Source organism: Hemiscyllium ocellatum, chromosome 7 (assembly GCF_020745735.1).
Source record: "Hemiscyllium ocellatum isolate sHemOce1 chromosome 7, sHemOce1.pat.X.cur, whole genome shotgun sequence".
Classification (NCBI taxonomy): Eukaryota; Metazoa; Chordata; class Chondrichthyes; order Orectolobiformes; family Hemiscylliidae; genus Hemiscyllium; species Hemiscyllium ocellatum.
Genome location: NC_083407.1, coordinates 9162434 through 9234522, shown reverse-complemented (window position 1 = coordinate 9234522; position 72089 = coordinate 9162434). Strand labels below are relative to the sequence as shown.

General features: G+C 43.3%; 1 protein-coding gene across 1 annotated transcript; it reads right to left on the bottom strand.

Annotated features, from left to right (window-relative positions):
- Nucleotides 1–15920: 15920 nt before the first annotated feature.
- Nucleotides 15921–70796, bottom strand: mnx2b (motor neuron and pancreas homeobox 2b). The gene is made up of 3 exons (XM_060827801.1): nucleotides 70319–70796; nucleotides 20735–20895; nucleotides 15921–17081 (listed from the first exon to the last, which is right to left on the bottom strand). The coding sequence occupies exons 1-3, from the start codon at nucleotides 70794–70796 to the stop codon at nucleotides 16809–16811; spliced, it is 912 nt and encodes a 303-aa protein (XP_060683784.1). The 3' UTR covers nucleotides 15921–16808.
- Between the last annotated feature and the right edge of the window lie 1293 nt (nucleotides 70797–72089).

Genomic DNA, 72089 nt, shown 5'->3' with positions numbered 1-72089 from the left:
CAGCAAGGCATTCGATAAGGTCCTGCAGAGTGGACTGGTTCGCAAGGTTAGGTCATATGGAATCCAAAGGAGCTAGCCGATTGAATACAAAATTAACATGAAGGTAGGGGACAAAGGTTGGTGGGAGAAGGTTGTTTATTTTTTAGACAGGAGGCTTATGTCCACCGGTGTGCTGCAAGGATTGTTGTTGAGTCCACCTTTTTTGTCATTTAAATAAGTGATTTGGATGTAAATATAGGAGTAAGTTTGCAGATGAGACCAAAATAGCGGATGTAGTGGACAGTGAAGAAGGTTATCTCGAGTAAAACTGGATCTTAATCAAATGGGCAAATGGGCCAATGGACCAAGGGGAGGCATGGTGACTCAGTGGTTAGCACTGCTGCCTCACTGCACCAGTGACCCAGGTTCAATTCCACCCTTGGGCCACTGTCTATGTGGAGTTTGCACATTCTCCCCATGTTTGTGTGGATTTCCTCTGGGTGCTCCAGTTTCTCCCACAGTGCAAAGATGTGCAGGTTAGGTGGATTGGCCATGCTACGTTGCCCACAGTGTGCAGGGATGGGTTAGCTACGGGCAATACAGGGGTACAGAAACAGTGTCTAAGTAGGATGCACTTTGGAGGGTCAGTGTGGACTCAATGAACTGAATGGTGTGTGTCCACATTGAGACATAAGACTATAAGACATAGGAGTGGAAGTAAGGCCATTCAGCCCATCGAGTCCACTCCACCATTCAATCATGGCTGATGGGCATTTCAACTCCACTTACCCGCATTCTCCCCATTGCCCTTAATTCCTTGTGACATCAAGAATTTATCAATCTCTGCCTTGAAGACATTTAGCGTCCCAGCCTCCACTGCACTGTGTTGCATTTTGGTAAGGTAAATAAGAGCAAGAATTATACACCTAATGACAGGATCCTGGGGAGTGTTGACAAACAGAGAGATCTGGCGGTGCAAGTGCAGAGTTCCTTGAAGGTGGAGTTGCAGGTAGACAGGGTGGTGAAGAAGACATTTGTTAGTGCATTCAGTAATGTTGTGGTTGTACAAAGTTGTAAGTTTGCGCACTGAGCTGGTAGGTTTGTTCTCAGATGTTTCATCAGCATGCTTGGTAGCATCATCAGTGAGCCTCCGATGAAGTGCTGGTGTTCTGTCCTGCTTGCTATTTGTGCGTCTTGGTCTGTTGTGGTGGGTGATATCACTTCCGGACCTTCTGAGAGGTTGGTAAAATGGGGTCCAAATCAATATGTTTGTCGGAGTTCCAGTTTGAATGCCAGGTCTCTAGGATTTCCCATGCGTGTCTTTGTTTAGCCTTTCCCAGGATGGATGTATTGTCCCATTCAAACTGGTGTCCCTCTTCGCCTGTGTGTATAGTTACGAGTGATAGTTGGTCATGTCTTTTGGTTACTAATTGGTGCTCATGCTTCTTGGTGGTTAGTTTCCTGCTAGTCTGTCCAATGTAATGTTTGATGAAGTCCTTGCAGGGTATTTTGTACATGACATTTGTTCTGCTCGATGTTGGTGCAGAGTTCTGTAAATTCATCAGGAGCTGTTTCAGTGTGGTGTTGGTTTGTGGGTTACCTTGATGCCAAGGGGTCGGAGTAGTCTGATCGTCATCTCTGAGGTGTCTTTAATGTATGACAGGATGGCTAGAGTCTCTGGACATGTTGTGTCTTCTAGTTTAGTTCTGTTGTGTAGGAATTGGCGGAGTACGCTTATCGGGTACCAATTGTTCCTGAATACATTGTATAGGTTGTACAAGACATCTGTTAGGCTACTTTTAGAATACTACATTTAAATAAGTGATTTGGATGTAAATATAGGAGTAGGTTTGCAGATGAGACCAAAATAGTTGATGTAGTGGACAGTGAAGAAGGTTATCTCAGAGTACAACTGGACCTTAATCAAATGGGCCAATGGGCCAAGGGGAGGCATGGTGACTCAGTGACCCAGGTTCAATTCCACCCTTTGGTCTGAATACATTGTATAGGTCATACAATTCTGGTCTCCCTGCTGTAGGAAAAATGTTGTTAAACTTGAAAAGGTTCGGAAAAGATTTACAAGGACTTTACCAGGATTGGAGGCTTTGAGCTAGCTGGAGGTGCTGAATAGGCTAGGGCTTTTTCCCTGGAGCATTGGAGGAACAAGGTGCCAGAGAAAGTGGTGGAGGTACATATAATTCCAACACTTAAAAAGCATGTGGATGCATGAATAGGAAAAGTTTAGAGGGATATCGGCCAAATGCCGGCAAATGGGACTAGATCAGTTTAGGATAGCTGGTCGAAATGGACAAGTTGGACTGAAGGCTCTGTTTCTGTGCTGTATCATTCTGTGAGTCTATAACTGGCTACGTAGAATCATGCAAAATGCAGAGAGAGGCCATTCGGGCATGCCAGCACACAATCCAGTAGCAACTCAGTTAGTCACACTGCTTGATTTTTTCCTGTAGATAGGCAGGAGGCTGGAAGAACACTGCAGACCAGGCAGCAGCAGGAGGTGCAGAAGTCAACATTTCGGGCGTAACCCTTCTTCAGAACTGGAGGTGTGAGTGGGGGGAACTGCAGATAAAGGGGGTGGCGGGGGCAGGGTGGTGAGGTGGGATAGGTGAAGACAGGTAGAGGACATGACCTGGTTGGTCATTGGGAGGAATGAATCTGGTTGGTGGCAGGAAGGAATGGAAAGGAAGGAGAGGGGCTGTGAAGGGAGTAGGGGGATGGGGAGGGAGGTTATTTGAAATTGGAGATATTAATGTTGAGTCCTCTGGGCTATAGGGTGCCCAGGCAGAAGATAAGGTGTTGTTCCTCCACTAGGAGCTATGGAGGAGATAATGGAGGAGGCCAAGGATGGTCATGTTGGAAAGGTAGTGGTTAGAGGAATTGAAGTGAGCGGAGACTGGATGGTCCGGTTGGCCCCTGCAGTCCAGGCTTGGCAAACCGTTCCCTAAGTTTACGTTTGGTCTCCCCGATATAGGGAAGGTTCATTTAAGATGCATCTGGACAGAGGGGATGAGTAGGTGAGGAGCAGAGGGGTACAGATGTTTAGGAATTGGGCGATAGGTTTAGACAGTGGATTTGGATTGGCTCAGGATTGGAGGGCCCAAGGGCGTGTTCCTGGGCTGTAAATTTTCTTTGTTGTTTTGTTCTTTGGGAGCACCTGATGCAGTAAACTAGATTGGAAGAGAGGCAGGTGAAACTCTGTCTCTGACTTTTTCCTGTAGCCTTGCAAGAATAATCTCCAGATAATCCTCCAATTTCCTTTGGAAAATCACAACAGAACTGTTTCCACCAAACTCACAATTCAGATCCAGACAGCACTCACTGTAAAAACATTAGTCCTCATGTGGCTTTTATGGAAGAATTGACAAGAATTATAGCAAGGCCCATCTCGACATCAGGAGCATCCCGCTCCATCTTTTATACTTTTCACAAGTGGTTTAGGGAGCTTCTTATAAGGCAATGCGTTGCCAACAAAAATGAATTACTTGCTTGATAAAAACCTTGTTAATGGACCAAGATGCCTCATTAATAGACAATAGGTGCAGAAGTAGGCCATTCTGCCCTTCGAGCCAGCACCACCATTCATTATGATCATGGCTGATCATCCACAATCAGTAGCCTGTTCCTGCCTTATCCCCATAACCCTTGATTCCACTATCTTCAAGAGCTCTATCAAATTCTTTCTTGAAAGTATCCAGAGACTTGGCCTCCACTGCCTTCTGGGGCAGATCATTCCACACACCCACCACTCTCTGGGTGAAGAAGTTTCTCTTCAGCTTCCTATCTTACTGAACACATTAAATGAGTGTCACAAAGTTGGTGTGTAAAAATGGTAAAATTGCAGAGTGAGGAGACTACTGCATTGCCCCTTTGGAGAGGTAAAGTGCTAGATTTAAAAATGAATGTCTGCACGCAGCAGGTGCAAGTGCTCAAATTGAAACATTATACGAAAAAGCCATTCAGTTAGCCGGCCCAAAGCAGCATTTTTACCCAGACAATAGTTGGACAAAGAAAAGCTTAGATTAAAAAATGAAAGAGGATGTACCAGTTTAGAGAGTGAATCTGATTCCAGGGATTGGTTTAACTCACAATCTCTGGGTAGCACCTAAATCAACAAAGAATAAAGATGAAGGTATTTTTAACTGATTTGGGAAGGTAGCTGGACAGAGGGAATGGCCGAAAGATGCTTGAATCATAATGATATACAGTGTTTTGACAAGTACAGCTAAACAAATAACTGTGTATGTCAGCTTGTCAGAAGAACAATTGACAGAGTATGAAATTTACCAATTAGAAGTTTGAACTACAAGAAATAAACCTAATCAGTCACACAGCATTGCCCTTTGACGTGAAGGGCACTGCTTGTCACAGACCACTCGGGTGTTTTCCTACTTTTCCTGGTGGTGGATATTGAATAAAGATTTGTGCACTTTGCGTCTCTCACTATGTCTCACAACTACACACACGCACACACACCATGGGTGCTGGGGAAAATAAGCACTACCGCAGTTAGGCGGTAGTGTGGGGTTAATAAAAAAAAATAAACCTAATCAGACATGAGGCTGGGTCCACTTTTATTTGTCATTTATACAAATAATTTGGATGAGAATATGGGAGGCCTGGTTAGTAAATGTGCAAATGACACCAAAATTGGTGGTATAGTGGACAGTGAGGAAGGTTATCTAAGATTACAAAGTTATCTTGATCAATTGGCTCAATGGGCTGAGGAGTGGCCATTGGAGTTTAATTTGGATCAATGTGAGGTGTTGCATTTTGGTAAAACAAACAAAGGTAGAACTTATACAATTAATGGTCAGGCCCTGGTCCACACCCCCCACCAACCCACCCTCTCCTCCCAGCACCTTCCCCTGCCACTGCAAGAATTGCAAAATCTAAGCCGACACCTCCCCACGCCTCACCTCAGTCCAAGGCCCCAATGAGCCTTCCACATCCATCAAAGTTTTACCTGCACTTCCACTTATGTCATTTACTGTATCTGTTGCTCCCGATGTGGTCTCCTCTACATTGGGGAGACAGGACGCCTACTAGCAGAGCGCTTCAGAGAACAGCTGTGGGACACCCTCATGAACCACAACCCCACCATCCCGTGGCCAAACACTTTAACTCCACCTCCCACTCCGCCAAGGACCTGTAGGTCCTGGGCCTCCTCCATTGCCACACCCTAACCACCTGAGGCCAGGAGGAAGAACATCTCATCTTCTGTCTTGGGACCCTCCAATCACACGGCATCAACATGGTCTCCTCTACATTGGGGAGACAGGACACCTATTCACAGAGCGCTTCATAGAACATCTCTAAGACAGCGCACGGACCAACCCCACCGCCCCAGGGCCAAACACTTTAACTCCACCTCCCACTCTGCCAAGGGCGTGCAGGTCCTCGGTCTCCTCCATTGCCACACCCTAACCACCTGACACCAGGAAGAAGAATGCCTCATCTTCCATCTTGGGACCCTCACACAACATCAATGTGGGCTTCACTAGTTTCCTCCTTTCCCCTCCCCCACTTTATTCCAGCTCCAAACTTCCAACTCAGCACCGCCCTCATGACCTGTCCTACCTTTCCAGCTTCCTTCCTACCAATGTGCTCCACCTTCCTCTCCGACCTATCACCAATACCCCACTTCCATCTACCTATCACACTGTCAGCTACCTTCCTCCCCTCCCCCCCACCAATTTATCTCTCAGTCCCCTCGGCCCACAAGCTTCATCCCTGCTGAAGGGGTCTTGCCGAAACGTTGATTCTCCTACTCCTTGGATGCTGCCTGACCTGCTGTGTTTTTCCAGCACCACACTCTCGACTTTGATGTCCAGCATCTGCAGTCCTCACTTTCTCTTGGTGTTATAGAATAGACAGACCTAGGAATTCTGGGATATAATTTTTTGAAATCAGTGGTCACAGATAGATAAGGTGGTTAAGAAGGCATTTAGCACGCTTACTTTCGTTGCTCAGACGTTTGAGGAGTTGAGGCAGCATGTTGAGGTTGTTAGTGAGGCCTTTCTGGAGTATTGTGCCCAGTTCTAGTCCCCCTGTTATAGGAAGGTTATTAATAAATTGGAGAGGGCTCAGAATAAAGTTACCAGGATGTTGCTGGGAATGGAGGGTTTGATTGCAATGAGAGGCTCCACAGTCTGGAACTTTTCTCGCTGGAGAGTAGGAGGTATCATAAGTGATCTCAAGAATGTGACTTAAGAGAGTCCTGGGATTTACATATTAATGAACTGAAACCTGCAACCCATTCTAAAACATGAAAGACTTAACAGCAATCCAAGTTTGTTCAATATATATGAACATTTCCCTCAGCAATAAGTATATCGTTTTGGATACTGCTGGGGGAGATGACCTACCAAAGGAAAGCCATAGTGGTCAGTTCCCTGGCACTGAGCCTGACACTGTGGTCCAAAAGGGAAGGGGACAGAATAGAAAAGCACTAGGGGTAGGAGACTCGATTGTTAGGAGAATTGACAGGAGATTTTGTGGTCAGGATCGGGATTCCCGGAAGGTATGTTGCCTCCCTGGTGCCAGGTCCGGGATGTCTCCGATCGGGTGTATAAGATTCTGAAAGGGGAGGGCAAACAGCCAGAAATAGTGTTACATATTGGCACCAGGAAAAGTATCGAGGATATAAAAAGTGATTTCAGGGAGTTAGGGTGGAAGCTGCAGAGCAGGACGGACAGAGTACTGTTCTCAGGTTTAGTACCGGTGCCACGAGATAACGAGGGGAGGAACAGGGAGCGGGTGCAGCTTAACACATGGCTGCGCAGCTGGTGTACGAGGGAGGGCTTCAAATATGTAGATAATTGGGATGCCTTCTGGGGAAGGTGGGACCTGTACAAGAAGGATGGGTTGCACCTGAACTGGAAGGGGGGCCAATGTCCTGGGTGGAAGGTTTGCTCGAGTAGTTCGAGAAGGTTTAAACTAGTATGGCAGGGGGGTGGGAACCTGAGCTATATACCAGAGATGAGAGTTAATGCAGATGAGGCAATAGCAAGAGGTAGACCAGCTAGTGGGAAGGATTTTCCTGGAAAGAACCAAGGGATCAGTTAAAGTGTGTTTGCTTTAATGCAAGGAGTATCAGGAATAAAGGTGATGAGCTTAGAGCATGGATCAGTACCTGGTGCTATGATGTTGTGGTCATAACAGAGACATGGGTTTCTCAGGGGCAGGAATGGTTGCTGGATGTTCCAGAGTTTAAAACATTTAAAAAGAATAGGGAGTGGGGGGGGGGTAAAAGAGGAGGGGGTGTAGCACTGCTAATCAGAGAGGGTATCACAGCAACAGAAGTTACCATTGTCAAGGAGGGTCTGCCTACCGAGTCAGTATGGGTGGAAATTAGGAACAGCAAGGGAGCAGTCATCGCGTTAGGGGTTTACTTCAGGCCCCTCAAAAGCAGCAGGGAGTTTGAAGAAAGCATAGGTCGGCAGATTTTGGAAAAGTGTGGACGTAGTAGGGTTGTTGTAATGGGTGACTTTAACTTTCCCAATATTGCTTGGAACCTCCTTCGAGCAGATGGTTTGGAAGGAGCTGTTTTTGTAAGGTGTGTTCAGGAGGGTTTCCTAAATCAGTACGTTGACAGGCTGACGAGGGGAGAGGCCATTTTGGATTTGGTGCTCGGCAATGAGCCGGGGCAGGTGTCAGATCTTGTGGTGGGAGAGCATTTTGGTGATAGTGACCACAGCTGCCTCACATTCTACATAGCTATGGAGAAGGAGAGAAGCAGGCACAATGGGAGGATATTTAATTGGGGAAAAGGAAACTATGATGCTATCAGATGTGAGTTGGGAAGCATGGAATGGGAGCAATTGTTCCATAGAAAGGGCACTGTAGACATGTGGAGACTGTTTAAGGAACAGTTTTTACGAGTGATGCATAAATGAGTTCCTCTGAGACAGGCAAGAAGGGGTAAGATAAAGGAACCTTGGATGATGAGAGCGGAGGAGCTTCTCGTCAAAAGAAACAAAGCAGCTTACGTAAGGTGGAGGAAGCTAGGGTCTTGCTCAGCTCTAGAGGGTTACAGGCAGGGGAGGAAGGAGCACAAAAATGGTCTGAGGAGAGCCAAGAGGGGGCACGAAAAAGGCATTTTACACGTATGTGAGGAATAAGAGAATGATCAAAGAAAGTGTAGTGCCGATCAGGGATAGCACAGGGAATTCGTGTATAGAGTCCGAGGAGGTAGGGGAAGCCCTAAATGAGTTTTTTGCTTCTGTCTTTACTAAAGAAAAGGACCTTGTAGCGAATGAAACCATTGAGGAGCAGGTAAGCATGCTGGAATGGATAGAGATTGAGGAAGCTGCTGTGCTGAAAATTTTGACAAACATTAAGATTGACAAGTCGCCAGGCCCGAACCAGATTTGTCCTCGGCTGCTTTGGGCAGCGAGAAATGGAATTGCTTCGCCACTTGTGAAGATCTTTGTATCCTCACTCTCCGCTGGAGTCATACCTGAGGACTGGAGGGAGGCAAATGTAATTCCTCTCCAAGAAAGGAAATAGGGAAATCTCCAGCAATTACAGACCAGTCAGTCTCACGTCTGTCGTCTGCAAGGTGTTAGAAAGGATTCTGAGGGATAGGATTTATGACCATCTGGAAGTGCATGGCCTGATTAAGTGCAGTCAGCATGGCTTTGTGAGGGGCAGGTCATGCCTCACAAATATTATTGAGTTCTTTGAGGTTGTTACTAGACAAGTTGATGAGGGTCGAGCAGTGGATGTGGTGTATATGGACTTCAGCAAGGCATTTGATAAGGTTCCCCATGGTAGACTCGTTCAGAAGGTCAGGAGAAATGGGATACAGGGAAATTTAGCTGTCTGGATACAGAATTGGCTGGTCGATAGAAGACAGCGAGTGGTAGTGGAAGGAAAGTATTCTGCCTGGAAGTCAGTGGTGAGTGGTGTTCCACAGGGCTCTGTTCTTGGGCCTCTACTCTTTGTAATTTTTATTAATGACTTGGATGAGGGGATTGAAGGATGGGTCGGCAAGTTTGCAGACGACACAAAAGTTGGAGGTGTCATTGACAGTATCGAGGCTGTTGTAGGCTGCAGCGTGACATTGATGGGATGTAGAGATGGGCTGAAAGGTGGCAGATGGAGTTCAACCTGGATAAATGCAAGGTGATGCATTTTGGAAGTCAAACTTGAAAGTTGAGTACAGGATTAAAGACAGGATTCTTGGCAGTATGGAGGAACAGTGGGATCTTGGTGTGCAGGTACATAGATCCCTTAACATGGCCACCCAAGTGGACAGGGCTTTTAAGAAAGCATATGGTGTTTTGGCTTTCATTAACAGGGGGGTTGAGTTTAAGAGCCGTGAGATCTTGATGCAGCTCTATAAAACTTTGGTTAGCCCACACTTGGAATACTGTGTCCAGTTCTGGTCACTCTATTATAGGGAAGATGTGGATGCTTTGGAGAGGGTTCAGAGAAGGTTTACCAGGATGCTGCCTGGAATAGAGGGCTTATCTTACGAAAAGAGGTTGACTGAGCTCGGACTATTTTCATTGGAAAAAAAAGGAGGAAGACAGGGGACCTAATTGAAGTGTTCAAGATAATGAGAGGCATAGATAGAGTTGATAGCCAGAGACCTTTTCCCAGGGCAGAAATTGTTAACACGAGGGGTCATAGTTTTAAGCTGTTTAGCGGAAAGCACAGAGGGGATGTCAGAGGTGGGTTCTTTACGCAGAGAGTTGTGGGAGCATGGAATGCGTTGCCAGCAGAAGTTGTGGAAGCGAGGTAATTGGGGATATTTAAGAGACTGTTAGACTTGCATATGGTCACAGAAATTTGAGGGTTCATATATTAGATTTACCTTACATGAGGACCTATGGTCAGCACAACATCATGGGCTGAAGGGCCTGTTCTGTGCTGTACTGTTCTATGTTCTATGTTCTATATTTTTAAAAATAAATTCTGTGTCTTATGATCCTGCTCCACATCTCTCTGATGAAGGATCAGTGCTCTGAAAGCTAATGCTTCCAAATAAACCTGTCGGACTATAACCCGGTGTTGTGTGATTTTTGACTTTGTCCACCCCAGTCTAACACAGGCACCTCCACATCAATAAAGATATTGAAAGACAAAGGAGTAAGTAAGTCACTGATGCTGGCTTGTGATACTATTTGTCTTCCAAAGATGTTAATGATGGAGAAAATACTAATTGGATTTGTACATGGAGGTTATAAAACAGTCTTGTTACACAGAATTGGATTAAAGAGTGACTTGGTATTTAGAGCACTTGTAGTGGGAGGGGTGTCATAAATTTCGAGAAGGAATTGATTTTACTTTGGGAAATGGGTAGTGGAACAACCAATGGAGGTAAAAGATGCCAAACTGTTACAGAAGGAAGATCTTGATTGGTTTCCTGACTGTGTTGTGATGAGATTCAGGCTAATGGAATTACATAGGAAGTTGAGGAGTGTATGAAACCAGGAGATAATTTTGAAATTCAGTTATTGGATACAAAAGTTGAACAGAAGAGGATGAAGGTAAGGAATATGACGCTGATATGTTTAGATCAACTTATTTAATAGAAATGCAACAGATAAGTTTGGATTGAAAGGGTTATACCAAACAGCTTGCTCTGAAATGGAATCAGAAATAATACCTGAGTGTTATTGCTTAAAAGACAAAATATTAATGAGGAAATGTAGGCTACCTCAACTACCAAAAGTTGAGCAGTGATCGATGGTAGTGGTAGTTCTATCTGAACATCATAATGAAATTTTACAAGTCACTCACGAGCTTCTAACGGTAGGTCACTTAGGTATTCGGAAAACACTGGCAAAATAAACAGTAAAGCATTTTTACTGACCAGGATTACAATGTTCGGAGGTCAGTTAGCTCAGTAGACTGGGTTGTGATACAGTTGAAAATGTGTTGCTGGTTAAAGCACAGCAGGTCAGGCAGCATCCAAGGAATAGGAAATTCGACGTTTCGGGCATAAGCCCTTCATCAGGAATGGTTTGTGATACAGAGTGATACCAACAGTGTGGGTTGAATTCCTGCACTAGGTGACGTTACCATGAACTGCTGTCTGTCTTCAACCACCGCCCCCCCCCTCACCTGAGGTCTGGTGACCCTCTAAGAAGAGAGCAGCCCTATGGTCTGGTAAAACTATGGCAACTTTGAACTTTTTACAAAAGGATCTGATAAAACTTTACCAGCCTTACATCAACTAAACTTCGAAGAATTGTTTAGCAGAGTCTTAATATATTATGTAAGATCCCTGCCTAAAGTCAGATTGGGAATTTGTATTGTTTAACAAGTACGGATGTTTCCCAAAACAGAGCCTTTAGAAAAAAATATTGAAAAATGGTAATGCAAAAGCTAGTTCAATTTGATTCACAAAATATGAATTACCCAAAGAAATACAATCATAGAATCATAGAGTCACAGAGATGTACAGCATGGAAACAGGCCCTTCGGTCCAACCCGCCCATGCTGACCAAATATCCCAACCCAATCTAGTCCCACCTGCCAGCACCCGGCCCATATCCCTCCGAACCCTTCCTATTCATATACCCATCCAGATGCCTCTGAAATGTTGCAATTGTACCAGCCTCCACCACTTCCTCTGGCAGCTCATTCCATACACGTACCACCCACTGTGTGAAAAAGTTGCCCCTTAGGTTTCTTATATTTTTCCCCTCTCACCCTAAATCTGTGCCCTCTATTTCTGGACTCCCCAACCCCAGGGAAAAGACTCTGCCTATTTACCTAGTCCATGCATCAAGATTAAAATTTTATGCCTCAATTATTCAAAGAAACTACTACTTGCTTGAGAATAAAATAATTTATATCTTCTGCTAATCACTCACAATCTCAAGGTGCATAGGAAAGGTGGCATTAAAAGTTTGAAAACCATGATTGAACTTGTTGTCAGTAATATCGTATTGATTGGAATAAAGAAATAGCTATATTACTATTTGCTATTAAGAATGCTCCTAATGAGGCCACAAGATTTAGTTCTTCTGAACTAATATATGGACATGAGGTGAGAGAATTACAGACTGATTAAAGGAACATTGATAAACCAGAGCTCAGAGACTACATTTCCAGCCTGAAGAGAGAAATTGACTAAAACAATAACTAAATAAACATTTTAAGGTTGCTCAAGAAACTACAAAAACCAAAGCAGGTTAAAAAATAGACCGAAGTTCAAATTTTATTGCAAGCAAGGGAGTTGTGTTGTTACCTATCTCTGGGGCATCATTAATTGCAAAATCGAGAGAGCTTGTTAAATCAAAAAGAAGCTCAATCTTGTAAATTATCCAGAGACTCTACCTGACAGGAAGAAATAAACAATGAGCTGTTACAGTAACAATGTAAAGAGATACAGTATAAAGGAAAAATTATGTTTATGGTTGTGAAAGTGGAGAATGAAATTGATAATTCCTAAGTTGTCTTTCCAGCAATCAAACTGGATATTACCGAGCAATGAGGTTTAATAGCATCTTGTTCTATCTTCCAAGAAATTATCAAAGTGACTTATGAAGCATTCCAGAATCGGCCAGGAAACCAATTTTGGCTGTCCGTGATTTTTGGGTGGCATGGAGGCTCAGTGGTTAGCATTGCTGCCTCATAGCACTAGGGACCCGGGTTCAATTCCAGCCTCGGGTGACTTTCTGTGTGAAGTGTGTGCATTCTCTGAGATTGTGTCTGGTTTCCTAACACAATCCAAAGATGTGCAGGCCAGGTGAATTGGCCATGCTAAATTGCCCATAGTGTTAGGTGCATCATTCAGGAGGAATGGGTCCCTCTTCAGAGGGTTGGTGTGGACTTGTTGGGCCCAAGGGCCTGTTTCGTAGGGAATCTAACCTAATCCAGATGTTAATCTGGATATGTGTTGTCTACAAAACAACATTTTTAAAGACTCAATCCAGACAAAAGCCCAAGTGAGGGAAGAGTTGAAGTTCATGATAAAAAAATAACATCTTTGAACAAAGTCATAGTAGCTGGAGGTCACCTCATGTGACACCACTGAAACCATGTGAATTATAAAGATTCTTCCAAAAACAATGTGATAACAAAAGGAGACTCATTTCCTGTTATAAGATTAAGCTGCATTAAATAAATTAGGTGCAAGATTCGCCACAAAAATTGACTTGCTAAAAGGAATTGAAATTTTCAGATCAAGTTCCTTTGAGTGAACCAGCCAAAGAAACGTTGGTCTTTGTAGCACTGGATGGACTTTATCAACGTTAACTCATGTTGTTTGAAAAGAAAAATGCAACAGCTACTTTCCAATGATGAACAAATAAAGACATTGAAGGAATATGTAACTATATGGTTTACAGTGTTGATTTAATTGTTTTTAAGTGTGGGAATAACAGTTGCAGAGTCATAGAGCCAAACAGCACAGAAACAGACCCTTTGGTCCAAACAGTCCAACCAAAACATAATCCCAAACTGAAATAGTCCCATTTGCCTGCTCCTGGCCCATATCCTTCCAAACCTTTCCTATTCATGTACTTGTCCAAATGTCTTTTAAACGTTATAATTGTATCCACATCCATCACTTCCTCAGGAAGTTCACTCCACATACGAACATTTGCCCCTCGTGTCTTTTTAAATCTCTCTACCCTCACCTTAAAAATGTGCCCCTTAGTGTTGAAACCCCCCATCCTAGGGAAAAAAACAACTATCATTAACTCTATCTATACCCCTGACTCTTACCTCTGTACCTCCTACATTCCAGTGAAAAAGGTTCCAGCTTATCCAGCCTTTCCTTGTTACTCCAACCTTCCATTCCTGACAACATCCTGGTAAATCTCTTCTGAACCCTCTTCAGCTTAACAGTATCCTTCCTATGATTGGGTAACTAGAACTGGACTCAATATTCCCGAACAGGCCTCACCAATGTTCTATACAACTACACCATAACTTCCCAATTCCCATACTCAAAAGACTGAGCAATGAAGGCAAGCATGCTAAACGCCTTCTTAAACACCCTGTCTATCTGTGCAACATTTTACAGAATTGCTTGATCGACCGAAAAGTTAAGTGATAATGGGACTTTATTTGCATTGTGAGATTTTTAAAATAAACATGGTAAAGCAATAGCTTGCTCTCAGTTTAGTGGACTCAACAATTCGGTTTGTTTTGCTTAAAGGAAGAACGCAGAGATTGGAAAGATTTCGGTTTTGGTTTCAGTTTACCAAAATTCTGGTTGAATTTCGATGCAAGAAAATTTCTCCTGAAGAAAGGAATTAGTTGGAAAATAGATTACCTCCCTGTGAGTGTTTTGATTGAAATGTCTTGAACTCTTTGATATTTGGGTAAATTGATGGTTTTGGGAATAGATGGGAGTGTATTTTTACTGTTTTGAAATCTTTCAAATTGTGTTATATGTAAACAGCTTGGTTTATTCTAATTCAACTTTACTTCTATGTCATAAACATCTGTTTTCTTGTTAAACTCACATCTGCAACATTGTGTGCTTTTGTTCCAGTGAATAATTGCTGCATCACATTAAAAAGAAGTACATATGATCTATCAAGCCAGATTTCAGTCTTGAGTCTCGATGCCAGCAGTGTTTGGTGTTTTACAGAAGGACAAAATGGAGACTGAGTGACCAGTTAGTTACTTTTGTCAAAAACTAAATTCTTGCCAGGAGAAATATTCAACCCTGGGGAAAGAGAGTTGTTTGGTGTTAGCGCTACAACATATTCAATAAGTCTACAAAGCCTTATTTTAATCCATTACCTCTCTTAGCAAGGTTTCATACAAAATATTTTAGACTTGTTTTGGGTGGAGTTTAATGTTACACCATTTCATTTGACAATCGTTCATGTAGCAAAAATAAACAAAATCATAGTGCATGCTTTGCCAAGAGCAAATATAGAGGAAAACAACTGTAATCCCGGGAAACCCGTGCCTGCGTAGGTTTCCACTGGGCGCCCCAGTTTCCTCGCACATTCCAAAGATGGGCAGCTTAGGTGAATAGGCCATGCTAAATTGCCCGTTGTGTTAGGTGCATTAGTCAGGGGTAAATATGAGGAAGGGAAATAGGTCTGGGTGGGTTACTCTACGGAGAGTTGGTGTGAACTTGTTGGGCCAAATGGCCTGTTTTCACACTGTAGGTAATGTAATCTAAACTAATCAAAATGGATTTGAGTAGAATATGATTGTTATGAAAAGTCCTTAAGTATTTAATGTAAATATATTGTCTCTGTCAAAGTGAAATCTGTCTTAGTAAAGCAGAAATAGGGATAAAAAAAACAGTTATTATAGCATGAAAATACCTTTTAAAGATACCGTTTTTTTTTCCATGGGGAAATATTATGAAGGTTTCACTCGGGGATATGACTTGCCCAGTATTGGCATTAGCTGAGACCCTAAGCGACAGTTCCACATTAGGAGTATCAACTTGGCTGCATCAAATGGCCCTTCACCATCTTTGGCTGTTTCTTATTAATTGTAGTTAAAAATGAACTTGCCCCACTTCCTCCATAGTCTGATTTCCTTTGGTGGGGGAATGCAGATCAAGGGAGCACGATTTTAAAATTAAAGCAAAGCTGCTGAGAAATTCAATTAAAATATAAGGTGGGCATTGGAAATCAAAAGCCTCTGAATGCTGAGGGTGAAAGTTTCCAAGATTGAAATAGCTAGTTTTTTGTAAGGTGTGTAATGGAGTTGGGTTGTGTGATCAGCAGAACAAACTCAAGGGGCAGAATAGTTTGCTCATGATACTTCACACAATATGTCAGACATGACCAGGTAGATGGGGAAGTGATGCTGCTTTTGAAGTCACATTACCTTGTTGTACAGAACATGATACTGTTTAATATTCACATTTAAAGCGCGGCAAGCATTTGCTTTGTACAAAGATTAGGACATCACAGACAAGATTCCAAAGACAAAGGCAAGAAGCCCCCAAAAAGACGGACAGACAGACAACCAAACACTGTATATTTGCCATTCCACAGAGGGACTGTGGCTGGTTCAGATCAAATCATGAAGGAGACTTTTATTTTACTGTTAAGAGCTCCGAATCGCTGATACCCTTACCCTAGTGCAGCTGCTAAAAGAGAAACACAGATCCTTACACACTCACACACACACAGATGTACATGCATGTGCATGTACACACATTGTACACTCCTGCGTGTAGACACACTTGCGATGGTGCACACACGCACACAGACACACACCCATGTTTTTTACTCTATAATATCTGCCAGCACTTTTTTTTCTTCTGGATGCAGGATAATGTAAAACAGAAGTAGAGAAATGTACTGGGCCAATTAACATTAAAGTTCACAGTATTTGAATAAATTAAGAAAAACATATGACAATGTCTTTGAAATTGTCCTGTTTCTCCCCTTTTTTCAAGATCTTCCACCGCTTTCTAAGTGTCCCAGTTTTGTTTTATTTAGCACTCCTGGTTTTTGTCCCTTCGAACTTTCAAAACAGCAACCTTTAGTGGAGCCAGAGATTTCTTTCCAAAATATAATATAAAGAATAATTCACATTAAATATGACAAAAATAAAAAATAAATTAAATTAACTGATTCAGTACAATATAATCTTCAAGTGCCCAGCTAATCAGGTGCTGCTTCAACATTTTGTTTGTTCAGTTTCTTTGTGTTTGAAGACATCTTGGAAGTCTTTGGCCTCTTCCTCTTCACTAAATTAAAAACTAATCCCAGTATGTTTGCAGGACCAGGACCGAGGGAGAGAGGGAGTGAAAGAGATGAACAGGGCAGTCACTAAGGCCCAGTGTTGCAACTTTTTTTTTGAGACCGGGGGGAAAAGGAACAAAGTTTGGGGAGTTGCACCAAGTTTGCACCCAACTCGGTTCACAAAGTTGACGCGATTTGCACCTCCTTCCGAGATACTTCGTCTTCTGAGCAAGAGCTGTTGGAAGAGTAGCCTAATTCTGTGCTACACTGCAGGAACTTTGTGCTGTGGCTGTTGAAATCCACACTCTCTGACTCCGACCTGCTCTCACTCCCCGCTGCCTTGTCTAAGTATTTCCCAGCTCGCTGCTTCTCTGCCTCCTGCGCTGCCTGCTCCTTGGCTTTCCGACTCCTTTTCCACTTCATCCTTCGGTTCTGGAACCAAATCTTCACCTGAGTGAGATTAAGACAGACAGAGAGAGAAAGAGGATAAATCAGCAGGAGTTGACTGGCCAATTTTAAGGGCATTTAAATGGTAATTGGATAAACACATGGATGATAATCGAATAGTGTAGGGTAGGTGGGCTTCAGATTGGTTTCCCAGATCAGAGAACATCGAGGGCCGAAGGGCCTGTACTGTGCTTTAATGTTCTATTTTCCACGTTCAATGGTCTTACAAGTCAGACTCTCCTTAAAGACTGATTGGTTAGGAATATATTCACTAGAGTTCAGAAGGGAATTGCACCTATAAATTTCTAACAAGGCTAGACAGGGCAAACACAGGAAGGGTGTTCCCAATGACTGGGGCAGTCTAGAATCGGGGGGAGTCACAGTCTAAGGATAAAGGCAGCATGGTAGCTCAGTGATTAGCACTGCTGCCTCACAGACCCAGGGACCCGTGTTCAATTCCATCCTCAGGCAATTGCCTGTCAGGGTTTGCACATTCTCCCTGTGCCTGCACAGGTTTCCTCCAGGTGCTCCAGTTTCCTCCCACAGTCCGAAGATATGCAGATGGATTGGCCATGGGAAATGCAGGGTTACAGGAATGGGGTGAGTCTGGGTGGGATGCTCTTTGGCCAGTTGGTGTGGACACGTTGGGCTGAATGGCCTGCTCCCACATTGTAAGGATTCTATATATGATAGACCATTTAGGACTAAGCTGAGGAGAAATGTCTTCACCCAGTGAGTGGGGAGCCTGTGGAATTCTATACCACAGAGACTGGTTGATGCCAAAACATTGAATGTTTTAAAAAAGGAGTCAGATTTAATTCTTAGGGCTAAAGGGATTAAAGGGTATGAGAAAGAAAAAGGGAGCAGGAAACTGAGCTGAATGCTCAGCCATGATCATATTGAATGGTGAAGCAGGTTCGAAGGGCCAAATGGCCTAGTTCTGCTCCCGTTTACCCACTGAAAGAAAACTTGCTATTTAGAACAAAGAACAACGAAAATTACAGCAGGAACAGGCCCTTCAGCCCTCCAAACCTGCACCAATCCAGATCCTCTATCTAAATCTATAGCCTATTTTGTAATGGTGTTTATACCTCTGTTCACTGCCCATTCATGTATCTGTCTCGATACATCTTCAATGACGCCACCATTCCCACCCCAACAACCTCCATTGGCAACGTGTTCCAGGCACCCACCACCCTCTGCGGGAAGAACTTTTCCACGAGTATCTCCCCTAAACATTTTTACAAGATTAAAGAATGTTTCAGTGCCAAAGGAGGCTGTTCAGCCCATCAAGCTTGTACTTGCTCTTTCAATAAACATTACCCTGAGCCAGTCTCTTGTTTTTTTCTCCATACCCTTACACACTATTTCTAAGGGAAGAATCATCCAGTGCCTCTTTGAATGTTTCAACTGAACCTGCCTCTACCACAATCCCAGACCCTAACTACTCACTGCATTAATGTTTTATTTTTAATGTAATTTTTTTAAAAATTAGTTCACTCGGGGGGGTGAGACAGAGCCAGCATTTGTTGCACATCCCTAACTGGGTGACAAACGTTACGAAGGCATCTACGGATCTCAGTGTACCTTGAGTGTGGGGCTATTGAGCAAATGCTGCAAAGTGGAGTTATAATGGGTAGCTCCTTGATTGTCCAGTACAGACACGATGGGCCAAATAACCTCTTTCTGTGCCAGAATAGGATTCAAAAATACAACAGTCCACAGCAGTACAGTAAAATAGAAGAGATTCTTGAGACACAGACATTGTTAGTCATTTGCCTATTCTGAATTACCCTTGAACTGAATGCCATTTCAGAGGGTAATTAAGAGTCAACCATCTTGCTGTGGGTCTGGAATCATGTCCAGGCCTGACTGGGAAAGGACAGTAGATTTGCTTCCCTAATGGACATTGCTGAACCCAATGGATGTTTACAATAATCAATGATAATTTCAGGCTATCATTTGTATTTTGACACACATCACCAAATCACCCATTTCACTAATTAAAAAAGCAATTAACAAGCGCTGCCCGCCTGAGCAACAACTACAAAAATAAGAAAGAGTAGGAAAAGAGAGCATAAAAACTAGGAGCAGGAGTAGGTACACCCTGTTAGGGTGGAAGTTCCAGGATTTTGACACTGAAGGAACAGTGACATATTTCCACGTCAGAATGGTGAGTGAGTTTATATTGGAAGGTTGGATTTGGAAGGTGCTGTCTAAAGATCTTTGGTGAATTTGTGCAGTGCATCTTGTAGAATTAACTAACATTAGGTAATTATATTAATTATGAAGTGTTTTAATATAGTAGAGATGGAGAAACGACTTCCAGTGGCAAGGGACAGTAATCAAAGGGATAGGAGCAAAATCCTGCAGATGCTGGAAACCTGAAACAAACACAGAGAACGTTGGAGAAATTCAGCAGGTCTGGCAGCATCTGGAGAGAAAAACTAAGTTAATGCTTTGAGTCCAATATGTCTTTTCATCGGAACAGTACAGTTCAGAAGAAGATTCATGTTGCAGTCGAAACATTAACTCTTTCTCTCTCCACTGATGCCGCCCAACCTGCTGAGTTTCTCCAGCAATTTCTGTTTTCATCTCAGTGACCAGGGAAATAGAGATTTAGCAAAACTGGCAAAAGAACCAGGGGACAGATAAAAAGAATTTGTTAAAACAATGTGTGAGAGTGATCTGGAAAATTCTGTCTGAAGAGTTGGAAGTAGCAAGTTCAATCTGTGGAATTTCCAGTGAAGAAATTGAGGCTACCTCATTGCATGTTTTTGAGGCAAAGGTGGGTAGATTTTTGAACAGTGAAAGATTTAAAGGTTTCGGTGAGTGAGCAGGTAAGTGGAGCTGAGTCCACAAAAAGATCAGCCATGATTTTATTGAATGGCAGAACAGTATCGATGGGCCAAATGGCCTACTCCTGGCTCTTATGTTCCTTTAAAAGAGGGAATTGTATAAATACTCAAGAGGGATATAATTTGATTAGATTACTTACAGTGTGGAAACAGGCCCTTCGGCCCAACAAGTCCACACCAACCCTCCGAAGAGCAACCCATCTTACATTTACCCCTTAATCTAACACTACAGGCAATTTAGCCTGGCCAAGTCACCTAACCTGCACATTTTTGCACTGTGGGAGGAAACCCACGCAGACACGGGGAGAATGTGCGGCATGGTGGCACGGTGGTTAGCACTGCTGTCTCACAGCGCCTGAGATCCGGGTTCAATTCCCGACTCAGGCGACTGACTGTGTGGAGTTTGCACGTTCTCCCCGTGTCTGTGTGGGTTTCCTCCCACAGTCCAAAGATGTGCGGGTCAAGTGAATTGGCCATGCTGAATTGCCCGTAGTGTTAGGTAAGGGGTAAATGTAGGGGTATGGGTGGGTTGCGCTTCAGCGGGTCGGTGTGGACTTGTTGGACCGAAGGGCCTGTTTCCACACTGTAAGTAATCTAATCTAATCCACTCAGACAGTTGCCTGAGGCGGGAATTGAACCCGGGTCTCAGGCGCTGTGAGGCGGCAGTGCTAACCACTGTGCCACCGTGCCGCCCATAAATCTGTAAGGCGATGTCAAAAGAGCAGGGATCTAATTGGATCAAAGCGCAAGCTTTGACACAATGGGCTGAATGGCCCCGTTCTACGATTGCGTTCTTACCTGGGTTTCGGTCAACATGAGGGATGTGGCCACCTCGAAGCGTTTTGGCCGAGACAGGTATTTGTTGAGTTTGAATTGATTCTCCAGCTCCAGGAGTTGTTGACTGGTGAATGCAGTCCGAGGCCGGCGGCATTTCCCCATCAGTCCTGGCTGAGACTGAGCTGTGAAGCAGACAAAGGTGATCAAATCGGCTTCAATTATGCATACATGCACATGACTTAAGAATAGCAGTAGGCCATTCGACCCTTCAAAGCTGATTTACTATTCAATAAGGTCATGCCTAATCTGGGTGTGCTTTGAAATCCATATTCTCATCTACCCCAATAACCTTTATTACCTCACCTCACATGAACCTCCGCTTTTAAAATATTCAATGACCCCCCCACCCCATCTTCACCGTCTTCTGAAGCAGGAGTTTCAAATCCCATAAACAGTGCAAAAGTGAAGACGGTAGATGCTGGAAACCAGAGTTCAGATCAGAGTGGTGCTGGAAAAGCACAGCAGGTCAGGCAGCATCTGAGGAGCAGGAGAATCGACGTTTCGGGCAAAACCCCTTCATCAGGAATGAAGGCAGGGAGCCTCCAGGGTGGAGAGATAAATGGGTTGAGAGGGTGCTGGGAGTGGGGATGGGGTAGGGGAGAAGACAGCAAAGAGTGCTGTGTCTGTTTCAGGACTTGGTTGGAGGGCTTCAGGGCAGAGGAGATGACCTGGGGGTGACAGTGAGAGAGAGAGACTCACTGAGATTCTTGTGGAGAGAGGAGGAGAACTTCTTCAAGGTAGGCATCCTTGCAAGAGGATTCGCGGTAAGGTTAAAATCAACTAGGTGTAGAATGTCGATCTAGAATTGTCCCCTTGTAGAATGGACGACGTGCATTTAGAGCATATTTTTCGTGGCATCCCAAAGACTTTACAATCAGTGACATGTGGTCACATTTGGAGGCAATTTGAGCACAGTGCACCAGGTTTGGGATTGTTTAGTCTCCCAAAGGTATGGTGTTTCTGTCCATGGTCTTTTTTTATGCAAGAACTCTTTAATTACAGCCCAGTCCATAGCATTGTGGTAATGTTACTGGATTAGTAATCCAGGCTAAAGGACATGGGTTCAAATCTTATTATAGAAGCTAGCAGGTGCTAAATTCAACATCAAATTAAAAGCTTGTCTTTGTGATGCTGACAGTGAAATTATCATCAATTGTTGTTAAAAAAACCATCTGGTTTACTAATATCCTGGAGGAGATCTGCCAGGCAGACCTGCATGTGACTTCAGACACACAGCAATTGCGATTGATGCTTAACTCCCCTCTACAATAGCTGAGATGGACGGATATTTAAGCAGGAAGGGAATCAAGGATTATGGAGAAAAGGCAAGAAAGTAGAGTTGAGGATTATCAGATCAGCTAGAGTAGACTTGATGGGCCGAATGGCCTACATCTGTTTTTCCCTGTGATCCTCAAATCCCTCACCGATTAAAACTCTGTCTATCCCAGCCTTGAATATACTGAAAGCTTGGCAGCCTTCTGTGGTTAAGAATTCCATAGACTCACTCCCTTCTGAGAGAAGAAACTCCTCCTCATCTCTGTCCTAAATGTGTGACACCTTTCTCTGACATTCTGCCTGCTGGCCCAAGTCTCTCCCACATGGTGATATAACCTCTCTACAACTATCCTATCAAATTCCCTCAGAATCTTGTATATTTCAATCTTAAGACAAGAGTTCTTCCTGTGAAGACTTCTTTTATTACAAAATATTCATTTAAAAAATCATATATCTATATATACACGGTCACAAATGCAGTTTGATTCTGTATAGTAGCATATCCTGGAAGCAAGCAGACACTGGAGTTTGACTCTATCCAAACAAACCAAAGACATCTTTCCCTAGAACCAGACTATATTTACAAGCCTTTGAGGCACCAGGAGGGTCCGATAACTGAAAGGACCCCCAGTTAACTTGAGAAGAATGACGTCAGGCATGGTCTTTCCTCACTAAGCTTTGGTGTGTCCCTCAGCACATAGTCCTGAAACCTTTGAATGTACCAGTCCACAACATTCGGTCAAAGCCAACACCTTGTTCTGGAAGACCCGCAAGTTTCGGCCAGACCAAAGACTCAGTTGAGGTTTTCCTGTCCCAATGCAGACAACGTAGGCCTTAGGAGCCAGTCGGGAAAAGGGGACAATGTCAGCAACTCTCCTCACCTCAAATTGATAATTGTTGGTGTTACTGCACACACAACAGCTTGGTCTTGAGTTATAGTCGACAGACCTGTTTAGCTCCCTGCAGTTAGTCAGAAGTTTAAACGAGGACAGAGTGAAAAATAAATCCTTGAGAGTTAGGAGGCAGGAAGGATTACCCTTGCGGGAGACCAACAGAAAAGGACATTGCACAATATTAAGTTGAAGAGATATTAATCATTTGAGCACTAGGTGGTGCTCTGAGTACACAATGGGTGGAGAAATGAATGAAATCCTTTTGTCTGCCTATCCCCATGTTGCTCTCTCTTTCTTTCTGGGGTCCCTCTCCAACTATCGACGCATTCTTACCCCCTCCATCATCAGCACAAATATCACCTTTTCGTAGCTGCTATCAGTTCTGAGTAAGGGTCACTAAAATGTTATCTCTGCCTTTTCTGCACAGGTGCAAGCAGACCTACTGAGTTTCTCCAGCAATTTCTGCTTTTATTTGTTTTATCTGCAGTCCTTTGTTGTGTTCACATGAATGAAACGTTTCCTTGTATCAGTCCTTCCTGTTCACTGGCCATAATGACCTAAAAAAAAACCATAAACTGATGGGCATGTAGATAATTTCTGATTGACCCCACAAAAGTAGCATTAATCGATAATCTAATGGTCAGTTTCAGTGAGTGTTAAAGAATCGACAGGTAGAAAATTTTAAACTATAGTTAGAGGTGGGAGGAGTCAGCTCAAACATTTGCTGAGATGTATATTGCTGGAGAGGAATAAATGACACAAAATTGTATCTCACAGAGAGATTAGATTCATATAGCATCTTTTTTGACTTAGGGCAGCCCAAATGCTGAAACATCAGTGGAGTGCGCTTTGAAGTGTTGACAGGGATATCATCTTGGAGGCTGGCCCCAACTTGCCCACAGCCAGCTCCCACAATCAACCATATGATAACAACAGGAAAACCAATTATTATGGTGTTGATTTCCATCCTTATCTATTTGCTACGTGTCATGTACAATACACTTGTTGGACCTCACCTGGAGCTTTGTGTTATCATCAGTAGCAGTCCTCACAGACTGGCAAATAGGCCACTCCTATTGCTTATGGTCTTATAGTCTTATCTCAGTCTGTGAGGGACTGCGGATGATGATGACACAATGTTCCAGGTGAGGTCCAACAAGTGTATTGGCACATAGCAAAGAGATAAGGATGGAAATGAACCTAACCCACTCTAAGGGTGAGTCCGTAGGTGGCTGTACAGACCGATGGGGCTACTGCAGGCTCTGTTACACTTGGGGTAGAAGGTAGTCACGGTAAAGAGGTGGGTGGGGTGTTGGTGTGACAGTGCGCTCCTAACGCTGTTTCCTCTGGCTTCCAATCTTCCCAACGGCAAGTCTGGAGGCTCTCGATGCCTTCCCGATGCTCCTCCTCCACTTTGCACTGTCTCAGGCCAGTGACTTCCAGGTGTCTGTGGGAATGTCACACTTCTCAAGTGAGCCCTTGAGGGTATCCCTGAAGTGTTTCCTCGGTCCCACCTGGGGATTGCCTGCCGTTTCAGAGCTGGGAGTAGAGCAACCTGTCGGGGGAGTCTCATCTTGGTCGTGCAGACGATGGGCCCAGCCCATTGCAGCTGCTCAAGATGGGGTTAGTGCCTCGATGCTGGGGATGTTGGTGTGGTCGAGGGCGCTGGGGTTGGTATGACTGTCGTCCCAGCTGTTTATAGTGGTATGGTGGGGTCTCCCCGCCTCCCCACTCCACCCCCAACGCAGTGTATAGTTGTGGGCATCTCATTGTTGCAAAGATGTGAATGCACTGGTGAGAATGCAGACACAGTTTGCAACGGTGCTTTCTGGATTGAGAAATCTCAGTGATGATGGTAGATTGGGGAAAATGGAACTGTTCTCCCTGCAGAGGAGAAGGCTGGGGGGAGGATTTTCAACATTTGCTTTTTGTTAATACTACTCACTGGCTAAAATAGAAAGCATACATCGTATGTAGACTTTACCGTTATGATGAGTGCACTAAGATAGATAGAAATTTATTACCACTTGTATTTGTGAAAATGCAAGAAAATGTGGACATAAATTGCCACAAAAACAGTGCCATCTACTCTTGCAACATTTAAGAAGCATCTGGATGTACAATTAAAATGCCAGGGCACAGTAGACTTTGGACAAGTGCAGGTACAGGACTAATGCAGTTTGGTATTGGTTGGTTGGCACAGACATGGTGGGTCGAAGGGCCTGTTTTGATGCAGTATGACTCTATGACTATGACTCTAGGTCCACCTCTCTTACGTTCCCCCCATCCCCTCATCGTGCCTTAAATTTCTAAACCACAGAATGTTGAGCTGCCACTCATGCCCTTCCTTCAACCATGTCTCAGCTATCATATTCCTATGTGCAGATCAATGCTCTAAGTTCATCTGCATTACCAGTCAAGCTCTTTGCATTAAAATAGACATTTTAGCTTTCTGGACCTCCCTTGTGCCTTATCCTTCCCATGCCTTTTCCACCTACTGGACTATCCTAGCATTCCTTCTTTATCTAATACCTGTAGAATTCATTAAATGTCTACTCCACTTTCTGACCCAGGATGTTGCTGTTTTCTCAATAGGTGACCTAATGAATATGGAAGGTGCTAGCTATGAAGACAGGTTGAGTCGGTTAGGTTTATTTTCATTAGAAAAACGGAGATTGAGGGGGGACCTGATTGAGGTTTACAAAATCATGAAGGGTATAAACAGGGTGGAAATGTGTTGCTGGTCAAAGCACAGAAGGCCAGGCAGCATCTCAGGAATAGGGAATTCGACGTTTCGAGCATAAGCCCTCCTGATGAAGGGCTTATGCTCGAAACGTCGAATTCCCTATTCCTGAGATGCTGCCTGGCCTGCTGTGCTTTGACCAGCAACACATTTTCAGCTGTGATCTCCAGCATCTGCAGACCTCATTTTTTACTATAAACAGGGTGGATAGAGACAGACTTTTTCCCAGGGTGAAGGATTCAATAACGAGAGGTCACGCTTTCAAGGTGAGAGATGGAAAGCTTAAGGGGGATACACGCGGCAAGTACTTCACACAGGGGATGGTGGGTGCCTGGAATGCGTTGCTAGCAGAGGTGGTAGAGGCTGGCACGGTAGATTTATTTAAGATGCGTCTGGACAGATGCATGAGTAGGTGGGGAGCAGAGGGATACAAATGCTTAGGAATTGACTGACAGGTTTAAACAGTACATTTGGATCGGCTCGGGCTTGGAGGGCCGAAGGGCCTGTTCCTGGGCTGTAAATTTTCTTGATTCTTTGTTCTTTGGTCTAATCAGTAAAATCCTCACAGGTAACTTTTAATATTTTTGATCAACTTGTTCAAGCACACCTTTTGGGCAGGTGGGACTTGGATCCAAAATTTTCTGGGCCCAGAAACGGGAATGCTACACTGCAGAACAAGTGCCCTAAGCAGGTTAGTCTATCCTGAAGTTGTGTGCATCTATTGCGAGCAGAGTGCATTGACAATCTGAACAGGTTAGTTTATCCTGAAGTTGTCAGCGTCGATTGTGAGCAGAGTGCATCGACAACCTCAGGCATTACAAAGAGCAATTTTGAGGAACAAATGTGAATAGCCACGTCACATTTTAACAAGATGTGATGAGCTGATTGGACAACTGTTCGAATTTGCCCAAATTACCAGAGTGTATAAATCATCAGTTTGCAGTTGACACTTATAGGATTGGCAATCATTTGATCCCATTGTAAACATAACCAAGGGCAGCAGAGATCCAACAACTCTAATGGGGACATCAAATTAATATATATTATCGATTATGTGGTACCCATAACAGGGATTTGACAGTGACCAAGTCATAGAGAGGTTGTAGGAAATCCATATGTTATAAATAAAGAGATTGCACAAAACTGGAAACTTGTAACTATACCCATATACAGCACTTCCAGCCAAAATTCACTCTCTGTGTAAAAACATTGCCCTTAATGCATTTTCAAAATCTTTCTCCTCTGGTCTTAAAAGCATGCCCCCAGTCTTGAAGTCTCCCATCCCAAAGAAAAGACACCTGCCTTTCACCTTATCTATACCCCTTATTATTCTATGAACTTCTATAAAGTCACCTCTCAACTTCCTACACTCCAGTGAAAGAAGTCGCAGCCTATCCAGCCTCTTCTTATAACCCAAAGCTTCCACTCTGGCAACATCCTGGTAAATCTCTTCTGTACCCTCTCCAGTTTAATAATATTCTTCCTGTAACAAGGAGACCAAAACTGGACACAGTCCTCCAGAAAAGGCCTCACCAACACTCTGTACAACCTCAGCCTTTCATCATGCACTCATGAGGTCAAATGTAAGAATGCCAAGTTTCAAATAATCGTAAAAATTTATACTAGGAGAAATGTGCTGAATGATTGGTAAGGTTAAAATAAGCCCTTCCTGAAGAAGGGCTTATGCCTGAAACGTCGAGTCTCTTGTTCCTTGGATGCTGCCTGACCTGCTACGCTTTTCCAGCAACACATTTTCAGCCGTGAATGATTGGTAAGTCAACTCTGATTGGCTGAGGCATTGCTATGGAGAAAGCAATGGGGCACTATATGCTCTCCAGCATCCCACATAATCCCAGATAATCCCAGATGTTATGATGAAATTGTATAGAATTGTATATGTAATTTCTGACAAATGTAAATGAGCCAGATTACAAGCTCAAGTGGTTATTTTAAACTAATTCTCAGTGAGGTTATTAGCACAGTCCAGATTGTTCAGCAAGTGCTGGCCAATCACAGAATCACATCCAATAATCGTCATTTTGCTTTGAGTTTTGCAAGCGCAGGCTGGTTGAGGATGGTCTGAAATCTGCCTCTTGTGAATAAACAAAGCAGTAAGCTCTTTGGTTCCAGCAGCTGATTGTATATACCTGGGGCTGCTTCAGCATTGAAATTCAAACATGGCTCAGTTGTATGACAGGGAGATGGCAACACCGTGTTAGTGAAAACACTCACTGTAATTTGCACTTTGTAATAGCAGTTTGAATCACTTGCTTAACTTGTCGCTCAGATTTTTGAGATCCCTTGACTTTCAGGTTAACTGGAGGTAGATCAGGCACTCCTCAAGTCTGAGCATAATGGTGTTTGGCTCATTTACTTTAAACAATGATTTGATCAGGATAGCTTTGATGTGGTCATTTCTGTGTTGAATTTGAGAACTGAGCAAATGGCTGAAACAGCAGCGCTTGTATAACATGGAGAACTTTAGGAAACCCTACACGTACACTGAACAGTGAAGTTAGCCTTCAAGCACCTTCTGCATAAATGATTTGAATTATGGCATCTGGCAATTGTATGATGTTTCTCTTCTCAGACAATAGTGAATCTATAAAATTCATTTCTACAGAAGGCTGCAGAAGCTGGGTTGTGGATATATCAGGATTTTTAATCTGGAATGGAACAAGAGTTGAAAAGTTGAAGTGGCGAAAAGGCAGTAAAATGGAGTTGAGGTTTATCAGATCAGCCACAACCTTACTGAAAGGTGGGGCAGGCTCAATGGACTGAATGGCCTCCTTGTGCTCCTATGTCTTATGTTCTTTATGATAAAATAGACCATGTGCAGTCCTTACTGTCTATGCTCCACATCAATGCTCAATGGACATCAATCTGTTCTGAGACTGTTAGACTAATTTATTTTGAATCATTCATGGGATGTGGACTTTGCTATTGTCCAGTCTTGATTTGCCCTCTAGAGGTGTGGATGAGCTGTCTTCATGCTTCATTAGACCAGCTCACAGGAAAAGTAAACCACATTACTATGGACCTGGAGTCACTTATAGGCCAGATCACAAAGGATGGCAGATTTCTATCCCGGAAGGACATAAATGGGACAGATGGGTTTTTATAATAATCCACACACTTCATGGTCATCATCTCTGGTGCTAGACTTTTGTTTCACTAAATAATTTCAGTTCACAAAGTGGTGCTATTTGAATTCACTTAACTCATGTCACCGGTCAGAAATGTTAAATGTCAACTACTCACAAAAACAAACTCCAACATCTGTTCAGTGTCTTTAATGCAGGGAAAACCTCCTGAGGCATTCCACAATTATCAAGTAAAAATTTAACACCAAGCCACAAGTGAATCTCCAGTTCATTCTTATCAACATACATGCAGTTAAATACAATTAATATGTAAGTGAATACAATTAATATACAACTAATTTCCACCTCTAAGGGAATTGTGGTTCTATCTAGAGCACACAAGTGGCAGCAATTTAAGAAGGCAGCTCACCACCACCACCTTCTCAAGGGCAATGAGGAACAAGCAATAAATCACCAGTCAACAACTCTTAATTTCCACAAGTGAATACACAGCATGAGATATATTTTGTCTCTTTTTAAATAAGAATTAGAGTTTATATGTGTCACCCAAATTTTAAAAACTAAATAAACAAGCGTGACACGGTGGTTCAGTGGTAATCATTGCTGCCTCACAGCGCCAGTGACCTCGGGTTTGATTCCACCCTCAGGCAACTGTCTGTGTGGAGTTAGCACATTCTCCCCGTGTTTGCGTGGATTTTCTCTGGGTGCTCTGGTTTCCTCCCACATTTCAAAGATGTGCAGGTTAGGTGGATTGGCCATGCTAAATTGCCCATAATGTCCAGGGATGTGCAGGTTAGGTGGATTGGCCATGCTAAATTGCCCATAATGTCCAGGAATGTGCAGGTTAGGTGGATTGGCGATGCTAAATTGCCCATAATGTCCAGGGATGTGCAGGTTAGGTGGATTGGCCATGCTAAATTGCCCATAATGTCCAGGAATGTGCAGGTTAGGTGGATTGGCCATGCTAAATTGCCCATAATGTCCAGGGATGTGCAGGTTAGGTGGACGGGCCATGCTAAATTGCCCACAATGTCCAAGGATGTGCAGGCTGGGTGGGTTAGCCGCGGGAAATGAAGGATTGTGGGGATAGGGTGGGATACTCGTTGGAGGGTTGGTGTGGACACAATGGGCCAAATGGCTTGCTTCTCCACTGTATGGATTCTAAAATGAGCTCTTCATTCTGGCCAAAGCGTTGTATTGCAAGACATCTCTCCTCCTGGAACTCAAAAACTTATTTATATTTGCATACCCTTCTGTAAAAAAATCAGACAGTTGATGGTTTGTATTAACTTTTGAGATTTGCTTTCTCTCTAGTATCTTTTCCAAACCAGCAAGGTGAGTCCATGAACGTTTCCTACATACTTCTGTATAGCTGAAAAAAAGACACATTTTGCTAAAGCTTTTCATCTTGTACTCATTAGCAAAAATCACCAATTTGAGGGGAATAGCTTTATAAATACTGTATGAAAGGAGAGTGCTAATTACGAACTCTGATGAACTGTTCCTACAGTACAGCTATTGGTCTCCCCACTAAATTGGCATTCTTGTGAATTGTTCGGATGAGTGCAGGACTTTGAGCTTTGACAAAGTGTGTCTTTCTACAGCAATTCTCATTATTTTAATAAAGTGTTCCTTATCCCACAGTGAGCAATAATTTTCACCAGAGTATGCTATCTTCAGCGTGCTCATTGTCACAGAATCACTCTTAATGTTTTTTCCCAGGAAAATCCTGGATTCACTTACTCTGCAGAAACCTGCATTCAAGCAATGAAAGTACTTTGAACAATCCCTGCAAATTTCTTTGCTTTGTAATCAAAAGGACATCTTTTTCTCTCTTCGCCTATAGTTAATATTACAAAACCACCAGCACTCAAATACCCATCTGAAAGTATTGCATCTGAAGTGTCGCTAAAAGTGACCAATTACATGGTGTTTGGGTCAACCAAGGATGGGAACTGAACTACACACTTCTCCAGACTGACTTTTTAAAAATGTTTTATTTGCCTTCAAAATATTCCCTACTTGAAATTGTTTCATTGTGGTTCTTAACTCCAATGCATCAAAAATTGGCATCTGGTCTGATCTAAGTGCCCCAACAGTTCAACTGACCAATCAATTTAGTCATAGGGTCATTACTGCAAAGAAAAGGAAACCATTTCTGGTTCTCTTTCCATGTCCCTGTAAATTTAAATCATTCAAGTGCCCATTCAAGTTCATTTTGAAATAATTCATCATCTCCACTTCCACCAAGAAGACAGTGATCTCTTTCCCTGTCTCTTCTTTCAATAGAACATTTATCTCTGAAGACCATTCTACCATTAACCAGAATGGGAGCAACATTCTAAATTGGATTGTTGTTTCATGTTATTTCAGGCTGAATCTATTTAATAGCTAAACCAATCTAGTTGAAAGACTCCACAAGGATAACTACCTGATTTGAATTCTACTCTAAACTTAAGAATTACAAATTTCTCAAATTCTGCAGTGCCACTCCATAAGAAATGTGCATCATAAAAATGCCTGCAACTTTCTCCTCATACTGCCAATAGAACATTGCAGGCTCTGTTATAATATCTCTGATTTTCAGCAAAACAGATCTCATCAAAAACGTCCACACCCTACAAATATCTTCCAAATCATGGATACATTTGTTTAGTCTCCATTACTCCCTTTTTGTTTCTGTTGTCTCTTTGGACAGTTTCTGAAACCATGTCTCTCTGAAAGGTTTCACCCTGCAGATATGCAGGTTTTATATTAATTGATCCACAGTTCCATAAATAAATGGGCAAATGAGCTGAATCCATTTTTAAATTATTGTTCCTGCTCTGGGATAGTCCATTCTAATTTCTGCATCACCCAGTCACTCTTCCAATCCCTTCACAGCTGGTCTTTATTTAGTTTCTTTGTTCCATCTGCAAGGTTTTTTTTTCAGTACAAATCCACCTCTGTGACAAAGAATGCTTCTGAGGAAGGGTCAATCGACCTGAAACTTTAACTCTCTCCACAGATTCTGCCAAACCTGCTGAGCGTTTCCAGCAATTCCTGTTTTGTTTGTTCATGATCTGATACTTCAGAATAAACTCCAAATGTTCTCTACCTCCCAAACTCTCTTTTGTTTTACCTCTATTATAAGTTTATCCTCACAAAAGCACCAAAATTTCATAATTATGACAACTTCTCATTTCTCATTTTGTTTCGAGACAATTTTGTAATCTTTATTTTGTTGACAATTCTATTTAAGCAATGGCCTGTACTTGCACTTTCGTATCTATTGGTACAACCATTGGGATAGCTCCCTCTCGCACTATCAGAGGTTTACTTTCTGGTCCTTGATTATTTCCTGAAACAACAGCCACCACCAAATGCATTATCAGTACCTGCACACTAATGCCTTATTCTCCATTGTTTCACCCCCTTCAGCCAGTTTCTGCACCTCACTTCTTGCCTTCAACCTGAATCTGCAGCCAAAATTTAATTTTTTTCCTGGCTCTTTCACCGTTTACCCAACAATTGTCACATTCCTCCATTCCCTAAACTCCCTGGAATAGATTCGGGAGTGTGGTGCTGGAAAAGCACAGTAGATCAGGCAGCATCCAAGGAGCAGGAGAATTGATGTTCCGGGCTAAGCAAGTGCCCACTCTGGTCTTTTGGATGTGATAGCTCTTTTACATATGTCACAATCACTCATTACCACTATCCAACACCAATCTATAATAATTTACTACAAACTGACCAACTCCCACAGCTACCTAGATTACACCTCCTCCTACCCTGCCCCCTGTAATAACACCATCCCATATTCCCAATTCCTTCATCTCTGCCGCTTCTGCTCCCAGGAGGACCAATTCCACACCGAACAACTCAAATGGCCTCCTTCTTCAAAGACCGCAATTTCCCCTCCGACGTGGTTGACAACACTCTGCACTGCATCTCCTCCACTTCCTGCACCTCCGTCCTTGAACCGCTCCCCTCAAATTGCCACCAGGATAGAACCCCACTGGTCCTCATCTTCCACCCCACCATCCTCCGGATACAATGTATCATCCTCCATCATTTCCGCCACCTCCAAACAGACCCCACCACCAGGGATATATTTCCACACCCGGCACCTTCCCCTAGAACCGCAAGAAGTGCAAAACTTGCGCTCACCCCTCCCCCCTTGCTTCCCTCCAAGGCCTCAATGGATCCTTCCATAGCCATCACAAATTCACCTGCACCTCCACACACATCATTTACTGTATCTGCTGCGCCTGACGTGGTCTCCTCTACATTGGGGAGACAGGCCGCCTACTTGTGGAATGTTTCAGAAAACACCTCTGGGACACCTGCACCAACCAACCCAACCGTCCTGTGGCTGAATACTTTAACTCCCCCTCCCACTCCACCAAGGACATGCAGGTCCTTGGTCTCCTCTATCGCCAGACCCTGGCCACACGACACCTGCAGGAAGAGCGCCGCATCTTCCGCCTAGAAACCCTCCAATCACACGGGATGAATGTAGATTTCTCCAGCTTCCTCATTTCCCCTACCCCCACCTTATCTCAGTCCCAACCCTCGGATTCAGCACCACCCTCTTGACCTGCAATCTTCTTCCCAACCTCTCCGCCCCCACCCCCTCTCTGGCCTATCACCCTCACCCTCACCTCCTTCCACCTATCCTATTCCCAGTGCCCCTCCCCCAAATTCCCCCCTACCTTTTATCTCAGCCCACTTGGCACACCAGCCTCATTCCTGAAGAAGGGCTTATGCCCGAAACGTCGATTCTCCTGCTCCTCGGATGCTACCTGGCCTGCTGTGGTTTTCCAGCACCACATTTTTCAACTCTGATACTCCAGCATCTGCAGTCCTCACTTTCTCCCAAGCTATAATAACCCAACTTTAGAAAGGATATAATTAAACTAGAAAGAGTGCAGAAAAGCTTTACTAGGATGCTTTATTTGGACTAGAAGGTTTGAATTATAAGGAGAGGCTGGAGAGTTAAAACATTTTCCGCTGAAGTGTATGAGACTGAGTGGGGTGACCTTAGAGAGGTTTATAAAATCACGAGAGGCTTAGGTAAGGTAGATAGCCAACAGTTTTTCCCCATGGTAGGGGAGTCTAAAACTAGAGGACTTAGGTTTAAGTTGAGAAGGGAAAGAGACAAAATGATGCAAAGTATCAATTATTTTCACACAGAGAGTGGTGAGTGTCTGGAATGTGCAATGGAATAGAGGTGGTGGTGGAGTTGAGTACAGTTTATCGTTTAAGGAACATTTGTATAGGCACATGGATGGGATAGGCATGGAGGGCTATGGACCGAATGCAGGTAAATGGGACTAGTTTAACTGGGCAGCATGGACAAGTTGGGTCGAAGGGCCTGTAGCCATGCTGTAGACCTCTATGACTCTATGTGTCGTGTTTACTTCTATCATCTAAACTTTTCTAATTAATTCTGATGAATCATGAGGAATGAACTTTATTAGCTTGAATGCTGTGTTTGATAAGGATTGACTTCATGACCCATTACCTTACTAGGCTACACTCTATAAACCTCTGTGTTTAATACACCCAATCTCCTAATTAAATTCAGTCTAGTGTCATTTTATGTAATGACTCAATGCTCCCTTAATTTTCTCCAGGATTTTAGTCCTTGGTAGCATATTTACCAACATGTAAAGTATACATGAAAAGGTGGACTAATTGCACTATCTTTAAAGGCTGGAGGACTAGTTCACAGCACGGAAATCAATTTGGGATTTTGCTTTTGAAATATTCTATAGAATTCTTCAACAATCTGAAACAAATTCTTTGTATGAAGCACCCATGCTAGCGTAATTCTTAACTTGTAGCCTGGTTGTTAAGTTACAATTTTACGCAGCATTTCAACAATCAGTACACGACTCCTTTCAAAGAGCCCATTATTGAGAGGAGTTTCAGCTGTGGTGCTCATGTTTTCATTCACATGTCTTGGAACTCATCATTGGCAAATTCCTCTCCGTTCTCAGACGGAAACATCAAAAGCATCCTAAGTCTCTAGTCCCTACCCATGTCTCTGTGATTTTTTTTTCTGCCATAGCCCTTTTATTTTGACTATGAATTGGAGAAAGACTGGATATAAGCATCCGATCTACAATCTGTGAATGAAATTATTTCTGCATTTGTCCCATGCTTTTAGATTCCTTATAATTACTTACCAGACCTGCATGTTTTAGCATAACATTCAATCTACGACAACCCCATGTAACTGAAAGAATTTGTTTATATTCTTTCTTGAGCTTAGGGAGAGTCTGAATAAGGTTAGATTCCTTTCAGTATGGAAACAGGCCCTTCGGTCCAACAAGTCCAAACCATCCCTCCGAAGAGGGACCACCCAGAACCATTCCCCTATATTTACTACTGATGAATGCACGCAACATGATCAGCAGTTTAGCATGGCCAATTCACCTAACCTGCACATCTTTGGATGGTGGGAGGAAACCGGAGCACCCGGAGGAAACCCATGCAGACACAGGGAGAATGTTCAAACTCCTCACAGACAGTCATCCGAGCCTGGAATCGAACCTGGGTCCCTGGTGCTGTGAGGCAGCAGTGCTAACCACTGAGGCACCGTGCCGTCCTCAAGCTGTGGCTATTTTCCCTGAAGTGTTGAAGGTTGAGGGGTGATCTTACAGAGATTTATAAAATCATGAGAGAGCATGGATAGGGTGAATAGGCAAGGTATTTTCCCCAGGCTAGGGGAGTCCAAAACTCGAGGGCACGGGTTTAAGGTGAAAGGGAAAAGATTTAAAAGGGACCGGAGGGGCAACTTTTTTACACGGGGTGGTGCGTATATGGAACAAGGTGCCAGTGGAAGTGGAGGAGATGAGCATAATTACAACATTTAAAAGGCATCTGGATGGGTACATGGAAGGGTTTAGAGGGATGTGTGACGAATGCTGGCAAATGGGACTAGATCAGTTTAGGATATCTAGTCAGCATGGATGAGTCAGAGCGAAGGGTCCTAGACTTTCTCACATGGGAGTCGAAAAGTGCAGGAATGGAAAAGCACAGCATGTCATGCAGCATCCGAGGAGCAGGAGAATTGGCGTTTCGATCATGGTCTTCGGATGCTGCCTGACCTGCTGTGCTTTTCCAGCTTTTTGACTCTGACTCTCCAGCATCTGCAGTCCTCACTTTCCCCTTTCTCACATGGGAGACCATAGGTGGGTCACGAGACCTTTTTCTTTCATGAACCTATCACCAAATCACCCTACTATCCATTTATTTCTAGCTTTTTGTTTTCTTTTCTTGTATCTGGAAGTGTCATCACACCCAACCGATGCCGGTCTTTTATCTCATCATCAAATCACCTGTGTCACCATGACTACATCACCTGTGTTTCCAAGTTAGCAAATTACCAAATGTGAGGGGGAGAGGGCTAAATCCAAATAGATTTGGAAGGGGAGATAAGGTACTCACTCCCTGAAATAATTCTGAATTTGTTTTTGGTTTTTTTATGTCAAATTCTGACTGTTCATAAGGATATATTACCAATCTTGTGCATCCGAGGAGCAGGAAAATCGACTTTTCGGGCATAAGCCCCCCTCATTCCTAATGAAGGACTTATGCCTGAAACATCAATTCTCCTGCTCCTCAGATGCTGCCTGCCTTACTGTGCTTTTCCAGCATCTGTAGTCCTCACTTTCTCCTATATTAAAAATCTTGACTACCCCAATAAACTACACAAGGTGGCTCTTGTCAGGCAGTGGTAGTGTCCCTTCACCTGAGACAGGAGGCCTGGGTTCAAGTCTCACCAGCCTCACCAACTGAACCTACAAGACATCACTTCCTCAGGAAGTTCATTCTACATACAAACCACTCTCTGTGTAAAAAGAATTGCCCTTCATGTCTTTTTTTTAATCTTTCTCCTCTTACCTTAACATCGTGTCTCCTAGTCTTGAAATTCCCCACCCTAAGGAAAAGATACCTGCCATGCACCTTATTTATAACCCTCACAATTTTGTAAACCTCTATATGGTTACCTCTCAGCCTCCTGTGCTCCGGTGAAAAAGTCCCTGCCTTTCCTGCCTCTCCTTATGACTCAAATTGAGTTATGACCCCACAAACATCTAGGAAAAAGGTTGATACAGAAAAAAGACACACTGAGAGCCAGAGATAGTGGAGTGTGGGTGTTTTGGAGGATTGTAGGTTAAATTTAAACAGGAGTCCCTCTGTTAGCTATTGTGCCATTGTAACATAAAGGCGCCAACGATGAGGGAAGGATTGGCTGATTTGTCAAGCTTGCCCCTGTGGTCTTCCTGCCTCTCTTACACCACAAGCTCCTTCTAAACTTTATTTTATCTTTCGTGCAAGAAGAGATCAAAGGAAATTTGTAGCAGCAGATACAAAGACTGGGCCAAATGATGTGCTGCAGCAGCTGATATATTGTTGCTCAGACCCATTCTACAGCAACTGTGTCTCGGCTTTTTCTTTAAGTGCTGGATTTTAGGACCTAAGCCAGAAAACATTATGACACGCAATGAACGAGGAAATTGTTCATGTGTCAGATCATCCGCCTCCACATTAACCAATTGATTTTGTGATTTTGTGAAAACATCTTGCTGACCACATCGTTCCCCCATTTCAAATTATATGGTCTCCCAGTGCTTCCAAAACCATCAAAGTGTTATCAGAACAAGGGTGATCCAATCAGCACCTCCAGGGTCATACAAGCCTTTGACATGAAGCACAGCAATATTTCTGTAGGTTGTACAACTGATTAGCTAGAGTACAGTTTGAGCACCGGAATAACATCATTATCGAGTTACATCAATGTATAAGCACAAAGCAGTCCCTATCACTTACTGTGTTCATGTTAAAAAGGGAAATCATTCCCACTGAGTGAAAGTCATAACCAGTATTCATATGCAATAATATCAGTTTCAAGGTTAGTAGTTAGTCATAGTCTTAGTCATAGAGCTGTACAGCACAGAAACAGACCCTTCGGTCCAACTCGTCCATGCTGACTAGAACTGATCTTGTCCCATTTGCCAGCATTTGACCCATATTTCTCTAAATCCTTCCTATCATGTACCCATCAGATGCATTTTTAAATGTTGTCACTGTACCAGCCTCCACCACCTCCTCTGCCAGTTTGTCCAATATACAGTACACACTGTGTGAAGAAAAATACCCCTTAGTTCCCTTTTAAATTTTTCCCCTCTCACCTTAAGCCTATGTTTAAGCAATGTCCATTTACCTTGTATGAAATAGTGATGTTTGTCATGTTTTACCATGTTAAAAGTTCGTGTATCCAGAGTTCCTTTATGTGAACTTCTTCAGTGATAGTGATGCTACCTCTGAGCCAGGATGCGTGGGCTCAAGTCCAGAGGATTGTCATAACATCTCTGAACAGGTTGATTAAAAATACCTAGAATGCCAAATTTGCTGCTGAAAGATACACGGAACACTACAACTGTGAATTTCCTTCTAAGCCATGCCCTCCCAGCCTGAAATCTGTCACAGTTCCTTGAGTATCATGAGGTCAGAATCCTGGAAATCCCTCTGTAATATCACAGTGGGACTCCCTACAACCCAATGACTGCAGCAATTCAAGAAGATATCGCCACCTCTTTAAGAGAAATTCAGAACAGGCAATGAATGCAATACCCACGCCACTCTCTTCTATAAAGGTTTCCCTGCATGTCTTTTTGCATCTTTCTCCTCTCTCCTTAAGAATATGCTCCCAACTCTTGAAATTCCTCACCCTAGGGAAAAGGAGGCGAGGATGAAATAGTAGACATGGATTGGAATAGGCCAGCTGGACTGATTGTGGTGCTTATTAAATTCTAAGTTCAAAGTGCATTTAGAGTGTAAGTGGTCACTTGCAGAATGTTGTAAACTAGAAACAAAAACAGAAGGATGTTGGAAAAACACACTTGCTCAGGCAGCATCATTCACAGAAAAAACCCGAGCTAAGGTTTCAGATCCGTGATGTTTTATCAGATGAGTTGTAGGGTCCTAAAGTCATACAACATGGAAACAGACTTTCAGTCCAACCAGTCCATGTCGACCATAATCTCAAACTAAACTAGTCCCACCTCCCTGCACTTGGCTCACATCCCTACAAACATTTATTGTTTGTGTATTTATCTAAATGTCTTTGAAATGTTGCAACTGAACCTACAGACATCACTTCCTCAGGAAGTTCATTCTACATACAAACCACTCTCAGTGTAAAAAAAAATTGCCCTTCATGTCTTTTTTTTTAAATCTTTCTCCTCTTACCTTAACATTATGCCTCCTAGTCTTGAAATTCCCCACCCTAAGGACAAGATACCTGCCATTCACCTTATTTATAACCCTCATGATTTTGTAAACCTCTATAAGGTTACCTCTCAGCCTCCTGTGCTCCGGTGAAAAAGTCCCTGCCTTTCCTGCCTCTCCTTATGACTCAAATTGAGTTATGACCCCACAAACATAGAACACTGCCTGGGGCAGAATTGCTCACTGTGCCTGCAAGTGATTCATTACCCGCTGAAATCTGCACGCCTGAAGCTCAAATTATTACCTGTGAGGGTAACAATATGTGATCACGCAACAAGACTCCTGGATTTTTCTACAAAGCATATGATGGAATTGTAATGAACTAAATAAAGAGAAATGATTTCCACTGGCAAGAGAGGATCAATTACTAAAGGGTTTGAAGTGACTGGATAAAGAGCTAAAAGGGTAGAAAAGGGTATTTTTTTCCTTCTTGTGACATGAGTTGTGGCGATCTGAATACATTACCTGGAAGGCAATTCAGTAATAACTTTCAAAAGGAAATTGGGTAATTATGTGAAAAGGGAAAAATTGCAGATCTATAGAGAGGGTCGGCTAACAGCAAGGATGTGGTACTAAGTGGTTAGCTTTTTCCTAGGGAAGAAACAGGGATGATGGGCCAAATGGCCTCTTTCCATGCTGTCAGATTCTTGGTGCACATTCCATTGTTGATGTCTTACCACTTGGATTCTGGGACCCTGGGACATCAAACAGATGCTCAGACAGATTGAAACTTTGCCTCACACACCAGTCTCAGCATGCTGGCTGTTTTGATCATACCCAAAGTGCACTGAATGAAATGCTGACAGTACACACAGAGAGGCAGCAACTTATCAATTGCAAACATTTCTTATCTGTGCTTCAGTGTCCTAAGAGCCGAGCAGAAAAGATTCCCAATTGTTGCCAAGGAGAGGGAGAGATTCTTCCTCTCTCCTCCTGCAGACAGAAATCTTCAGACAAACAGCAGCCTAAAATACTTGCAATATGCAATGAATTATCGTAAATGTTGATGTTACAATTAGTTTCCAGAATCCCTGTTCATAGAGTCTTGGGTCAAACAGCAAGAAAACAGACTCTTCAATCCAACCAGTCGCTGCCGAACATAATCCCAAACTAAACTAGTCCCACCTGCCTGCTCCTGGCCCATATCCCTCCAAATCTTTCCAATTCATGTACTTATCCAAATGTCTTTTAAACATTATAATTGTACTCACATCCCCAACCTGCTCAGAAAGTTCATTCCGCATCTGAACCACTCTCTGTGTAAAAGGTTTGTCCCTCACCTTAAACATCTGCCCCCTAGTCCTGAAATCTCCCATCCCAGGGAAAAGACAACTACTGTTAACTTTATCTATAACCCTCAATATTTTATAAACTTCCATAAGGTCTCCTCTCAACCTCTAGTGAAAGAAATCCCTGCCTATCCAACCTTTCCATATAACTCAAACCTTCTATACCTAGCAATATCCTCGTAAATCCTCTGCAGCTTAATAATATCCTTCCCATTACTGGGCCACCAGAACTTGACACAGTACTCCAGTTCTCCAGAAAGGGCCTTATGTAATAGACAACTTTTTGCTTTCCAAAGTAAGCACTACCAGTTTTAAGTTTAGAACTGTATAGATATTGTCCTCATAATCCATTTCCTGCATGTGATTACACACCTCTGAAGTAAGTGGGACCTGAACCAAGGCAAGCAAGCCCAGAGGTAGAGACACTACCACTGCACTACAAGAGCCCTTGAAGCAGTACATTGTAATTGATGATGGGTTCCATTATAATTGATTGCAATAGTCTGGTCCTAACAGGAGATTTCATAGTCAGTCATAGATCCAGAGTTTAAACAGGTTCCTTTAATGAGAATGTCTCTCTCTATATTACAATTCCGCTTTTTGCTATCTGTTTCTTGTTGCTTCACAAGTTCTTTCTCAATCCCACTTCTCTTTTAATTTGCTCCCTTGCTCATTTTGTGTCCTTCTCTTCCAGTAGTTTTCTCTTTTTGTCTATTTCTGCATGCTTTTAGTTACACTGATTTCCCACTCTCTTTCCATTTTGATGATCTCTCTTTTGGTTATCTGCTTACTTTCTCAATCTCTATCTGAGGAGTGATGTTGGATGAATATTTCCAGTTGGATTAATGATCCAAGAATATGAGTTGGTGGCTGTTGTAGAAGTGGAACTCCAGTTTATAAATACACCTGAAATGAAAAAAGATGGTCACATGAAGAGTGGCCTGTGGCAACACTGGACTTAAACACGAGATTGTGTTTAAAAAAAAGACCATCTGGTTCACTCATGTCCTTAACAGAAGAAAAGCAATGGCAAATAGGAGGAAACAAAATTACACAGGATCGACTTAATGGCATAGAGTTAGACAATGTTAACAGCATGTGAAGAAGCCCAGCACGTCTATGTTGGTCAGCATCATAGAGTCATAGAGATGTACAGCATGGAAACAGACCCTTCGGTCCAACTCATCCATGCCGACCAGATATCCCAACCCAATCTAGTCCCACCTGCCAGCACCCGGCCCATATCCCTCCAAACCCTTCCTATTCATATATCCAACCAGATGCCTTTTAAATGTTGCAATTGTACCAGCCTCCACCACTTCCTCTGGCAGCTCATTCCACACACGTACCACCCTGTGTGTGAAAAGGTTGCCCCTCAGATCTCTTTTATATCTTTCCCCTCCCACCCTAGTTCTGCCCTCTCGTTCTGGACTCCCCCACCTCAAGGAAAAGACTTTGCCTATTTACCCTATCCATGCACCTCATGATTTTATAAACCTCGATAAAGTTAGCCCTCAGCCTCCGATGCTCCAGGGAAAACAGCCCCAGCCTGTTCAGCCTCTCCCTATAGCTCAAATCCTCTAACACCTTTTTTGAGGTATTTTAGGTGTTGGAGGTGATTTCCTCAAATTCCAGGAGCAGCAATTATTGTTTTGTATGCTGCTGTATTGTTTTGGAACTTTTGGTCACCAAACATCCACCTATTCTAATCCTCCTCTGTGGTTACAATTCTATGATTTTTATAGAAGGCAATTCTCACTTGATCTTGCCCACATGGGACTCCAAAGCCATGGTAATGTGGTTGACACTTGACTGCCTTCTGAGCACTTAGGAATGGGCTAGACTGAACAACACTCAAGAAGCCTCACACCATCCAACAACAAGCATTTTAACTGGTTCCGTGGCCCCAATAAATGCAGTGAACGGGGTTGATGTGACCGAGATTAAATTGCCATCACTCGAATCAAGTTTATTTTTAAACATTAAGTCGAAAATGATTGATGGAACTTTTGTCCCTTTGCTAATGTCAAACGTGTCAACACCCCCGAAACAGTGTTAAAAGTTATAGTTTTAATCTTGAAGGAGTGAGAGCCGTTTAATACAGACAGGATCAGCCCCTATCCGGGAGGGAATGGCTTGGTTCTCACTGGGTTGCTCAACTATGAGGCCCAGTTAATGCTCAGGGAGCAAGAATTCGTATCCTGCTTTGGTAGATGGTTTGATTTAAATTACGAAGAAGCTGGGATTATGAGTGTTGTCCGTTCTGAAGAAAGATTAATTCTGTCTACAGATCTGCTGAATTTCTGATCGCTTACAATATTCTGTCTTACGTGTTTCCGCATGGGTGTTTTGGTGGTGAAATATTAATAAAGTTATTTACACAACTGGCGTTTTCACTAATGGTGCATTTTCACACACACACACACACACACACGGTGCTGGGGAAAATAAGCCACACCGCTGTATGACAGTAATGCAGAGCTGTATAAAAAGAACAGAATATATATAAAAACCAGGAGGTTAGATCTCCTCAATTCAGAAAAAAGAAATAAAAAAAAACAAAAATAGAACTTGCTGAAAAAGCTCAGCAAGTCTGGCAGCGGCTGTGCAGAGAAATCAGAGTTAGTATTTGGAGTCCAGTGCCCCTTTCTCAAGTGAGCAATAAATACTGCCCTAGTCACACACTAAAGGGAAGGTCTTGACCTAGTGGTATTATCAGAGACCCAGGTCATGTTCTGGAGAAGCCGAGTTTGAATCCTGCCGGGCAGATGCTGGAATTTGAATTCAATTAAAATCTGGAATTAGGAGTGTGATTGTGACCTTGAAATTGTTGCGAAAAATCCATGTGGTTCCCTAATGTCCTTCAGGGAAGGAAGCTGCCGTCCTTCCCCTGTGGCTCCAAACCCACGGGCATTGTGAATCACAGAACAATCCCTATACAATGTAGTGTGGATCAGGCCATTTGGCCCAACAAGTCCGCAATGACTAACCCACACAGACCCTTTCCCCTACCTTATTACTCTACATTTATCCCTAACAAATGCACCTTACCTGCACACCCCTCAACATTATGGGCAATTTAGCTAATCTGCAAATCTTTAGATTGTGGGTTGACTCCTAATTGCAATAAATGCTGGCTCAGCCAGCAACTCCCACATCCGTGAACGATAGTTTTTTTAAAAAAAAAACATACTTGAAGCTACAATATTTGTCTGGTCCTGGCGAAATTACTTAACAGACGCCGCCAGATGATGAATAAGATATTTCCCTGGAATCTCTAACAATTAAAGTCCTGATCGGTTCCATTTACAGAGTCCCATGTTGGTTGAGCACAGGCAGTGATTAATCTTTCCAGGTTGGGCGTTAGCGAAGAAACGAAAGTTTCGTTAATTGTTTACATTTAAAAACATAACGTGCGGTTTAATCGCCTTCACCACATTAAGTCGATTTTTAACGGAAAATTGTAATATGTACACAACCAAACCTCCTTAAAAAAACCGAAAGAACTGCGGAGGCTGGGAATCAGAATATTTTTAAAAAGATATTATTAAAAATTCACCCATATAAAGGCGGTGCTCCAGGTTTAAATATAAAAACCCAATCTACACTCGAGTTTGTATTGGTATGAGGATTGTTGCTGGGCTAAACTGTCGATTTTTTATTCCTGCAGCCTATGTTTAATATAGATATAGAGAGAATTATCGAGGTCAGAGGTCGCTCGACACCAGGTTATAGTGGAACAGGTTGATTTGAAGTAACGAGTTTTCGGAGTAGCGCTGGTGTCTTTAACCCGGTGTCGTGTGAGTTCTGACCTTGTCCACCCCAGTGCAACACTGGTACCTCCACCTCATCATTACCCACCGGGAGAAACTGCTGGTTTTGTTGCAAATCGGTTTTACTGATTGAATTTAGGGTAATAACAGGAACGTGACGGCAGTTTGCCTGTGAGGTTTGGAGATTAGCAAATAAAGCTGTGTTTTCGTATAAAATGTTTTTTAAAAATCTTACCGGCAGAATAAGGTCCCCCTTCTATGGGATGGCTGGGGGCGAGGTGAATAAATATTCATTCCGCCAGGTTTTGTAGATATCGCCAATTCACTGCGGTTAATGTTGATGAATTTCCCGGGGATTATCGGTTGGGTATTACTGTGATTTGACTGTAAACTCGCTGTTCGTGTGGATTGAGAGTGCACGACCATATTTATTTGGGAGGGTCGCTGTTGTTTGTAAAATGGTCGTTTTTAAAATTAAAACCAAGAGGTGCACACGTTGGAAATCTGAAACAGAAATTGCCGATAAACGTTCCCACGAAGAGTTTTTTTTTACTGGCCTGGAAATGTGAACTCTCCAAGTCTTTCTCTCCACAGAATGCGCCAGAGTTACTGAGCTCCCTCTGCAAGTTGTGTGATTATTTCGTTTCTTGTATCTCAGCGCCTGTTTCTCCTGGTCACTGACTCCCCCATTAAACAATTCGTCCTCCGATGTGTACACCGTTTTCAATTGCTGCGCTGTATACTTCCACATCAATCTATGTATTTGTTACAAATTATAAATGTTCAGACACACGGCGAGTGGGTATTGAACCCCGACAGTCTGTCCCTGACTGGGCCCTGAGTGCTCCTTAGCACTGGCTCCCACCATGCTTACAGTTCCAAATATTCTCATGTTCAATAAATTCTAAACTTCAGGTTTATACTCTGTCGCAATGTGCTAAAATGAACCGTACATTTACTTTTTTAGAAACAGTAGCAGGAACACACAGATTGTAGAACCAGCCAGAGTCAGTGCCCTGAACTGGGAGACTCTAAATCTCCTGGATATATATATTTCCTCTTTTTTTTCCACGCTCTCTTCATTACCCTTTGATCAATTCAAACATGCCCACGGGATAAGAGAGACAGAGAGAGCAGGTATATCCTCTTAAATCCATGGAAAACCAAATAACAGTATATATATATATATATTTTAAAAAACACATCTCGTATATATTGAAATTGTTAAATTAAATCCATGCTTTGCAAAACAAAAAAAAAACCAAAAGATTTAATTTGGATCCAATTTTTTTAAAAGTCATTTAAAACGGAGTCGAAAACACATCCCATTCTGAATCCTCCATGGACTTGATTTAAAATATTTCAGATCTCGGGAAAATCTCAACCAGGCTACTTTTATTTTGTAAGAAACCAGATTGGGGTGAAAATTCCGCAACATACACCACAATTCTCTGGCTTTGTTTCGTTCAAAATTTAAAAAAAGAAAGTCCATCTTTTGATGTTTAAAAAGGGGTGAAACTGTTTGGATTTGTCAGCGTTCGGCTATGGGCCGAGGCTCCCAAATGTGATTTTGTAACGGCGCTGATGTTCCAGACCGGGATTCCCGGGAGATTTACCAAGATCTCAGTGAAATTCAGGAAATACCTCCCCTCTTTTTTTCCCCTTCCCCTTCATATCAATTACCCCCCTCGCTTAAACCACCAAGAGAATTAAATCCCGGGGTCTCGGTAAGAAGTGCTCACTGCAATGCTGCCAAATATATTGCCAAATTGCTGTTTAAATATTCTACACACTTACAGCATCGAACTATATTTTTTTTCAAAAACACCCAAATTTAACTCTCAACGAAGTAGAAACAATAACACTTCTCTCAGAGAGAGAGAGAGAAATTTACAAATATACATCTGTACACAGCAACAGGCCACCCACTGAATTACATGCAGCCACATCAACTGAATCTTCCCAAAGAGAACACAGTTTAACATTCCCAGCATGGAACACCTCACACAAATTCACACGAGGCCATTAATATGTACAATACTGAATAAACCGACCGAGTGCTTGAGAAATCACACACAGCGTGTAAGTTTAAGGAAATCCTTTATTTAAAAAAAACAAAACTTACATACCCCTCCTCCCCCACTGTTGCTATTTTAGTTTTTAAAATTAAAATAACGCTTCCTGATAATTCATTTTGTCCCCTGCGTTAGCCTAGTTTTGAACCCCTCGCCCCGATCATCGACAGATCGTTTTATTTTATATTTTTCTCCAAAGGTGACGCTGAGAATTTACGGTCTCTCTCTCTCTCTCTGAGAGTAACCTGCACAGATCTGTGTGATAGCAGGGCGCGGGTCTCAGACCGAATCCTGCGCATTGCAAAAATCCGCATTTCAGCTCAACCAGCCGGCCAGGAATCCCAATGAATTCAAGAGTCCAGCCGCGGGCAAATCTGAAAGGAGTGCTTAGGAAACCTTTGTATTGACCACTTTTTCACCCCACAGGTCAGGGGACTGTGCGGCCATTCAGCCCCTCTAAAACCTTCGTTATTAAACTTTAGACACACAACCCCGGAAAGGTCTTTCTGTTAGAGCACCTTCCAATCTTTTCCCGTTCACCGAAGGCTGGAGAGATCGATTCCATTTATATAGCGCCTTGCACGACCCCGGGCCTCCCAAAAGCGCGAATGAAGTACTATTTTTATTCAGGAATGGAATAAGCAGCGATTGACTTGGAACTAGTGCGCGGCCTGTCCTCCTCTAAACCGTGTCAATGAAAAACACAACATTTTAGATGGACCCCTCCGATCCCGCTCTCCCAAACCCAGGCAGTGAATTTTTGGCAATCTTCCTGGAGATGACAAGAACATCAAAGAGCGAAGCGAAACTTTCCGTTTGTCCGCTCCCAGTAATTTAGCCAACTTGTTTATATACGGAAAGTGTCAATCTCCGAATCGGCTGGAGCTGGATCCAATGTTCTGCCGGCTCAGTGCGGGGAACCCGCTGTCAGAGAGCTCCAGGGTGACACCCCTCTGTCCAGCTCCCTCACTGAGGGGACACTCAGTGTTGGCGGTTTCTCTACAGCAGCGGGGAAGGGTTTCATTTATTCCCATAGAAGTGCCCTACCGTCTGAAAAGGGTTGAGATCACCGAACAGTTGTTTGCAAACTTCACGGGGAAAAACATTGCACCTCGACACTGTCAAACAGAACTCCAAACCTGACAGAATCATTTAAAATAAAGAACTGCGGACGCTGGAAACCCGAAACAAAAACAGAAATTAGCGAGTGTTGAGAAGATGTGTAGCTCAGGTTGAGGTCCTGAATGCAAGTTTGCTCAGTTCGCTGGAAGGTTCGTTTTCATCTTCCAAACTTACATCCAAAACCAGAAATTGCTGCGCAAACTTCGAAATAGTTCAGAAGATGGGTTCGAAGGTGGGCTGGAAACTCTGTTTCTCTCTGCAGAGACTTGTTGAGTTTCTCCAGCATTCTTTGTGCTCGTTTTGGTCTGCACATGGTGTTAAATAGGGAGCTATACACACACACACAGACACACACACACTCACAGACACACATGCACACAAATACATACACACACATAAATACATGTACACATGTACACACACATTCACACAGGCAAACACACACACAGACACACACATACACACAGATACACACACACTCACAGACACACATGCACACAAATACATACACACACATAAATACATGTACACATGTACACACACATTCACAGGCAAACACACACACAGACACACACATACACATGCTTATATACACACACATACACACAGACACACAAACACTCAGACACACATGCACACAAATACATACACACACATAAATACATGTACACATGTACACACACATTCACAGGCAAACACACACACAGACACACATATACACACACACATACACACACACACACACTCACAGACACACATGCACACAAATACATACACACACATAAATACATGTACACACATACACACATTCACACAGGCAAACACACACACAGACACACATACACATATTTATATACACACACATACACACAGATACACACACAGACACACACATACACAAAGATGCACATGCACACAAATACATACACACACATAAATACATGCACACATGTACACACACATTCACACAGGCAAACACACACAGACACATACTTATATACACACACACATACACACAGATACACACACAGACACACAGACGCACATGCACACAAATACATACACACACATAAATACGTGTACACACATACACACACATTCACACAGTCAAACACACACACAGACACACACATACACATACTTATACACACACACATACACACAGATACACACACAGACGCACATGCACACAAATACATACACACACATAAATACATGTACACACATACACACACATTCACACAGGCAAACACACACAGACACACAGATACGCACAGACGCACATGCACACAAATACATACACACATAAATACATGTACACACATACACACACATTCACACAGGCAAACACACACAGACACACACATACACATACTTATATACACACACAGATACACACAGATACACACACAGACGCACATGCACACAAATACATACACACACATAAATACATGTACACACATACACACACATTCACACAGGCAAACACACACACAGACACACACATACACATACTTATATACACACACACATGCACACAGACACAAACAGATATAATAAAGGCAAATTGTTCCATTTTGCTCACATTTAATGAAGGAGAATTTTGATACTGTTGGGTTTCAAACTACAAATCCTTTCCTATGTCAGATAAGTGACAAACACTGGAACCACACACTCACATTACATAAAGCATCCTGAAAACACACAGCAATTGCACATTTCAATTGCAGTTATATTGATATCTACACACATATTGCAACATAGAACAAGCAAGCATTCTTATTTTAAAATTCATTCACAGGATGTGGATATAACCCAGCAATTATTGCCCATCCCTAATTGCCCAGAGGGCAGTTAAGAGTCGACCACATTGCTGTGGGTCTGGAGTCACATGTAGACCAGACCAGGGAAGGACGGCAAGTTTCCTTCCCCAGTGATTTTGGTGAACTCGATGGGCTGTCCTTACCCCTAACAATTGCCACGATTTCATCTTCATTTAACCCTTAATGCCAGATTTTGTACTGAATTCAAATGCCACCATCTGCTACAGCAGGATTTGAACCCTACAATGTTATATGGTCTCTGAATTAATAAATCTACAGATAATACCACTAGGGCGTCACCTCCCACTGATAACAGTTCTGTACTTTCTTACAAAGCGATACGCCAGCATATTTTTCGAAAGAACATTCAATACCAATATTTTAAGAGAAACAAATTTGAGGGACTGTGCAGAAAGCAACTGATGTAGATGCTGCAATACACAGACTACTTCAAAAGTACCTAATGGGAGGTATTGGAAATCCTGGGTTTGTGAAATGAGATATTCAATTGCAAGTATTTCTTTAATTGGACAGCAGCAGATGCACAGTTATTCATTTCTCTTTCCATATGCTTTGACACATGTCTGCACAAAAACAAATGCAACCAAATATTCACTCAGAGGGGGAAATGGATTAAAACTCAACCCCCACCTAGTGTCCACCAATCAACACACCCACAAAGACGACATCTTGCTAGGCTAAAAAAAAACACAAGGTTCAAGTATTGTTTCCCCCCCGAAGCCATCTTTAGAAGAGCAATCAAGTTGTTGACCAACGGATCCAATCAACCTCTATCAATTGGTTTACAACAGACCCAGATGGAGAGCTTTGGGAAATGAGGGAATAAAAATGATTCACTCAGATGCTCTATCTCAGGTAATGGATACTTATCTTGAGTATGGGATTATCGGTTACGTTGCAAAAATGTGTTTACATAGATTTTACAATCTATCTGGCCCAATAGTTCTGTCTCTCTATTTGTGCCTCCCACAATCAGTTAACCCAATCAGCATATCCTTCTATTTGTCTCTCCCTCCTGTGGCCACCTAGTTTCCTCTTAACCATCTCTCTGTTACTCACTTTGACCACTCCCTGCGTTAGCAAGTTCCACATTCTCACTGCTCTCTGGGTAGAGTGGTCTCTTCTGAAGTCACCTTGTTTTGTGTTCCCTCACAAGTAGGGAGGTGTCTAAGCCTAACTTATCAATAGTTCTTCACGAATTTAAAAGCTTTCATTAGGCTTTTTTTCCAAGAGCAAAAGAGCTTCATTGTGCAATAACTGACCCTTATAAATATCATTTTGTGGGGGTACCCAACATCAATATAATGACTCCAGCATCCACTTAATTGTGTCCAGAATGGGACCCACGTTGCTAAGATTGTATGAGACTACACAATCATAACAAAGCAAGCTGTAGAGTCACAGAGATGTACAGTACAGAGCCAGACCCTTCAGTCATAGAGTCACAGAGATGTACAGAACAGAGCCAGACCCTTCAGTCATAGAGTCATAGAGATGTACAGCATGGAAACAGACCCTTCAGTCCAACCTGTCCATGCTGACCAGATGCCCTTAATAAATCTAATCCCATTTGCCAGCCTTTGGACAATATTCCTCCAAACCCTTCCTACTCACGGTAAGGTCCCAGGGAGCATTGCTGAACAAAGAGACCTTGGAGTGCAGGTTCATAGCTCCTTGAAAGTAGAGTCACAGGTAGATAGGATAGTGAAGAAGGCATTTGGTATGCTTTCCTTTAATGGTCAGAGTATTGAGTACAGGTGTTAAGAGATAATATTGCGGCTGTACAGGACATTGGTTAGGCCACTTTTGGAATATTGTGTGCAATTCAGGTCTCCTTCCTATTGGAAGGATGGTGTTAAACTTGAAAGGGTTCAGAAAAGATTTACAAGGATGTTGCCAGAATTTGAGGATTTGGGATACAGGGAGAGGCTGAACAGGCTGGGGCTGTTTTCTCTGGAGCATCGAAGGCTGAGGGGTGACCTTATAAAGGTTTATAAAATCATGAGGGGCCTGGATAGGGTAAAAAGACAAAGTCTTTTCCCTGGGGTGGGGCAGTCCAGAACTAGAGGGCATAGGTTTCGGGTGAGAGGGGAATGATATAAAAGAGATGTAAGGGGCAACTTTTTCACACAGACATTGGTGCGTGTATGGAATGAGCTGCCAGAGGAAGTGGTGGAGGCTGGTACAACTGCAACATTTAAAAAGCATCTGGATGGGTATATGACCAGAAAGGGTTGAGAGAGAGAGTTTGGATCAGTGGTGCTGGAAGAGCACAGCAGTTCAGGCAGCATCCAAGGAGTAGCAAAATCGCGTTTCGGGCAAAAGCCCTTCATTTATTCCTGATGAAGGGCTTTTGCCCGAAACATCGATTTTGCTGCTCCTTGGATGCTGCCTGAACTGCTGTGCTCTTCCAGCACCACTAATCCAGAATCTGGTTTCCAGCATCTGCAGTCATTGTTTTTACCAGGGTTTAGAGAGAGATGGGCTGGCAAATGGGGATATTTGGTCGGCATGGACGAGTTGGACCAAAGGGTCTGTTTCCATGCTGCACATCTCTGTGACTCTATGACTCATATACCCATCCAGATGCCTCTTAAATGTTGCAATTGTACCAGCCTCCAACACATCCTCTGGCAGCTCATTCTATATACACACCACCCTCTGGGTGAAAACGTTGCCGCTTAGGTCCCTTTTAAATCTTTCTACTCCCACCTTAAACCTATGCCCTCCAGTTTTGGACTCCCTGAACCAGGGAAAAAACCTTGTCTATACACCCAATCTATGCCCCTCATGGTTTGTAATCCTCGGTAAGGTCAGCCCCCAGCCTCTGACGCTCCAGGGAAAATAGCCCCAGCCAATTCAGTCTCATCCTATAACCCTCCAACCCTGGCAACATCCTTCTAAATCTTCTCCGAACTCTTTCAAGTTTCACAATATCCTTTCCTGTAGCAGAGAGACCAGCATTGCATGCAGCATTCCAAACGTGGCCTAACTAATGTCATGTACAGCTGCAACGTGACCTCCATACTCAATGCACTGACCAATAAAATTGTTAGAAAATGCCCCAGCCCAAGCTCCTGGACTATTAACCAAATGGTGTGCAATTCACCCGTATCACTAAGATCTATATATCTTATGTGTAGGGCTATAAATAGAATCTTTGGGAGTTTAAAACATTTGCCATTGTATAGGCCTTTGGTGTGACCATATCTGGAACATTATGTGCAGTTTTGGTCTCCTGACCAGAGGAAGGGTGTTCTGGTCAAACAGGGAGTGCAGCAAAGGTTTGTCAGACTGATCCTTGGGGTGGCGGCACTGATGCATGAAGGGAGATTGGGATCTCATCGAAACCCATAAAATTCTAACAGGACTAGACAAGGTAAATGCAGGAGGGATGTTCCCAATGGTGGAAGAATCCAGTCCCAAGGATCACAGTCCAAGATTAGGGGACTAAGCCATTTCGGATTGAGATGAGGACAACACCCACTGAGTTTTGGGTCTTTCTTGCCACTACAGAAAGTAGTCAAGGCTAAAACACTATCCAATTTTAAGAAGGAGTTGAATATAGCACTTGGGGAGAAAGGAATCAATGATTTGGAGGAAAAGCAGGACAGAGTATTGATTAGATTTCTTACAGTGTGGAAACAGGCCCTTCGGCCCAACAAGTCCACACTGACCCACCGAAGCGCAACCCACCCAGACCCATTCTCCTACATTTACCCCTTCACCTAACACTAGGGGCAGTTTAGCATGGCCTATTCACCTAACCTGCACATTTTTGGACTGTGGGAGGAAACCCACGCAGACACGGAGAGAATGTGCAAACTCCACACAGTCAGTCGCCTGAGTCGGGAATTGAACCCGGATCTCTGGCGCTGTGAGGCAGCAGTGCTAGCCACCGTGCCGCCCACATGAGTTGGATGATCATATTGAATGGCTCATTTTTTAATGATTAGATTACCTACAGTGTGAAAACAGGCCGTTCGGCCCAACAAGTCAACACTGACCCTCCGAAGAGTAACTCACCCAGACCCATTTCCCCTCTGACTGATGCACTTAACGCTATGGGCAATTTAGCATGGCCAATTCACCTGACTTTGGACTGTGGGAGGAAACCCACATAGACACAGGGAGAATGTGCTAGCTCCACACAGACAGTCACCCAAGGCTGGAATCAAACCTGGGTGCCTAGTGCTGTGAGGCAACAATGCCAACCACTGAACCACCATGCCACCCTACTGGGCTGGAAGGACTGAATGGCCTACTCTTGCTTCTATTTTTATATATCCATCCCCTTATAGAAGACAATGAACAGGTTTATCAGTAGTATTCTGACATAGTTATATCTCAAAGCTGTGGCTGACCTGAAGATCCAGAATTAGGCACCTATTCACCATCAAGGCTGATTCCTGTGATATCCAGCAAAAGTAATGCCTCTCTGCATCCTACAGACAGATTTACAACTTCAATCAAGTTAGAAACATGGAAAAAGGAGTGAGAGTAGGCCATTCAGCCCTTCGAGCGTGCCATGCCATTCAATATGGTCATGCCAGATCATCCAATTCAGTGCCCTGTTCCTGGGTTCTCCCCATACCCATGTCCCCAACTTGAAAAAGAACATGTGGAAAAACATGATCCCTGGAAGCTATGTGTTGGGCTGAGGATATAGCTTTTCCCTGACTTAACGCACACATTCCAAAGAAACTTTCATTTACCCTGCAATTCCTGATGAAGGGCTTTTGCCCAAAACGTCAATTCTCCTGCTCCTCGAATGCTGCCTGACCTGCTGTTCTTTTCCAGCACCACTCTCTTGACTCTAATCTCCAGCATCTGCTGTAGTCACTTTCATGTGGAAAACAACCCCTGTCTGCCCAATCTCTCTTTATAACTCTCCAGCTCAGGCAACATCCTGATAAATCCCCACCTTCACTTTTTCCAGCACTATCACATCCCTCCTGTAATGTGGATTCCAGAACTACACACAATAGGTGATTCCAAGGTTATTGGGGTTGGTTGTTTGAAGGCAGGGGCATGGGCAATGAGGAAATAGTAAAACATGTCTAGTCATGGTTGTCCAACTATCAAATCAGTTGACTTTTTCGCAACTGAGAATCAATATTACATCTTTTCAACAAACCACTGACCTGCAAACAAGGCATTCTTCCAAATCCTACCTTTGATTGAGGGACATCCATTTTATCTACTTTACCTCATAGTAATGCAACGAGGCAAGCAGATGATCAGGAAGAGCTCCCTGATGTGAAAATAGGAAGAGGAGTCAGCCATTCAGTCCATCAAACCTGGCCCACCTGTCTTGATTATGGTTGATTATTTCCTCAATGCCTTTTCTTTGTATGACCTACATACCTCTCAGTGTCATTAGTCTCTAGAAACCAATTGATTTCTGTCTTAAATCTGCTCAATGACTATACTTCCATCATCTTCCAAAGATGCACCATCCTCTGAGGAAGAAATTACTCCTTGTCTCAGTCTCAAATGTTCTGCCTGTCATCCTGAGATTATGACCCCTGGTTCTATAATCACCAGCTAGGGGAAACATCCTACCTATATTCACCCTGTCGATAACCACTCTATCTATAGCCTGTCACTCTCTGTGAGAATTTTGTGAAAATCAATGAGCTTACCTCACATTCTTGGGTACCTCAAATGGTTACACGTTCAATTCAAAACCACAAGCTTTATTTTCAAACCCCACTTCAAAAATGTAAGTACATAATCAATTGGGGGAACACTATATTGTTGGAGATGCTGTCTTCTCACAAACTTTGAAGGCTGTCTTTTGGATAAAACATGATACTCACCTCTCAGGTGGGATATGAAAGACCCGTGGCATTATTTGGACATTCACTGGTGTTCTGATCAATATTTACTCCTCAATCAACACCACAGGCAGATGATCCCATCAATATCACCTCTCTGTTTGTAGGAGATTGCTGTATTTCTACACTTCATAAGTACTTCATTGTCTGTAAAGTGCTTTGGGATATCCAAAGGTGCTTTAAGTAAAAAGTTTCTCTCTCTCTCTCTCTCTCTCTCTGTCCTTCCCCCCACCCCCTGCTCCATTGCAAAGAATGCCATGACTGTTATAAGCCTCTTTGCATAGAACAAACACCAAACATGCCTACAAGAGAGGACACTGCTCTTAGTGGAAGTTCTTGACATGAGAGGGTGAATAAATTGCTTACGCTAAGTGTGAGAACACAATCAGTTCACACGGAGTGGCTTTACAACAACCAACATGCTATGATTTTCTTTTCAACATGGATTATGTCCGTCAACATGAACTAGTCAAATATTACTGACCTCTAAAGTAGATTATTTGAATACGTTCGCACTGAGTGGAGTAGAAATTCCTCTAGTTAAGCAATTTCTTAACACTCTTTCTGATTGGTGAGGCTAGAGAGATTCGGGGAATCCTGCTCCTGCTTGAACTACAGAAGGGGTTCATCCCCCTCCCCCACCCTTTGTTGAAATAGATTTGGAATCTGTCTCTATTTCGGTCATGAATCTTGCTCTGACTAGCTCCCAGTGTCGGACAGAGCGAGAGAAAATGAAGACTGGCCAGCTAAACAGTATCAGCAACGATATCCACAGGAGTGCACATCTGACAAATCCCTCACTTTGTGTATAAGTGTTTCTCTGTTCACTCTATGTCATGAATTGTTGTGTTAAGAGTGAGCTATGCTCCTCTTATTACCCTAATTTCCTGCTAGTCCACTTGAATGAATGACCTAAAGTGGTGTGGCCTTTCGCCCTGCGTGTCAAACGCCTAACTAGCTCATAAAGCCAGCTTTGATTTCTTTATGTTGTGTTTATTACCGTGTGTCCCATTCCATAGGTTAGTCTTCTTAACAGCCAAGTGACTTAGAAACAGTGCAAGATGATTTTAAGACTTATTTTAACACTCTAGAAAACCTTCTGATATTCTACAAGTCCAGAAAAAGGGGATTTTACCTTAATGTTTTAGTTAAGCCAGTTAAGGATGATGTCGGGAAACATTTCACAAAAAAAGGTAGAGAAATCTGGAATTCTTTCATACAAAAATTGATCAGCCGGAGGGGTCAGTTGCAAGTTATTAGGTCATAGCATTAAGGGTTACAGGAACAAAGTGGGTAGATGCAGCTAAAATGCACATCACCCATCATCTCTATGAATAATAGAACTGGCCCAAGGGGGCTGAATGGCCTCAACCTGATACCTGTTCCTGGAAACCACAGTGCCTATAGTGTGCAGGCATGATGTGGAGGAGCCAGTGTTGGACTGGAGTGGACAAAGTTAAAAATCACACAACACTAGGTTATAGTCCAACAAGTTTATTTGGAAGCACTAGCTTTTGGAGTGCCGCTCCTTCCAAATAAACCTGTTGAACTGTAACCCAGTATTGTGTGATTTTTAACTATAGTGCACAGGTAAGCCTGACTGCTTCTGTGACAAGTTGCCATTCTGGTGTTATTGTAGCAGGGTTTGTTTTAATGGCTGCTCCAAAAGACAGCACTCCAACACAGCAATGTTCCCTCAGCAATGCACTGGAGTGTAAACCCTGACTTTTGTCTTCAAGTGGAACCCAAGACTTTCCAGCTCAGAAGCGACCCATTGCGATGCAACAAACACCTATCATCACAAAGTCCTAGGCTTAGAGTCTTTTTAAAGACATGGAATAGTTGCTAGAAATTTTAATTTGATGCATTAATTTGTTTTGTTGTTTCTGCAGTTTGCTAATGTGCTTCAATCCCCACACCGGCTGACGTTACCACGAAGGACTCTCTTTCTCAATCTCTCCTGAGCCATGGTGACCCTCAGGTTAAACCACCACCAATCTTCTCTCTCTCTCTCTAATGAGAGGGCAGCCCTATGGTCTGGTTAGATTATGGCGACTTGAATTAATTGTTGTTGACCTTTTGGGGAAGGGATAACTCTGTGAATATAGACTTTGCTGTAGTAACTTGAAAACAACAGAAAGTTCTGGAAACATTCAGAACAGGTTGCAGCACCTGTGGAGAGAGAATCAGTGTTAGCATTTCAAGTCTAGAGTGACTCTTCTCTACAGATGCTGCCAGACCTGCTGAGTTTCGCCAGCACTTTCTGTTATTATTTCAGAACTGCAATGATTTTATTTTATTCCAATGTTCACTTCTGTGTCAATGAGTGGCAGTGTTCAGAGTAAGAACATCTTACAACTGTCCGTGTCACTTACACACAATCTGCTCCTGTTCTATCTTTGTACAAGAGTCAAAATTGACTGGATAATAGCAGCTGTTAAAAATAAGGCTCAAGGAAATACAATGCAAGCGTGTGTTAGCCGCACTAATTGAAAAATCTACCCAGTCTGAGGATATTCAATGGATATTTAGTGCAGTGGCTTTGTAACAGGGTTCATAATCCAAAACCATGGATTCATAATCCAGGAGAATATGGGTCCTAATTCCCACTAGTTTAAGTATTTGAATTTAGTCCTTTTTTTAAAAAAAATGTTGGGGCCAACAGAAGTAACTATAAAGTTGTCAGATTGCCACAACAAAACTGAACTGTTTCACTAATGCCGCATAAATGCAATCCTCACTCTGCCTGGCCTACATGTCACTCCAATCCCAGGGCAATGTGGCTGCCTAATATACACCCACAAAAAAATGATCCAGCAAGCCATTCAGTTGTATTGAATTACTCAAAGCTTTAGGAGATACAGCACTATCTTCTTAGGGCAGGCTTACCAGTAATGCCTATGTCCTGAGAATGAATGGAACAAAAAGACTAGAAATTCTATGGAATTTTATCCTGTCTGTCTGTCTGTCTCTCTCTCCTCCCTTTATACACAACAGTCAAGTTCTGTTACATTAATTCTTAGAATATGAGTAATGCTGGCACAGCCCCATATGTACATGTGGAGACAGAATTAGGAGGAGGCTGCATTGAAGAGTGTGGTGCTGGGAGTGCACAGCCAGTCAGGCAGCTCTCAAGGTGCAGACAGGTCAACACTTTGAGCATAAGCTCAGCCCCTTAGGTCTACACCACCACTGAGTCAGATCATTGCAGATTTGATTACTCCACAGTCCTGCCTACCCACTATAATCTCTCACACCTTACCTATCCAGAATCCTTTTACCTCACCTTTAAAATAATCAAACAACTCTGTTCCACCACCTTTTGAGAAAGAGAGTTCCAAAGACATTGACTGTCCCTCCATATTTGCCGTGAGAAGGTGGTGGCAGTGGACGTTTTGCTCGGTTTGCCAATATTATTGATCTTTAATAACTCTGCAACTTGTCATAGCATTTCGGAGGATATTGGAAGTTAACCACAACCTGTGTGACAGGAGTCAAATGTAGGCCAGACTGACCTTCCCATCCTTGATGAGCATTCATGAAAATTATGTTTTTACAATAATCTGACAGCTCTGCAGACAGTTATTCTCCTGATGACAGTCTGCAAATGACAAGATGTATCAAATTCAACATCACATGATGATTGGCTGAACTCATAATCTAATAACGCATGACAATCCAAAGACAGGAATCCCCAACATGGCAGCTGGGAAATTTAAATCTAGTTATAGAGTCATAGAGTCATAGAGATGTACAGCATGGAAACAGACCCTTCGGTCCAACCTGTCCATGCCGACCAGATATCTCAACCCAATTTAGTCCCACCTGCCAGCACCCGGCCCATATCTCTCCAAACCCTTCCTATTCATATACCCATCCAAATGCCTCTTAAATGTTGCAATTGTACCAGCTTCCACCACATCCTCTGGCACCTCATTCCATACACATACCACCCTCTGCCTGAAAAAGTTGCCCCTTAGGTCTCTTTTACGTCTTTCCCCTCTCACCCTAAACCTATGCCTTCTAGTTCTGGACTCCTCGATTCCAGGGAAAAGACTCTGTTTATTTTTTCTATCCATGCCCCTCATAATTTTGTAAACCTCTATTAGGTCACCCTTCAGCCTCCGACGCTCCAGGGAAAACAGCCCCAGCCTGTTCAGCCTCTCCCTATAACTCAAATCCTCCAACCCTGGCAACATCCTTGTAAATCTTTTCTGAACCCTTTTAAGTTTCACAACATCTTTCCAATAGGAAGGAGACCAGAATTCCACACAATATTTCAACAGTGGCCTAACTAATGTCCTGTACAGCCGCAACATGACCTCCCAACTCCTGTCCTCAATACTCTGACCAATAAAGGAAAGAATACCAAACGTCTTCTTCACAGTTACTTAATTAAAAACAAATCTAGAAATAAAACTACTCTTCATTTTGATGACAATTAATCTAATGGATTGTAAGAATGCAACAATTTCACCGCTATCCTTCTGGGAAGTGGTTCTACCATCTGCACCCTTACCTAGTCTGGCCTAGAATTGGCTTCAGATGCACAGACAAGTTGGGTAGAACCCAATGTCTATCAAACCGGCAGGAGGGTGATGGTAGTTCCTCTGGTCCTGCCCCCTGCCCCTAGGGTTCTGGATAACAGGGAATGCCAATCAGTGGCAGTCAAGTGCCCAAATGGCACAAGATTTCCATGAAAGAGATAACATTTTTCATTTTCTATTTATGGTCTTACAAGATCGACTTTTACTGCCCGTCCCAAATTGTCCTTCAACAGAGTGGCTTGCAAGGGTGGTTAAGAATCACCCATATGTTGTGGGCTTGGAGTCACATGTAGTCCAGACCAGGTAAGGATGGCAGATTTCCTTCCCGGAAGGAATAGTGAACCAGTTGGGTTTTGACAACAATCAATATCTGTCATAGTCATGATTGCCGATACTAGCTTTCAATTCCACATTTACGAATTGAATTTAAATTCTATCAGCCACAGAGTTGTGTTTTGAAGTGATGTTCTTAGAACATTAACCTAGGCCTTTGTGTTACTTGTCCAGTGACATCACCTCTGTATCCCATTATTAATGAATGAAATGTACAGTCAAGATGCTCCAGGATTCATGAGTTGGGGCAAGTTTGTTGAACCAAATAGTCATTTACTAATGGTCTTTTTCATATATTTAATGAAATTGACAAATACATTTGCACAGAAACATACATACACACACAGTTTGCACATACACACTTACACACAGACATACACACACAGATACGTCAAGAAGGATAGTCCTGGAAAAACACAGCCAGTCAGGCAGCATCCAAGGAGGAGGGTTGACGTTTCAAGCATGAGCTCTTCATCAGGAATTCTGCTCATTCCTGATGAAGGGCTCATGCTCAAAACGTTGATTCTCCTGCGCCTCAGATGCTGCCTTACCTGCTGCGCTTTTCCAGCACCACACTTTTCAACTCTGACCTCCAGCATCTGCAGCCCTCACTTTCTCCATACACCCACATGCACACTGATACATGCACAAAACCAATCATTCACACACATAGGCACATACATGCAGACATACACCATATTCCGACACATACCCACACACATACACACATTCAGATGCACACACACACAGAGACATACAAAGGCAGACACAAACTCACATAGAGACATACACACAACTCACATTGAAGTTTATCCTGCACATGCTCAAATGGTTCCGTCATGCAGATACATCACATAAAGGAAAATATACCGTCTAATGTTCCTTGCTGCCCATTAGAGGAAATAATCATGTTAAACTGACTGGCCTTGCTGTCAGCTATGTGTAGGGTGCCTGACAGAGTTTTAGATATGATTCGGAAACTTTGCCAAGGTTTGCATCACAGTTTCAACACCATCTGTTTAAACAGAAATAAACAGACCTTGATGGACAGAGAAAAATGATAGATTAATGTTCCATCATAGCCCTTTAATATGTTGACTGGTAGCCGAGATGCAGATTGTGAAGTTCTCCACTGGAGTGCTATCTTAAAACAGCTTTCAGAAAAAAAGGGGGCAAATATTAAGAACACAAATTAAAGTATCTAAGGTAATAAAGGATATAGGGATTGAGCAAGGAAGTGAAGTTGAAGTAAGAGATTTACCATGATTTACTGAATGATAGAGCAGGCAAGAAGGGCAGAATGGTCTACACCTATTCTGATATTCTAATGGGTCACCAAGTGCCACAGTAGAATCAAATGCAGCCCAGACTGACAGGATATAGGTTTTCTCCATCCAATAGTGCCCTTTGGTTTTGAACAGCCACTGTCCAGTATCTACTCAGTGGAAACTTTTACTGACCACAGATTAGTCATTTCACTCAAAGAGGTCATGGCATTATCGCCATTGGAAATGGTTAATGCTGCAGTTACTGGATCCCTGTATTTACCCTGCTAAATCCAGCTATCTTAAACCCAATGCCAGAATTGTTGGGCTGAATGGCTTACCTCAGCTCCTACATCTTGATCAAAGGCAAATCTCAAATTAAAAGCAATTTGCCCATTTGGATTTAGCAGCAGGGCAGGAGTAATATCCAGGAATATGGAATGAAACGACATCAATCCAAAACCTGAACAAAACAGTAAACATATCTTTTTTTTTAAATGCTATACTGAGTAAATACTAAACCTAGTTTAGCATCAGTTTTGTTGGGTATTCTAACCAGTTTTTAAAAAAAACTTGAGTGGATATCTAAACCTGTTTTTTTAAAGTAATTAAACAATAAGTTTAGTTAAAATCCTCTCAACACAACAAATTTTAACATAGATGCAGACCAGCAAGTAACAATTAACCCTCTCAATCCTAACAGTCTTTAGACTCTTTGAACATCTGTTGGCTCTGGAGTGGCAAGTGGGTTAGTAACTGGGGCAATCAATACCTGGACTGTGGTGAGAAAAAAAAATTATAAACCTCTTTAATCCAACAGCTCTGTTTTGTAATCAGTAACAGGGGTGCCTCATGCTAAAAATAGGTTGGCTCAATTGATTAGTGATACCCAATGCTATGGGTTCAATTACCTGTACTGGCATATGTTACTGTGAAAAACTATCATTCTTAATCTCACATGAGGTGTGGTGACCCTCAGGTTAAACCACCGTCTCTAATGCATCTATTGTAGTCTGTGACAGAAACTGCAGCCTTTTCCAATTCTGTACAAAGGCATATTGACTGTTTAGCTCGACTGTCCCTTGTTCGTCAGTGGAAGGATTACTACCAGCAGCCCCATTCTCACTGAGGATCCTTGTTCCTATCTGTGAAAGTTGCGACCTGTTCTGAAGACTGGATTAACTCTGCTTCTCTCTCCACAGGAGCTGCCAAACCTGTTGAGTTTCCCCAGCAGTCTCTGTGCCTCTTTCAGATTTCTGCAGTGTGAAGGAATCCCACATGTTCTTGCAGGCTCCACTTTCATTGTGGAGACCAAATGTTAATTCTGACTGTCAGTTATTAAAAGGTAAGTTATACCATTCCATACAGAAATGAGCTTATGACAAGCTTAATGTTCTCAGTTAGAATGAAAACTGTTTCTCTAACACTACAGTAGTCATGTTTGGGGGAACATGGGGATTAAAGTGTTAGGCAGTGAGGAAGGAGAGGGGATGATTTTAGTGCGGAACTGCCACTCTGAACACACACGCACGCACGCACACACACATACACCACACATATGCACACATACACACACAACACACACACATCTACACACATACACACACACACAACACACACACATTTACACACATACACACACAAAACACACACACACTTACACACACACACACACACACACCTGTGCCAATCTCATTTCTCACAAACTCATCAAGTCATGTCCTTTTTTGCATTCTCCCTGTTCTTCTGTATGTCAACTGTCTCAACAAACTGAGCTAACCTACCTTTCGATGAGGCACCCCGTTAATGATAACAGAAACAGAGCTGCTGGATTAAAGAGGTCATCTTTTTTTCTCAGACTCAGCCACAATTACACTTCAGATTATCTTAGAGAGAAAAGCAGGCTTACATCCTCCATCACTTCTTCTCAAATTCTTTGTCCAAGGGAATTTTCAAGGAAAAATAGGGTTGCAAACAAGGATCAGCCCACGAAAGGATAGGAATAATGGCTGAGAGGTTCTACTGGACTATTCAGCCAGAGGCCCAGGTAATGTTCTGGGGACCTGGGTTCAAAGGTTGGTTACAGATGGTGGAACTTGAACTCAATTCCATTAAAAAAAATTGGAATGTAGAGTCGAATGATCTTTTCGATTGTCTGGTTCATTAGCATCCTTTAGGGAAGGAAACTGCCATCCTTACCCGGTCTGGCCTATGTATGACTCCAGACCCACAGCAATGTGGTTGACTCTTAATCTGGGCGGTTGGGATGGGCAATAAATGGAAACTGAATGAATTAAATAAAAGAACCATAAAGTCCAGTTCTTCCTTCATCTTTAGGAAACCCTGATGCCAAATATAACTCCCTGTCCTGAATCACTTTACGTTGCTAAGCAGGCTATCCAGGTTGATCAGATCCTCCCATCCTGGTGTTTTGTTGAAGGACTCTGCACCAGACTGCCCACACCTGTGTTTATATTATTTTTTGATTCTATTTACCTCTGGGAACCAGAAGATAGAACAAGATTCCTCCCAAAATAAGAGATTAAGGTGTGTCCCTCACCAAAATAGATTTCTGTTGCGAGCCTCTGCCCCGTTGACTTGGAAACCTGGCATCTTTGAGATGTAGAGCCCTTGGAGGTGCAGATTGAAACCTGCAGCAGCCCTGCTCTCCTTACTGATAGAAGGAGGCTGGAAGACGTTTGGAATTCTCTTCACGAGATGTTATTAATTCAACATTTGAGATTGGCTGTAACTTTTATCATCGCGTTCACAACTGGCTGTGCATCAATTGGCCGGGCAGAGTGACAACACACAGGCTTTAGGAAAGATCACAAGAGGTGCTGACCTAAGTTAAGATTTAGCTCTGAAAACAAAAAATGTCGGAGGTCACAACGGGTCAGGTAGCATCCATGGAGAGAGAGAGCAAGCTAACGTTTCGAGTCTAGATTTGAAACATTACCTTGCTCTCTCTCTCTCTCCATGGTGCCGGCTGACCCACATAGAACATAGAAAATTACAGCACAGTACAGGCCCTTCAGCCCTTGATTCTGCGCTGATGTGTGGAACCAATCTGAAGCCCATCTAACCTACACTATTCTATTTTCATCCATGTGTTTATTCAATGACCATTTAAATGCCCTTGAAGGTGGTGAGTCTACTATGTTGCAGGCAGGGCATTCCTACTTCCCTCTGAGTAAAGACACTACCTCTGACATCTATCCTAAATCTACAAATTGAGGCTATGTCCCCTTTTGCTAGCCATCACCATCTGAGGAAAAAGGTTCTCCCTGCCCACCCTATCTAACCCTCTGATTATCTTGTGTGTCTCAATTAAGTCACCTCTCAACCTTCTTCTGTCTAATGAAAACAGCCTCAAGTCCCTCAGCCTTTCCTCGTAAGACCTTCCCTCCATACCAGGCAGCATCCTGGAAAATCTCCTCTGCACCCTTTCCAAAGCTTCTACATCCTTCCTATAATGCAGTGCCCAGAACTGTAAGCAATACTCCAAGTGCTGCTACACCAGGGTTCCTACAGCTGCAGCATAACCTAGTGGCTCCGAAACTCAATCCCTCTACCAATAAAAGCTAACACACTGTGTTACCTTCTTAACAACCCCATCAACCTGGGTGGCAACTTTCAGGGATCTATGTACATGGACACCAAGATCTCTCTGCTCATCTACACTACCAAGAATCTTACCATTAGCCCAGTACTCTTTAGTCCTGTTGCTCCTTCCAAAGTGAATTAGATTAGATTACTTCCAGTGTGGAAGCAGGCCCTTAGGCCCAACAAGTCCACACCGACCCGCAACCCACCCAGACCCATTCCCCTACATTTACCCCTTCACCCAACACTACGGGCAATTTAGCATGGCCAATTCACCTAACCAGCACATCTTTGGACTGTGGGAGGAAACCGGAGCACCCGGAGGGAACCCACACAGACACGGGGAGAATGTGCAAACTCTACACAGTCATCGCCTGAGGCGGGAATTGAACCCAGGTCTCTGGCGCTGTGAGGCAGCAGTGCTAACCACTGTTACCTTACACTTTTCCGCATTAAACTCCATTTGGCACCTCTCAGTTAATCCCCAATTTCCAAAACTCTCATTCCAGAATTAAGATTTGGAGATGCCAGTGTTGGACTGGATTGTACAAAGTTGCGTGATTTTTAACTTTGTATGTTCCAGATTTAGGTAGGGATCTAGAGAAACTAGATCAACTTTCTTTTAAACCTAAGTGGGCCTCTGTGTGGATTTGGTATTGAGTCCTGGGGGACATATAAATTCAGCAAGCGTTGTATTTGCCATTCGGCCCATCGGACCCATGCGGGAAATTTCTTAAAACCTTTCCAAAACCCACGGTGGTTTTCTCGAGGGTCTTTTCAATTGAAGGTTTCTTCCAGGTCTTTGTTCTGTTTTTGCCAATTGCCCAGTGAAACAGATTCGATTGTTTACCCTGAAACCAGGCCGCAGCAGCTGCCTCTTCCTCCTCCACACAGTAAACACAGGCGCTCGCAGGCAAAACATCATACGCTCAAAACTGTTCCACATCCCTGAACGATACAGGCGCTTAGTCTGTCTCTCTTTCTGTTTCATCTCAATCACATGAGGGCGAATGAATGTGGAAAGGCTGGAAATGGGATGGGATTGGGGGAGGGGGGGTGGGGGAGGACAGTCTTAAAACCTGAAATTACCTTAACAGGAATAAATACTGAGTAATTCTGGAAGGTAGATTTATTTCAGCCCTGTGTAGCTAAGTTTTTTTTTAAAACATCTCTCATCTGTTTCGCACCTTTTACAACTCATTGCATTTGAAATATTAACTCTGGTTCTCTGTCCACAGATGCTCCCAGACCTACTGAGCTTTTCCAGCAATTTCTGTTTCTGTTTCAGTTCTCCGGCATCCGCGATTCTTCGCATTCTAGCGCTCACTTTCAATCTCTCTGTCTTTTTGCCTGTTTCTCCCGTTTAGGCATTAATTTTACCTCTTCTTTCAATGTCTAACCGCTTGTTCTCTCCTTCCTTCTCTTCCTCTATTATTCCCTTCCATTCTTCCCACAGCCCACATTACACACACACACACACTCCAAACTATCTTCCGCAGCATCTTTCCATTTGTTTTAACCGTCTCTATTTCTCACTTTCTTTTCCCAATCTTTCCCTCGCGGCCTCTCTGTCATTTTCCCCTCTTCAATCTATGCCCCTGCTTTACTTCCACAGAGGCTGCCAGACCTGCTGAGTTTCTCCAGCAGTTTCTGGTTTTGTTCCTTGTTTCTCCTCCGGGTGTGGGATTGGTGAGGGTGCCGCCTTTACTCTCTCTCTCGCTCTGTATCTCCATGTCTTGGTGTGAGGTGTAACCAGTCGCATTATCTACACATACACACACTGATCTCTTCACTTCAGCTAATGGGCCGTGAAACAACCTGCTTTCAGTTGCAGTTTGAACTAATTTCTTCCAACAAGCAATTACACTGACAAAAGACAATTTCCTTTGACAAGACTGGCCTCTTCACACACACACCTCTCTCTCTCACACACACACACATTTCTCTCAGACACATCTCTCTCTCTAATACACACACACATCTCTCTCACACACATTTCACACACAATGCACGTCTCACACACATCTCACACACAATTTTCACACACATATCTCACACAGATGCACACATCTCTCACACGCATCTCACACACGCATCTCACACACCTCACACACATCTCTCACACACATCTCTCACACGCATCTCTCTCTCACACCTCACACATCTCTCACACACATCACAAACACAGACGCACACCTCACATACACACACATTTCTCTCACACACACACATTTCACACACATATACACATACTTCATACACAATGCACACCTCACACACATCACGCACACACATCTCACACACAGACGCACACACCTCTCACACACACATATCTCACATACGCATCTCTCTCACACACATCTCTCACACACCCACACTCGCACTCACACACACATCTTTCTCACACACCTCTCTCTCATACACACACACATAGACACATACAGCAGCCACTGCCCAGTCATGGGAAGTATCATACAAGGGCAGGGATAATTTCTGAAGATGTTAATACAGTCTGCGTAAAACTGACATACACACTTACAACTATGTCTACACTCAAAAATACCTGGCTACCTGCTGACCTGGCAGTGATGGCTTATTGTTAGCTTCTTAATCTAGAAACCCAGGTAATGTTGTGGGGACCTAGCTTCGAGTCCTGCGACGACAGATGGTGGAACTTGAATTCAATTTTTTAAAAATAAAAACTAGGATCAAAAGTCTAATCTTGATCATTGTCGCCAAATCTCATCTGGCTCACTAATGCCCTTTAGGGAAGGCAGGTTGACTCTTATCTGCCCCCAGGGTAACTAGGGATGGCGAGCAACCCATGAATTAAAAAAAAACTTCTAAAACCATTGTGAAAGAGCTATCACAGATAACGATGGGCCGAAAGAACTCCTGCTAATAGGAACAGTCGTCCATTCCGTTTTCCATCCCCTCCCCCAGCCTATCCCTCGAGAATCCGGAATACAACAAGAGCTGAAATTGCTGGAGAAACTCAGCAGATGTGCGGAGAGAGAGAGAGAGAGAGGTTAATGTTTCAAATTTGAGGTTAGTGCTTTTCAGATCCGCTGAATTTTTCCAACATGGCCCTGCGTTCGTTTCAGAATTCCTCATCCCACAACATTTAGCCGCGATTGTGGGAATTGAATTAAAGTTAATATCTTCCCAAAAAAAATCAACAAACTCCAGTCGGTTTTCTCTCATGTGCTGGGTCTTTTTTTCCCTCTGGGATTTCCATTCCTGTTTTATTTGAGTTGGTGCGAAAACTATTTCATTCGAATGTTATTAACGAATCTCGGTGCGCTCTCTGCCTTGTGTGTGTACACGCACGGGATTAATCCCATAGAGAAAGCGGTGCAGAATGCTTCTCATTTTCCAACTTCCCCCTCCCCCCCGAGCAAATTTGAAAGGACGGAATTTTCGGAGTGCGTGAAATTCCGAACAAATCGATCCCCAAATCGAGGAGATTAGGAGGTTTAATCTCACTTCAATGTCGGCGCTGCCTGAGAGAAAGAGAGAAGAGGTCTGAGGCTTTCCCCTCAGCCTGCAACATTCCAACAGGGAATTCTCTCCCACAACAGATGCAGCCGCAGAACCCACAAGCAATCTCACTTTGTGGGAAAGGTCTGGATTGAACACACCGACATGTCCCAAACCCCAGAAGGGATAGGAGGAGGCGGCCATTCAGCCCATCGAGACCGCTCGATGATAATTCTGATTATCCCCAATTTCACTTTCCTGCCTTTCTCCAATAACCCTTGATTTCCCGATTAAAACTTCTCAAGTTTTGGATGTATTCACCTTCTCTGCAGCTCTAACGTTAAGTTTGTCGCCCAGTTCTGCCTACTGCACTCTGTATGGTATCGTCTGCATATACCGGACTCAAAACAAAACTTTTCTCTGTAATAATAAAGCCGTGACAATAATAAAGCCAATCGAAAATATAGAGAGATAAAAACAGAAATTACTGGAACAGCTCAGCAGGTCTGGCAGCATCTGTGGAGAGAAATCAGAGTGGATTCTAAACGTTAACTCTGATTTCTCTCCACAGATGTTACCAGACCTGCTGAGCTTTTCCAGCAATTTCTGTTTTTGTTTCTGATTTACAGCATCTACAGTTCTTTCAGCTTTCAAAAACATAAAAGTCTGTCTATCTCAACCTTGAATATCCTTAATGACCCAACCTCCACGCCCCTATGTGGTACGGAGCTCTACAGGTACCTGCTGAGAGAATTAATTCCTCCCCATCTCTGTGGTAAACTCTGAGGTTATGCCCTCTGGTCCTAGAATCGTAGAAACATACAATACAGAAGAGGCCATTCTGCCCATCAAGTTTGTACTGTACTAGACTCTCCAACAATGGGAAATTACCTTTCTGTATCTACCCAGCCTAAGAATTTTGACACACGGAAGTCATATTTCCCAGTTTCTCTGACGGAATGAAAATCGCTTGTTCTCTCTGTCCTCCATAAGTGTTTCTTGGAGAAATTCGACGGATGAGTTATAGAATCATAGAGATGTACAGCACAGAAACAGCCCTTTGTCCAACTCGTTTATGCCGATCAGATACCCTAAATTAATCTAATCCCATTTGCCAGCACTTGGCCCATATCCCTGCAAACCCTTCCTATTTATATCCCCATCCAGATGCCTTTTAAATGCTGTAATTGTACCAGCCTCCACCACTTCCTGTGGCAGCTCATTCCATACACGTACCACCTTCCCTTTTAAATCTTTCCCCTCTCACCTTAAACCGATACCCTCTATTTTGGACTCCCCTACCCAAGGGAAAAGACCTTGTCTCCTTCCCCAGTCCGCACCTCTCGTGATTTTATAAACCTCTATTCTGTCACCCCTCAGCCTCGGACACTCCAGGGAAACTAGCCCCAGTCTTTTCAGTCTCATATAGGTCAAACCCTCCAACCTTGGTAAATACCTAAACAGAAACCCTCTGAACGGATGGATCTGAACAAGTTACACCTTAATAAACACTTATCTAACTTGCTGTCTCTCTGCGTGTGTGAGAAACAGGCTGCTAACTACATAATGCTGTCCGGATAATTCACTCCCTGCAACTGAAAACTGAAGGCAATTAAAAATAAAACTAACAATAGGAAACAAACTACCAACAGGCGAATCGAAGAGAAAATTTGTTGATGATTTTGCAACAAACTAATTTATCCACAGGCATCTTCGGCCCATCCGCCCGCTGCTACCTCCTTGCAACGCAATAAATTCCTGCCTATAACCGTGCTGAATCGAGTCGTTAACAATTCTTGAAGTAATTTGAATTTGCTCGCGTGCATTACCAGTTCGCAGCATCTCGGGTCACAAATTCTTGCTTTGAATCATCGCCGGTTAATTGGTCTGTAATCGGCCTGATTTTAAATCTGTATCGAGTTAAAATCGGGCCCCCAGCCGCTCGGTTAAAAACCCGATAGCGTCCGCCCTTTGTAAACTTTAGGAGAATAAACTTTGATGGGGGGATTTGTTAAGTTGCTCCAAGGGTTGCTGCTGGGATAAGGTTGAGAGAGATCTGTTTTGGTACTCACTGCTGTAGTCGGGTAGTCTCGGTATGATCATTCCTGCAGCTTGAGCCCGGAGCCAGTGATCTAACTGGAACGATCCAGCAGCCGCAGCCGCCGCAGCCGCTTTCAGTTGCTCGGGATGCGGGTGCGGTAACTGCGGGAAGGCGCCGTAAGTCAGCGCCGGGTGCTGCGCTCCCAGCCCCGGGTAAGTGTACACCGGGTGACCGTACATAGCAGCGTGGGACAGGGAGCCCAGCCCCGGGGGCTGCAGGTTCAGCAAACCCGGTTTGGGGATGATGCTGCTGCTGCTGCTGGCCAGCGGTAAACCGGCCCCTTTCCCCCGGGGAGAAGGCGTCTCGGTGCGGATACAGGAGCCGGGGCTCCCCGCGGAACTCTCAGGCACCGAACTGGGGCTCAGGACCGGAGGAGAGGAGCTCGGTACCGCCCGGGGAGGCTCTTCAGCCAGCAGGGCGTCGATCCGGAAGTTTTTCGACTTTTCCATGCTGTGAGGGCAGGCAGGAGGGGAGATTCTGGAGCCGCGCTCTCTCTCTCTCTCTTTAACAACCTGTCACCCTGCCTATACAACTGCTACCTGAATTGCTCTCTCTCTCTCTCCCTGTCTGCCTGTGTCAGCAGGGACTGGCCCACTCTCTGTCTCCCACCCACTGGCACTCTCTAAACATGGGCCACTCTCTCTCTCTCTCTCTGAGCTGCTGAGAAACCTCACGGGGTCAGTCGCTAGTTGGGTTCAGTTTGTTCTACAGGTGGTTTCTCATCAGATGACACCTTGTGTCTCCAGCCTCTGTTATACTGCCAGCCTTTCCCTGTATGTGCACAGTCCCCCTCTCTGGGTGCTACTTTCTCTCTCTCTCTCTCTGTCGCAATCTGTCCCTGTTTCTCTGTCTCCTTTACAGCTGATCACTTTCTCTCCCGTGTGTCCCTGCCTCTGATTGCCTCTACCTTTGTCTCTCTCTCTTTCTCTCTCTCTCTCTCTCTCTGTCCGCCTCTCCCTCACTTTAGGAGTGTGTCTGTGTGTCTCTCTGTCTCGCCCTCCCTTTCGGAGTGTTCACTCTGTCTCTCTGACTTTCGGAGTGTGTGTGTGTGTGTAGCGTGTGTCTGTCTGTCTGTCTCTCTTTCTCTCTATATCCCCCTCACTTTCGGTGTATGTGTGTGGTGTCTGTGTCTGTTTGTGTGTGTGTATATCCCTCACTCTCCCTCTCTTCGGAGTGTGTGTCTGTGTGTGTGTGCCTCTCTCTCTCTCTCTCTGTGTCCCTCTCAATCAGTCTGTATCTGTTCGTGTCCCTATCTGTGTGTTTCTCTGCTAATGTATCTATCTTTTCTCCCTCTACAGTGTTTAGTTCCCTGTCTATCTCTCGTTCTCTGAATATCTGTCTCACCCACCCTCCTTATTTTCACTCCTGACAGCTTGTCCCTTTTGGTTATTAAAATCTCCCTTGTTTTTGTTTGAATGAGAGGAGTCCCAGTGCCCGAGATCCCCTACATTTCTTGCGGCTTCTCTCACGCCGCTGTCTCTGGTCTTTCTGGGTGTAGGGGCGATCCTACATGTTCCCTTTGACAGTCCCTGTGACAATCTCGGCCTCTACCCCAGGCGATGCCGGGGGAGAAGATTCAACCCAAACCGCGTTTCATTAACACATTAGCCTCCAGACCACCCCCTCCCCTCAATTAACGCACAACAATAACCCCTCAATTCTCTGAGAGACTGAAACCTTCAGCCGGACCTGCCTCAGATTCCCGATGCAGCGATAAGATTGAACTTGCTTCTAAACTGTTC

What these genes read in the sequence shown, in the direction of transcription:
- mnx2b (XM_060827801.1), bottom strand. Translation starts at nt 70,796, where the DNA reads ATGGAAAAGTCGAAAAACTTCCGGATCGACGCCCTGCTGGCTGAAGAG. An exon ending in GAGACTACCCGACTACAGCA is followed by an intron (nt 20,896 to 70,318) that starts GTGAGTACCAAA and finishes TCTGCTTCACAG; the next exon opens with CTCAGTCTCAGCCAGGACTG. An exon ending in TCATGTTGACCGAAACCCAG is followed by an intron (nt 17,082 to 20,734) that starts GTAAGAACGCAA and finishes AATCTCACTCAG; the next exon opens with GTGAAGATTTGGTTCCAGAA.